At 45.6% G+C, this 72,089-nt stretch overlaps 1 pseudogene; it reads left to right on the top strand.

The window, feature by feature from the left end:
- Positions 1 to 31,852: 31,852 nt before the first annotated feature.
- LOC147683276 (E3 ubiquitin-protein ligase PDZRN3-B-like) lies at positions 31,853 to 45,527 on the top strand (annotated as a pseudogene).
- The last annotated feature ends 26,562 nt before the right edge of the window (positions 45,528 to 72,089 follow it).

Here is a 72,089-nt window from a genome sequence, read left to right as displayed (position 1 = left end):
CCTAAGAAAACGAAGGCGTTGATGGATTGGCCTAGCCCCACCACAGTTAAGGAAGTACAGTCATTTCTAGGATTCTCTAATTTTTATAGGAGATTCATAGACCACTTTTCAGAAACTATTCTTCCTATAACTAAGTTACTCAAGAAAGGGATCAAGTTTGCTTGGAATGAAGAAGCAGAACAGGCGTTTTGCGACCTTAAAAAGAAATTCATGTCTGCCCCCATCATTCGGCATGCTGACAACACTTTGCCGTTTTTCTTGGAAGCTGACGCTTCACAAGCAGCTGTGGGTGCTGTCCTGTCTCAAAGAGACCCTGGAACAGGACAACTGCATCCGGTGGCCTTCTTTTCAAAGACTTTACTCCCCGCAGAGCAAAACTACACCATAGGTGAAAGAGAACTCCTTGCTATCAAGTTATCCTTTCAGGAATGGAGACATTATCTACTAGGATCTCCACATGTTATCACGATATTTACTGACCATCGGAATTTGCAGTTCTTTAAATCTGCCAAAGCCCTTACACCGAGACAGATGCGTTGGGTATCCTTCTTTAGTGAATATGATTTTGTAATCACCTATAGACCTGCTGCCCAACATGGCAAGGCTGACGCGCTCTCAAGAATTAACAACAATAGCATAGAGCATACGAACAGACCACCTTCTAAAATCCCAGAACAGAAAATCATTGGAGCCGAAGAACATCACTCTCCATCCTTTTTGGATATCCTAAAAGAACAATACAACTTGATTGATAAAGAAGAATGGATTAAGAATCCGTTGAACACTGTCAAAGAAGGGTTATATTTCCATGACAATCGACTATACATTCCCTGTCCCCCCCTACAGGATCAAGTCTTAGACTGGTGTCACAATAGTGTGCTTGCAGGACACCCAGGAACAGTCAAGACGATTAGTTTATGTCAGAGATGGTTCTGGTGGGATAATATCATCAAGGACACCACAGCTTATGTCAAGGCTTGTTCAGTGTGTGCTAGGCAAAAGTCGTCCCATTGCGCCCCTACAGGGTTGTTGAAAGTAATCCCAGCTCCGCCTAAACCTTGGCATACCATAAGTATGGATTTTATCACCGAACTGCCCAGTAGTAAAGGATACAATACCATACTGGTAGTAGTTGATATGTTGTCCAAAATGGCCCATTTTGTCCCTCTGAAAAAGATCCCATCAGCACAAGAATTGGTACACGTCTTCATCGAGCAGGTCATTCGCTTACATGGGACTCCAGCAGTGATATTTTCAGATAGGGGCCCTCAATTTGTCTCAAAATTCTGGAGAGGAGTATGTTCAGTATTACAAATGGATCATAGATTGTCCATGGCATATCATCCTCAAACAGATGGACAAACTGAGAGGACTAATCAGACACTAAAACAATATTTGCGTTGTCTCCTGACCAGTTTACCTTCCACTTGGTTAGAAGCATTACCATTGGCAGAGTTCGCATACAATAACTCAACACATTCCGCCATAGGAGTATCCCCTTTTTTCTTCAATCATGGCCAGCATCCAGGGTTCCTTCCTATACCTTTCCCAATCGATCTTGACAAGATACCTGCATTAAAAGAACACCATCAACACATAAAGATGGTATGGGAAAAAGCCATCCAAGAATTGAACAAAGCCAAAGAAAACATGAAATATCAGGCAGATAAACATCGCAGGGAAGAACAGCAGTTTAACGTGGGTGAACAAGTATGGTTATCTACTAAAAATCTCAGACTTCCTGGTTCCAAGAAATTGCAGCCTCGTTTCATAGGTCCCTATCCTATTAACAAGGTCATAACTCCAGTCACTATCAAATTGCAGTTACCCTCACATATCAAGATCCACCCAGTGTTTCATTGTTCCCTACTAAAGAAATATGTACCCCCGCTGAAACCTGAACAACCTCCTCCTCCTGTAGTGATTGAAGGTGAGGAAGAATATGAAGTACAACAGATACTAGACTCCAGAAGACAGAGAGGAAAGCTCCAGTATCTAGTAGACTGGGTGGGGTATCCCCCTGAAGATAGAACATGGGAACCTGCTGAGGATGTTCATGCTCCTAGATTAATAAGGAGGTTCCACCGATTGCATCCATTAAAACCCGGCCCCGGGAGGGGGATTTTGAGAGGGAGAACTGTTAGGGGTGGTCGGATTTGAACCCATTCATGAGTGTTCAACGTAGATTCCTCAGGGTCGCGTAGAATGCTCCTTTATTGTTTTGTGTCTTTGAGCTCTTTTGTGACATTCCCTTAATCCTTGACAAACCCTTTGCAATGGTATTTGGTGACGCTCCCTAACTGACAGAAAAGGAAGCTTCACCCGCAAATCCATGCTTGGCTTACTGTTCGGTTAGTGACCACGCCCCCTCTACTCAGCGTCCTGCTCCGTGAGGTTCCTGTAGCTTTTCGAGATCCTGTTATTCCTTATTGATCCCGTTTGTGCTCCCTGCATGTTCCTGTGGTATCGTCCTTGAGTTACGGTATTTCCTTCCATTGCCCGGTTCCTGCCCGTTGTCAATTCCTCCCGCTCCTTCCCGCTACCTGCTCCTTTTCGGCACGCCCTTCCCCGGTGCCTTCACTCCCTTCACTCCCTTCCGCATTGCTTCTCAGATTTCCTTCGCTCCTTGATTCCTCAGAATTGTTATTGATCGTAGATCATTTCTGTCTTCCGTGCAGATTGATCAATGGGGTTTGTTTGTTTGTTTGTGTTACGAGCTCCGCTCAGCATTCAAGATACACCCGCTCCGCCCCTTCCATCATCCCCGATTTGGACGCGGTGTGTATTTTCGAGTGAATTGTTTGTATGGTGTATTATCTGTTCCTCACTCCGCTCTGTATTAAGTTTAAGAACAGGAAAGTGAGGATTGTCTTAGTTGTCTGTTATTCGTTCCCCACTCCGCTCTGTCTTAAGTTTAGGAGTTGGAAGTGGGGAGTGTCTGTGTAGTGTGTTCTTTGTTTCTCACTCCGCTCTGTATTAAGTTCATGAGCTGGAAGTGGGAATTTCTGTGTCACTTTGTCTTTAGCTCAATAAGTGGCACAAGCTTGTCATCAGCTGCTCTCGTGGCCCCCAGTCTTGCTCTGTCTTCAGTTTATGAGCCAGACTGGAATTGTCCTCGTGTGTACCTACTGCCTCGAAGGTACCCTTGCTGGTAGTCACTCAAGTTCCCTTAGTGCCGCCTGGTACTCGCCGTGACTGCCAGATTTAAAGCCCTGATGCTCACCTGGTGAGGTAAGTGGAATACTATGTTGAACACTTATGTATCAGTCCTGTAAAGTGTTGGTGAGGTTAGATTGTTGTACTTTTATTTCCAGCCATCTCCTGCCATCGAGACTGCAGCTACATCTTCCTTGCTGGGGGAGAGTGGTATACTCCCTGGGAAAATTCCCCCCACACTTTTTGGTAGCAGCTGACTTTGAGCGAGTTTTCTCTTCTCGCTTGGGTCGTTGGTGTCTAGAAGTGTGTGGGACATTTCATCTTTGCTTCCGTGGATGAACAGACTCCTCTACCGAGGAGGATCCTTGACATTCACAGTGTCCACATGTGAGTCTGTATGTATTGTATCAGCTATCTCCCTAGAAAGTAATGTAGCTCATGGTCAATGTTTAAACCATGTTCTACACTCCGCATTTTCATAATCCAGAGGGCTTCTCTCTGTCTCAGTGTTAGCTCTCTATTGCCACCTCTGGGGTGTCTGGGTGTATGTTCTATTCCAAAGAATTCAAACATTCGATGTGCTGTTTGTGCGGGACAGATTGACATATGGGCAGCAACCGGGTATCGCATATCACCCTGTTTAACCGCCCTGATGTGTTCATTGATTCTTTCCCTAAGCGTCCGTATAGTACTGCCAATGTATTTTTTAGCACATTTGCAGACAAGAGCGTAGGTCACGAATTTAGTCATACAGTTGATATTGGTGTGAATGAGGTGTATCTCCCAAAAGGACCTTCAAATTCTGTCACTTTCTTGCAGGCCCATTTACACGCACTGCAGTTGTTGCAGCCATTGTCTGCAAATGTGGTAAAAAATACATTGGCAGTACTATACGGACGCTTATTTTCTACAGCCTTGAAAAAGTCGTTGGGTTATACTCCCAGTCACGACGAAACACGTGTCGGCTGTGTGGAGAGCTTCCAGCAATCAAGAATAAATATAATACGTGCACTAACCAATAACTACGTACTGTGATTGTGTCAAAAGTGTGGCAACGCCTATACAAGATTGTATTTTGATATACGTGTGCTAAGGAGTTTTGGAATCTGTCAGAAGCGTATGCTCATGTTTGGAAGGATTAAGTGGTTCCTTCTACCTTATAGCACCGTAAGAAATAACCTCTGCACCAGAATAAATTGTGAGACTTTCTAAGTGGCGCCGGATAACCTATTCCAAACCACTGTTTGTGCTTGACTGTGTAAGTTAAGTTAATCAGTGGGGAATGAACTACCATACATTATGACACCTCTCTTAGTTAATGCACTGCAGGGGTCTGTGTGTGTAACTGAGAGCCATAGAATTGAATCCTAGTTGATGCAGTGGAGAATAGTGACTTGTATATGTTTGGTGCTACGAGGTCCGAGTCTGCGACGGAAAGCACAGTGATTATGTAAGTCATTATTTTAAACTTGCATTACACAAAGTATAAGATAGGTTCTACGAAATGTGCACAAATGTTTCAAATAAAGTGCCGTTGGTTTATATCTGTCCATTAAAAGCACACACTTCACAGCTAAGCTAGTAACTCCTGTGCACTACCATGCAAAAAGAATACATCTGTGTCATCAGGAAGCTTCAAGTGCTTCATGAATTAAAGCCACTACCAGCTTCAAAGCACCATTTACATTGGACAGCTTATTTAGCTGTCTGCCCCTCCCTCTGTTTCACAGCACAGGAAACTCCCTGCCTTACACTTCAGCTGAAGCATTTCAATTCTCGGAATTAACCCTCTTTAGATGGTTGTCCAATGACAGAAATGTAGAGGAATTGTTTTTCTTAAATTAGAAAAGTATGGGCATGTCATGCCCCTCAGATCCCGCCCACTGGGTTTGTCTCATTTAAAGTAGCTAGGGTTTGATATGATGCCAAATGGGCAAAATATTGGAAAAACCCCTGAATGGATCAATAAAGATGCAGATTGGCCTATAGTGAGTCACATGACCAAACTGCATTTGAATTCCTTTGAGTCCTTCGTGCAGGGGTGGCTGGCAGGTACACTTATTGGTTCAGCGGGCAAATGGGTGGTGGGAGTCCGCATGCATGTAGACTAGGTGAGTGGCTATGAATAAAAAATGCTTACCTTGCTTGCTACACGTCTGACCTCTGACATCTGGTGTCCTCCTCGCTCCGGACTGTCGGCTGCGATTGCTCCCGCTCCAGCCACTTCCATTAACTAATCCTGGCACTACTTTCATGCTGGTAACCAGCATGAGAGAAGCACCAGGATTGGATGGAGTGGGCTAGCTGGATGCTTCTTTAGGCCCTTGAGGTCTGTGCTTGGAGCTGCAAAGCGCACAACTTTGGCCGGTGGGAGAGAGCCGGCAAAACTGACATAGAGTGTCCCGTTAGCTCCTCCAGTCCTCTATACCGCCAATTGCCAGCAGAGGACATCCCCCCATTTCTCCCGGCTGGGGGCAGGCTGGTAGCTGCGGCACAGCATGTGAAAAATAAAATGAGAAGGAAATAATTTCATTGCCATTTTATTTTTAATGTTTAGCCTGGCTGCAGTGGGTGGGGGGAGGCAACGCTTCCCCCGCCCTCATGGAAACGGCAGCTGCCATGGAGTCAGGCCTGGACTGGCAGTTTGTTCAATGGCACTTCCACAGTGGGCTGGAGCCGTGGAGGCCAGTTTTTAGGTCTCGCCAAGGCAGCGCTTGTGCTGTCTCTTCGAGACATGCTGTATTCAGAATATGTTCATAAAGCTCCGCCTACTTTCCGCCCATCTTTTGAATTTGCTTCTGTCCCTGCCCTTTGTGAATGGTGGCTTTTCATTGGTCACTAGGTTTAGTAGTCCCTCCTTAGTACTGCCTTGTCTCTCCTTGTAACCTCCCATGAGGACAACCCCTGTTACATGTGTTGTTACACCCTAGGTTTTAACTACAGCCTCAAGGCACTATCTTCTTAAAGGCCTTCAGACAGGACACTCACTTGTTCCTAAACTAGGTTGGCAGTGGTTACTTTACTCCCTAGCACATCTCACATTTATATTAGACCTTCTATAAATTTCCCTTCATCAGCTCCACATAGAGTACAACCTAATCCGGAATTAATATAATAATTCCTTTGTCACATTTCAAAGCTACTAATTGTATATATGGACATAGATAGTTGAATGTACTTCTGGTACTGTCTTGCATGCAGTGCATTATGGGTAGGGTGGATTTACCATATCTTCTGCAGGGTGCAGTACCATATGTGACCAAAGGTTTATGGTGCTCACTAGGGGCCTCTAGAAGCAGCTTGTGTTACTGCACCTAGACAAGCAGTGCTGGTGCCTTGCTCACTAGGGACCTCTTGGAGCAGCTTGTGGTACTGTACCTAGAAAAGCTGTGCTGGTGCCTTGCTCACTAGGCCACCTCTAGGAGCAGATTGCGGTACTGCACCTAGACATGCCATGCTGGTGCTTTGCTCACTGGGGACCTCTAGGAGCCAATTGCGGTACTGCACCTAGACAAGCAGTGCTGGTGCCTTGCTCACTAGGGACCTCTAGGAGCAGATTACGGTACTTATACTAGACAAGCAGTGCTGGTGCCTTGCTCACTAGGGACCTCTAGGAGCAGCTTGCGGTACTGCACCTAGACATGCAGTGCTGGTGCCTTGCTCTCTGGGGACCCCCAGGAGCAGCTTGCGGTACTGCACTGAGACATACATTGCTGGTTCATGGCTCAGTACGCAAGCATTTGCAATGCACTAGGTCTCGCATTACTGAAAGTATGAGCCATTGACATTGCATTATTATTTGCAACGCCAATACCTTACACTATTAATAATGCAAGACCTATTGCATTGCAAATGCTTGTTTTTTAGGTCAGGGGACGCTGATGGAGCCTCTCTTATTTTTTCCAGCTTTCCCACATAATTACAGCAGGTACGTGTGAGGGGTATGTGAGAGGTTTCAAGAGAGATATAGAGACAGGAAGAGAGAGAAGAAAGAAAGAGAAAGACAGAGTAAGAAGAAGAGAGAAAGGTAAGGGGTGAAAAGGAGCAGGGCTGGCTTCGAGTTGCCTCCAGTAAATGATTCTAGCAAGTGAGAAAATAGCATTGGGACAATTTCTTAAACCATTGGTGCTGCACCTAACTGCAGCAGGCAGGAAAGTCTCTACCTAAGGGTGCCAACCCATGGGGTAAACCGGGAGAGGGGGGGGGGGGGGACTGTTCCTTCACCGGTATGGAAGTCTTTCTACGAATCCTTGCAAGAAATTGCGCCATAATTCTGAGCTTTAAGAGAAGTATGTAGGTTTCACAATTCTATTTCGGAGTTAGTTTCAGTGCTCAGCTGCACAGATGCACAGAGGGGGCTAGCAAGCAGGAATTGTTAGAAAGATGAATAGCGTACTGGGGCAGCGGATGGGGTAGTCGTTAATGGAAGGGGATATCTGCTAGCTTCATTTCTCGAATTTAGGGAACTCTAGGCAGTGCTTAATTGACAGAAACAACTCTCTTATTTTATGTGACTAAACTCCTACCGTTTGCCTTTATTGTGTTGGCAGTCTTCTAATGCTGTACTTGAAACCCACAGGGCCCTCGTCAAAAGTGAAATTAGAGAATAAACAGCAGCAACTGGAGGTGTCACGGTTTCCACTTAGTAACAGTAAGTTTTGCTTGTTATCTTCTCCATTTTACCAACTCTCTTCCAAACTTTTAGACACCAAAAATCCATGTTTTTTACATTCTCCTATTTCCTCACATGTACTGTGCATCAGCAACCTGTAGCACAGTGTTTTAAATTGTTTACCTCCCATCGAAACACACTCTTAATTAACTATGGGCCTGATTTAGAGTTTGGAGGATGAATTACTAGGACACAAACGTGACGTATATCCGCTCCTCTTATTACAAGGGCATTAAGAGATAATGCACTTGTAATTAATCAGATGGGTATCTTTTAACTCTTAATCATGCTCTTTGAGCTAGAATAAGACACCAGATCCGCGCTGCTAATCATCCCATCGGCTAATTGCTTGTAAACTGTGATTAATTTGCAAAAAAATAAGAATAAGTGCCAGGTCCATGTCAGGAGAGCACTGAGCTTGCACCACCCTTTGTCTCGACCAGCTCTATCAATGACAGTACCAACACAACTACTAACCATCACACTCCTATGGGTGTGACAATTCAGACTATTACAGGCCACTCAAAGCTAAAACTGGTTTGGGAGGCAGGAATTAGTCATTAGGTCGAGCTTTGATCGACCTGTTATATCTCTTTTGTGGGGTTTGGCAAACCCACTGATTACCATTGGTTACTATCTGTGGCATTCAGAAATGCTGGCTTCTTATTTGTGTATTTCTGTAAAAGTCAATCCTCTGTGTGTTTGGCTCTCTTTCAAGTGATTTCAGAGAGCATTTTAGTCGGCCATTACACAGTACAGGGTTGATGGCCTGTCCTCTCTCCTCCCATCTAGATATTGCCGGTCAGGTGTTGTTTTTTCTTTGTTCTTTCGTTCAGATTTCTTTATGTTTAAAGTGTATTAACACGCTGCAAAGGTAAATGCACTTTATTTTTTAATCCCTTTCCCTTGTATTTTAATGCAATATTTTTTTCTTTGCTTTGTGTGTATTAATTTCCGTTACATCTTGCCCTTGGATTCAAATGCAACATTGTTTTCTTTGGTCAGCACTTGCGGGACACCGGCTTCAGCAATGGCACCTGCTTCTTGTTATATTTGCAGAACGCCATGCCACTTTCACTTAAAAAAGGGCTGCCCTTCATACAGCACTCTTGGAACACAGCACGTCAAGCCGTTTTCACTTTAAGAAAGGCTACCCCCCCCGCGCATCCAATTTTCAAATTATTTTTTTTAATTGAATTTTCAAAAATAAATGCAACAACCAAAGAATGAAAAAAAACATAGCAGCATAGCATTACAGTGTAGTAACACAAAGAATAAATTGTATAACAACATCGTACATGTCAAGGTGTCCAAGGTAGTCATATCAGGCTCCACACATTCTCATGAGACTTCGCCGTGCTCCATCGTTACAAGCGAGACAACCAAATGTAAATATAATGACAATGACATATTTAGTACAATTAATAGAAATCGGTCCCTAGATGTCTACTGATTCAGTGGGAGCATGCAGTTCTTGTGTGGGGACATTGCTACTATCTTTTACATTTAACAGGTACGTTTGAAACGGTTGCCTGATTTCTAAAGGTCCAAAGGCTGGTGGCTGCAACTGAGCATATGTGTCGCTCGTAGTGTTACAGTATGTCATACTATGAAGCCATGCATTGAGCGTGGGGGGCTGAGTGTAGGCCCATTTAAGAGCCACTTCACGTTTAGCTATCAGTAGCGCAATAGCAATACATCAGCGCTGGGATTTGGGAATTTTGTGAACATACCTCAACAGTGCCAATAAGGGTGACGGCACATCTTGACCCCCACCATCTTAGATAGTTCCCCAAGTATCGATCTCCATTAATCCTCTATTCTAATGCTAGTCAACGTCATATGTGCAAAGTCAGCAACCTGGAGAGCGACATCTCGGACACACGTCCGGACGAGAGGGGTCCATGATGCAGCTTACTAGGGGTCACATACACCCTCCACAGAAATGTAAAATACAACAATTTATGCAGGTGATCCGGGGATACCCGGCGTGTTTGTGCGCAGCACCGACCCCACTGTATGTCTGTCAGTAGATTGCCAAAATCCCGCTCCCACGCCGCCCGCACATTCGTATCACTTCACGGTAGCCGTGCCACTGCCTCCTTGTACATTCGTGCCACCAAGTGACTCCCAGCCCCACCTCGGATAACCCCAGTTAGAATGGAAAAAAGTCGTGAGGTTCCAAGGGGTAGCCAAGCAGGGCCGCACGCAGTGCCTTTCTGCACTCTCAAGAGGACAAAATGATCCATTGTGGTAGCAGTTCGGAAACGGGGACCTTCAGTATGTGAAAAAATTTGCCCCCCGGGGAACAAAGCGCCGAACCTGAGCAAGTGAAACTTGGCCAATGTGCGCTTCACTAATGCCTCCTGCAGGATGGGAATCCAACCATTTACAGCAAGTGGTAGCGCCAGGGAATATAATACCTGTGCACCAGTCATACGCAACAACTTGTGCCACGCCCAGTTGGAAGAAGACACTGTTTGGATGTCGTGTGGATCCCGAGGGAAGCCTCGCAGCAGCAGTGCATTAAGCGGAGCCGGGAGCACGAGGTCAGCCTCTGGTCGATGGTACGGGATCCGAATGTCTGCACAGTACCAGTGTCCGCCATAACTCGCTTGTGCAACCAGATAGTAAATCTGTAAATTTAGTACACCAAACCCCCCTCTCATATGGCAGTACTAGAGTGGCCCAGCTAATGCGGGTCTGTTTACCATCCCACACCAACCGTGTTAGCAATGTGGGTAGATTAGTGAAAAAACTGTTGTGTAGTGGTATGGGAACATTTAAAAAGAGGTACAAGATTTGTGGCATACCACCATTTTGATTATAGCTATCCTTCCGGCCATTGATAAGGGGAACTGCAACAAGCGCTCAATGTTACGTTCCATCCTCTCGATTACCGGGCCATAGTTCAAAGGTAGGTTGCAATCCCTGTCCCTAGGGATATGGAGTCCTAGATACTTCACCAAGTTATCGCACCAAATCAGCGGGTAATCCCCCGCTCTAGCACAGGTCGCCTCAGTCAATGAGAGCACTTCTGACTTTCCCAATTTATATGAAGTCCTGACTTATTGCCGTACCTTGTGACTTCCCAGAGTAACGGTGTAAGGTTGTCGTCGGGGTGGGCCGTACGTAAAGAATAATATCATCTGCATAGAGTGTAAATAACAAGGGCCCAGGGTTAAATTGCAAACCCCGATGACTATGCCTCGCCAACAACTGATCACAAAAAGGAGGTGGGACAGAAGGCAACCCTGTCGCATACCCCAAGTGAGTGGAAACTCTTTGGTCAGTGTACCATTTAAAAAAATGTGCACCATGGGCAATGTATATAATAGCTGAACCACTGCCAGAAACCACTCCGGAACCCCAGCCTCCCTATGGCGGCATAAAGGAAGGGCCACTCGAGTGAATCGAACGCCTTCTCAGCGTTGAGCAGTACAGCTGCCACAGGAACTGTCGGAGAGATCCTATTCAACTTGGCGAAGAGCGTGAGCGTGTTTAGGGCTGTGGACTTCTGGGGAATGAAACCCGATTGCACTGCTGAAATCAATTTCCCCACTATCAACGCAAACATTGTCGCCAACATTAGCTAAAATCTCATTACCAAATTCAGGAATGACTGGTGCCGATAGGAACTACATTTCAATTCATCCTTACCTGGTTTGGGCAATAGTATTATAATAGCATCCCTCAGGGTGGGTGGAAGTACCCCCTTTTCAATAGCTTCCTGAAATATTGTTAGATTTGGGGGTCTCTAGTTGGCACAGGTAGGTACTTGTGACAAATAGGGACCCTTGCCTCTAGTAAGGGTAAGGGGGTACACTCCTAAAATAACCCCTGCTCACCCCCTTGGTAGCTTGGCACGAGCAGACAGGCTTATCTCAGAGGCAGTGTGTAAAGCATTTGTGAACACATACAGTAATCAAGTGACAACACTACAGATGGACACCACACAAGTTGTATATTAAAAATAAGTACTTTTTTTATATAGATTTAACACAAGACCATAAACGACAAAATTCTACAATACTGTATTTAAAATGGTAGAATTAGCTTAATACTCTTTAGATCTTAAAATGCGACACTTTGAGTCAATGTACCTTAAGATGCGTAGCGGAATACAACGAAAGTGTTGCAAGGACGGTGATGCTTTGAAAATCTGGTGCAAAGAAACAAAGATGGAGCTTTCTTCTTGATGCAACACGCTTCCCGGTGATGCAGTGGCGTTTCCTGTGACGTCGATCCTTTTCTCCGGCGATGCGAGATGCTTTCCAAGTTGCGAGCCGCGAAAGGCCCTGTGACACGCTTCCCAGTGATGCGGCAGCGTCTGCTGCGACGTCGATCCTCTTCCCTGGCGATGCGAGTTGCTGCCACAATTTGTGAGCTGCGACGGGCCATGCGACACTCTTCCGGGTGATGCGGCGGCGTCAGCTGTGTCTTCGATCCTCTTCTCCGGTGATGAGCCGCAACAGGCTTTGCGACAAGCTTCCTGGAGATGCGACGGCGTCTGATGCGACATCGATCCTCTTCTCTGGTGATGAGCCGCGACAGGCCCTGTGACCCGCTTTCCAGGGATGTGGCGGCGTCTGCTACGATGCCGATCCTCTACCCTGGCGATGCGAGGCACTTCGGTGGCCCTGCGATGTCTCACGATTGTTCTGTGACACGCTTACCGGTGATGTGGCGGCGTCTGCTGCAACGTCAATCCTCTTCTCCAGCGCTGCGAGGCGCTTCATGTTGTGAAGACGCAGCGGCAGCTCTGCGACACGCTTCCAGTTCTTGAGTCGTGCTTCCAGCCTCTTGCGATACACAGTTCCTCAGAAAGTCCAGCACAACTGCAGCAACTTCCAAAGAACTCTTGGGGAGCTGGTGGGGGAATTCTGTTGTCCCTGAGACTTCAGCAGGAGGCAAGCTCTTTCTCAAGCCCTTGGAGATCCTTACAAGTTGAAATACAGTACACAAAGTTCCTCTCTCCTTTCTTTGGCAGTCAGGCAACCACTGCAGGACAATCGCCCAAGCAGCACTTCAGCTTAGGGATAGTCTCTCCTCAGTCTCTCTGGTACCACTCCTCAGCAAAGGTTTCTTCTTGTTGTCCAAAGTGATCTAAAGTTCTGGGGTTTGGGTCCCCTCTTTTATACACAGTTTCTCTTTGTTCTCTGAAGGCAGAGAGGCCTTTGCCTAGTCCAAACCAGTTCTGGTCAGTCCTGGAGCACTCTGTTTACATGACTCCTTCTTTCCTTTCACAGTGCAGGGCAGAGACATCAGACGCACCACATGAGGTGGAGCCAGTATTGTGGAGGGAAGGCACAGCCCTATTCAGGTCCCAGGTGCAACTCCTCCCTCCCATCTAGATGCAGATCTCTCTATTCACCACTAGGCTGACTCACCCTGTCTCCTGGAATTCCCCAGCCCCTGTCACTCAAACTCCAGACAAGAAATACACAACCTAGCAGAGGCAGGTTTGGATAGTTAGACAAGAAAATACATACTTTCTAAAAGTGGTATTTTCAAACACAGAATGTTAAAACCAGCTTCACTAAAAGATGTATTTTATCATTCTGAGTATGGAGATGTGAGCCGGTAGTTACGCTGCACAAAATTAGTCGTACATGGGCACCCTCACCTTTGATGACTTTCACAGGCTTTTCATCATTAAGGATCAGGAGCAAAATTCCCGGCTTATGGGACTGAACAATTTGAAGGTAAAGTGTTTCTTCTCACACCAAGGCAGTGCATGGCAGGGAGGAATCCTAATTTTCAGCACTGACGTAAACTCGTTTCCCACACTTTTGGTAAATAGTATCTTATGAACATACTTATTTACTTATTTGTTGCTTTGTACCCAGGTATCTACATATAAAGCAGTGTTTTCCATAAACTGTTGTTTGGCACTTCAATTGAAACTCTAGTGCAGAGGTCTTCAATATGTGGGGTGCGACCCCCAGGGTGGCCCTGGAGTCCTGGAAAGGGGATTGCGCATTCCCCTGCTTCACTGTCCCTGCAATTCAAAAGGTTTACTTTTCTTTTGGAAAAATACAGCTGTCCTGGGACGGCTAATTTAGATTGTTATCAGCTGCTTGCCTTAATGAAATGCAAATTAGTTAATCTGCAAGTGTAAAGGATGCTTCAGAGCACTTTTGGCTTTAATTGATCAAATAACTCCAAGGTTTATGATGACAAAAAAAACTAGTCATTGAGTGGAAGAGCAAAGAGTTAACAATTGGGCTGGGATATGTTTGCTTTTAATTTTAACTGAATTTACACAGCCCTTAGTACCCCTAAAGAGGCGTTGAAGGGATCGTTATGTAAAAAAATGTATTGCATTACATACACTCTAGTATTACTAAAATCTACATTTTGGAAACACCATTTTATGGTGAAACTATTTGCACGTTTTGCAGCATTCAATCTTACGCTGTATGTAATGCAAGTATAAAATAATGACTTACATATATGCAGTGCTTTCTGTCACAGGCTGGGACCTCATTGCACTAAAAATACACATCACTATTATCCACTGCACCAATCAAGATTTAATTCTGTGGCTCGCTGGTTACACACAGACCTCTGCGGTGCATTAACTAATAGAAGTTTCATAATGTACTGTAGTTCATTTCCCACTGATTAACAACTTTTTAAAATTTCTTTTTCATTTACGCTGCCCATTATTTTATATGTAGATAGCTGATAGTGAAAGACCTAAAAAACCTACAGAATATTTTGGTTTATTTATGAGAGGTTTGGATCACTGTTGCATCACTTTTTTTGATGCTTCGGTAGTGTAAGGGTCTCAATCATACCTATGAGGCTGTGCAAAGTCTCCTTGCATGGCTTTGCATGGCCTGATCGATATGGAGTAAGACATAGCAGCGGGAACCACTACGTTGCCTTATTCTGCGGCAAGGAGATGTTCCCATGCAACACCCTTGGATTTTGATGCTGTGCCATATTTACAAAATCACGTAAACCTGGGGCAGCTCCAAAAATGGAAGCCTCCCCAGTGGAGGCGTAAAGAGGAGAAATTTTTTATTTTCTCCTCGTTTTTCCTCTTTCCATGTGCACTGCATTCTGCAGCTCACAAAGAAAGATGAAAATGTCACTCGAAATTGTTTTTGTGAAGGAAGGTACCCCTTGCTGTACGGAAACAATCCTGCCTATTTTGGTGCTAGGTAGCAATTTGTGCACAAACAAAAATGAAAAGGATAAGAATGCACTGTATTACATAAATATGGTGCATTCCTGCCCTTTCACAATGGCATAGGGCTGCGCCGCAAGAAGACCTGTGGCACTGCCGTACGCTAATTCCTCATAAATGAGGCACTTTATTTTTAGCTACACCTTTGACTACACCCCCACGCTCACTGACCTTTGGATTGCTAAGGTTTGCTAAACACTGTTTAATATTATTTCCCCACCATAAAAATGATTTACTGTGGGAAATGGGGGCTTTTATGGTTGTCGATGATGAGGAGTACCAGGTTCTAGAAATTTTGGTCAGAATGGGGTTCTCACGCCTAAAAAAGTTTGACAAGAGGGTCTCAGCTTCAAAAAGTTTTAAGACCTCTGCTCTGGTGTGTGAATGCATTGTATTTGTTGGTCGTAAAAGGGGAAGGAAGCATATGTGCACATTTGAAAGCTTTTCTCCCACCTCCTCCCTCTCGTCTAGCTTACTCTGTCTGTCCACAAATCACCCCTCCACATCATTTGCTTTATACCCCCACTGTAATACGTTTCGTGAGGATGCCCTGTATCATGTGTTTTGATTCCTGATCAAGCTACTCCCAGCACCACCCTGCCTCTGCTTTTCCCCTCCGGTCACGTTTGTTTCTTCATCCCTTCGATATGTAGGTATTATGTGGAAAGGGCTCTTGTTTCTTTATGCTTCCAAGCCTGCCCCCTCTGTACTGTTGGCTCGTAATTACAACATGGAAAGTAAAAAAACCAAGGGGCATATTGTCAATGAACGGCGTTACAATTATCGCCGCTTTAGCGGCAGAAAACTGCAGCTAAAGTGGCGATAATGGGCTTGATAATACACCCTTGAGAATTCCAATAGAAGCCCATGTTCTGCTGTGAACATGGGCTTCTATGGGAATTCTCTAGGGCATATTATCAGCAGTTTTCTGCCGCTGAAGCGGCAATAATATGCCCCCAAATTCGTTATCGGGACACACAGGAGGACAGAAACAAGTGCTTAACTCTGATCCATCCTGCCCAATTCCGGTTGTGATAATTGCAGCAGTCAGAAACCATCAGCTTCACTTCGAAGTGCCACTATACTCTCTCTTGTCCATATCGAGGCAAGGGAAATGCATGTCATTACTAACCAAGCCTAACCCTGTGACTAATTCTAGCACTGTCCATCCCCCCTCCAACTTACAGGGTTAGGTAACTGATTGCATGCAGCCAATACTTAAAATAACTATTGTCCGTGTTGTGATCTTTGTCAGTTAATTGCTCACTGGTTAGAATGCGTCTATGCTTTTAAAGAGGTTGTGCTTCTGCGATTATACCTAGAGGGCAGGTAGTGACTGCTGCTCTTATCATGGGACTATCATGGGACAGTTAATGGCTTTTCTCCGGGAATGAGTAGTTGTTGCACTCGGTTTGCGACCTCTGCTTTGGTTGCATGTTGTCCCTGGCCTATTTTTTTAGGTCTTGCATGAGCAGCTATGATGTCAGCATTAGAACACTTGGCGATAATTGAAGTAGTAGTTGTCTCTTTTAGGTGCGTTTCACGATCTGCCCCTTGTTTTTCAATATCGCCATTTACAAAGACCCTTGGATGTAACCCTTTACTAGCTGTTACTGACTGTGTGCTTAACGTGGGAACAGTGCATCACGCCACTATAAACTGCATGTATGTCCTGCATCTGATCCTGGGCAGTTTGTTTTACTAAAGATAATCTAGAGTGCTAGAGATGCTTTTCATTGTTGGGCTGGTCAAGAATGTTTCCAGCAAATACATAGACTAGCAACCTGGTGAGATTTGGATTAGCCTATTAAAAAAATGATTTCTGTAGGATCCTATTGGAACATGAGCTATGAGCAATGTTTTTTTTTTTTTTTATCTCACCCAAAGAAAGGATTTAGCTCCTTAAAGTAAGATTGTCTGTGGCATCTGTGTGCACTGTTTTTTCATCTTACCACAAACTTCAGTTGTTGCTTAAGGATTTTTTGGCTTTGGAGTGAATATGTGCATTAAAAAACAAAAACGGAAATCCTGCTTTTATAACAACATGCCATCTGATGACAATGGGCACAGTTTCACATTATAAATTCATCTAAAGATGTAGTTGGGGCAAGCATCTGTTCCTTAATCAGACTGCATGACCATCTGTATAGTAATTGCATAGCTATTCAATCCCTGGTGGCACAACACCCAGAGTAATATACTGCATCACTAAACACATATAAGGTCCTAAACGTCACTGCACTTAAAAACAAAATATATAGGTAAAATACATTGTCATTTACAATGCCAAGAACTCTCACAAATGTGAGACCTATTGCATTAAAAATGTTTGTTTTTAATATATATTCAATTATTAAACAACTGTTGTTCAGCTCAACCTAAAACTTTGCCACCATGTGGTGGACTGTCATAAGTGCAGTGTTGTTAATTAAGTGCTGGTGCCTTACAACGAAAACCACCCCTTCAAATTAAACCCTGCTTGTAAGTACAGATATCATTACAATTACTCCCATCCATGTTGCTTAATTCCTAAGCTTTTTCTCTGTCTACCACTCCTTCTCACCACGTGATACTCTAACACTTTCACTCACATTAGTGTGATACACCGTTGTCTCCTTCACAATGCTCTAGGTATACAGACCGTATCCGCATCTGTCCAGAGGGCAGTCACTGTGTCTACAAGTGAAAATCCAGTAACTTGTGGGGCCGTGGAAGGGATTCTTATCAAACAGGTGCTTGAATCAGGTAAGTCTCCTGCTTACTCATCACACAGCTCTAAGGATATGACATAATTAACCAAATAAATATATGGAAGTTATGTGCTTGTATGTGTGCATACGTGTCTCTGTGTGTGCACATGCGTGCATATATATGCATGTGTGGAGAGAGAGAAAGAGATACATCGGGTAGGTCTGTCGCAGATATCTATATTGTGCGGATAGATGTAAGCCAATACATTTTAAAGACTGTTCTAAGGCAATCTATTATACAGGTGGATGTGATGAAAGCAGATTTTGAAATGACCTTGTACGACAGATGGATGTTAACAAATAATGCCTCCAGAAGATAGATTAATATTGGGTGCTGCATTACTGCCAAACGAACATTACTGTTGTTTTAATTCTTTTTCAGGTGCATCGAAGAAATGCATTAAAGTCGGAGGAGAGTTATACACCCACAGAAATACTGAAGAGGCTGCGGGAAAAAGCAAGAGTCGCATTCTAAAGTCTATCTTCCGAACACACGAACCACACGTGACACAGGTCCATGATTCAGTGGAGGACACTCCTCCTCACTCCAGTTCAACTGAAGCAGAGTAAAATAGATTAGGAAAGTGGCATGGAAATTGGTAAAGCAAACAAGACACAAGTAAACTTGGCAGAGGAATCCAGGAGGTGGGCCTGGGCCTTTGAGAGTGAGGTATAAGGTATTCGATGGCCATTTGTGATTGGAAGTATGAGGTTAAAGAGTCAGTCACATTAGATAATGACAATAGTAGGTGAAGGTATGACCAGAACGAGGAAGATTCGTGACATGGCAGTGGGCCTTTATCCTGCTAAGGGGCATGTGGAGTAATTCAGGTGCCTGGTAAATGATTTTCAGTCTAAGGTGTCATTTATAGTTTTGCAGAGCAGGGGACCCGTTGTAAATTGGTAGTGCACGGCCATGTCAAATTTGTGGTTCCGCTTCCCCAGTCATATGTGGGGGTACCCCTGGGTAAATGTTTTCACAAAATTAGGAGGGCAGCCTAATTTCCTTGTTCACATTGAACTTTTCAATTCGAATTGCATGTATCTTTATTCACTCTTTTGTTTTCAATTACTTTCCATATTCCGCTTTTCAACTAATTTCCAAACGTTGGTGTCATTTTCCATAAAGTTCTTTTAAATAAGTATCCAATACCATCACATTTAAAACAAACCCAGCCAACGCGTTTCATCCCTTATAGGGACTTCATCAGGGCAATTTGATTTATTCTCCTTCTCAAAATTCTTCTTTTCTATTCATTCCCCATTTAAATGTCTGGGCTCCTTTCGAGCAGCCATTCGGTGTGTGTGTCCTAGGCCTTTCTGATCCATCTGAGTTTTGATTAGCAGAGCCTCAGCCCGCTCCTCCGGTGGAAACACTTGACTTGGTGGCCTGTCCACCACTGGGTCACCAGTATAAAATGGCGCACACCTTACCATATTTAGGGCAGCAAAAGTCACTAGACTACTCTTTGCTGGACTACTGTGCCATGTGTGGCAGTCTTGATCTCTAGGTGGAGTAGGTGGAGGGGAAAAACTCCCTGTAGTTAGGGCCATTGATTTTTTTTTGTTTTTCAACATTGGAAGTTTATTTTTGAGAACACAAACGTTTGCAAAGCGGGCTTAACAAATACGCCATCCGCTGGGTTAACCCTTCAGCCTTCTGAGCAACTGCAGCGGATGTTGTGAAGGCTTTATAGATGCTCGCCATACAGGCGCGCATCTAGAAATAGGGCAAGCGTTTTTTCACCAAGAGAGCAGAGGCTATGGCCTACACTGACCTGGGATTAAATTTCCCTTTGAGACAGGAACTTGAGCTTACTTATTTTGGGAACTTGATAAGGTCACAGAATAATCCCAAAAGATGCTACAGAAGATTGGGAGTATGAAGAGCAGCCCATATACTCTTTCTAATAAACAGAAAGATTACCAGGGAATCTGTAAAGAGACTAAGCGTAAGCATGGGAAGTATGGGACTCAGAGTGCTATATATGCAAACCCGTTAAATGGAAATTAGAGATTGGAAACAAGACAGAAGACACCATGGCTTGCCCAAGGAAATAAGAGATTGACAAGCTACTCACTCAATTTAGATTGTAACACGGATGTTACTGCTACAGCAGGAGAATCACTAAAACTTGCATCCAAACTCCAAGAACAGTGAGGAAATCAGTCGAAGAGTTTCAGGCCGAGCAAAAGTCTTTACAGCATTAAATTATGTTTGAAATATTACATATTCTGTAGTATACATATGCTACAATTGAACATGGTAGCACAAACCACTAAATATAGTACTTTATCATGATTGTACTGCATTTTATGTTGCAGATGATTATATGTTTAGAGTAAATGTCAATCTTCCAATAGAAAGCAATACTGGGCATATGAGACTTAAGTAGCTACATAACTTAAGTCTTAATTATTGAGGCCAGGCTCTGATCTGCCTTTTGAGCTTGGACTTTACTGAAGGAATGGATATTGTCTCATCCTCAAAAACTGCTCTGATTTCTAGAGCGTCTGTCAATTTTCACAGTCTGAAGTATACCATTTGTAACTAGGGGATTTGGTGCGACCTAGTTCCTTGAGAATCTAATTTTGAAAATGTCTCTGTCACAGAATGGGAAAAAACAAAGCTTCAGGACAGCGCATAGTAGATTATTCTAGCCTTAGTTAATTCTAGACTTATGACTGCTAATAGGGTTCCTTTGTTTAAGCCTAGCAATATATGCTAAGTTAAGGCCTCCACTTTATCAATCGGTTTCATGGTAGTTGGGAAGTACACACGGGATCCATTATTCACTCCACTGTAACTTTCTCTGAAAAAGCCTTGTCAAGTGGTGATAGAGGTCCTAAACTGAACTGTAAATTGAATTGCAATAGCTCATTTCATGTATTCTTTATGATTGCAAATGTATGCTTACATTATGAGATCAAAGTCGATTTCTGGTTGATTATTAACCCCATTTATCTTTTTCCGTTTTCCAGCTTTCGTTTATTTGTGTGCCATGTGCCTTTAAACTTTTATGCTCCAAGCAAGAGTACATGACATTTGCCAGTAGTGATTAGAAAGAAGTTGGTTGTTATTTGCATACTTTGCTAATATGGTGGTCATTTTTCGGAGAACTACTGCTTTGTGACCGTTCATAAAACATCATCAGTAAAGAACAACACTTGGAGTCTTACATGTCTGAGACATGGAAGATTGATTATGATTGATTCCATATATTCAAAAAATCTCAGATCAAAATGTTAAACAGAAAAGGAGCCTTGACGCGCCCTTTCTTACTCCGAGAGTGGCAGTATAGCCTGCTAAAGTTCTCCTTAGTTGGGGAAGTCCTTAGCAATGTACAGGAGTTGCTGTGAAGTTGGTATACAAACCATACTAAAGTGGACGGGACTTTCCTACTAAATAATTTGGACCTTAGCCAGGCTCCTGGGAGACATTCAGCTTGTCACTGTCCCCCATTAATGGTGAGTCTGATCTCCTCCTAGTCACCTACTTTATTCGCCATGTATACGCAGCCTCTCACCTTCTCTCCCACGGCTACCAATTCTTTCAGTGTTCCTTAAAAAAATAGTATCTTTTGTTTTGAATTGAAATTACTGCACATCAACCAGTTGTTTTACACTGGTTCCTATTAACAGAAAGATATTTTTTATAATAGTTCAGTTACATTTCCAATACATTAGTTTTTCAGTATGCCAAACGATAGTCACATTACATTACAGAATCAATGATATATGAGCTGTAATACCAAACCATCCGAGATGTGTATATTCTTATAAAATTCAACTTAAAAATGATGGTTATATAATCCTTTGGGCAAGCTTTAAAGACATATGACATTACATACGACTGTAATAAGATAGCAAAATCTTGTGCAAACCATACTGCACCACATCTTCAACACCTTCACCTCCATCGCCCCGAACGCTTCTGCACCATTAATTATTTAATTAACTCCTCCACCTTCCCTGAAGTATGAAAACATACAGAGATAAACCCGCTGCTAAAGAAACCCTCTGCCGACCCGACAGAACTCAAGAACTTCAGGCCCATCTCTCTGCTCCCCTTCCCAGCCCAGGTCATCGAAAAGGCCATCAACACCCGACTTTCCGAGTTCATCGAAGCAAACCGCATCCTGGATCTCTCCCAATCCGGCTTCTGAAGCAACCACAGTACTGAGACTGCCTTCCTCCGCCCCACAGACAACATCTGCACCCTCCTCAACCGAGGAGAAACTGCAGCCCTCATCCTCCTAGACCTCGTGGCCACCTTCGATACCATCTCCCACTGCACCCTATGTACAAGACTCCATGATGCGGGCATCCATGACAAAGCCCTGGAATGGATGTTCCCCTTCCTCACTAGAAATACACAGAGAGTCAGACTACCACCATTCCACTCTGAACCCACAGAGATGAGCTGCAGAGTGCCTCTGGGTTCCTCACTGAGCCACACTCTCTTCACTATCTACATGGCCCGCTCTGAACCATCGTTAGGAACCACAGACTCAACTTCTTCTCCTACGCGGCATACCCAGCTGATTCTCTCCCTCACCAATGAACCCACAGTGACCAAGAACAAGTTCCACAACAGGATGAGGGCTGTTGCCATCTGGATGAAGGACAGCTGCCTCAAGCTCAACTCAGAGAAGACCGAAGTACTCATTGTGGGCTCCACCCCCTCCACCTATGATGACTCCTGGTGGCCCGCAGGACTTAGAACACCCACACTCACAGACTATGCACAAAACCTACTCCGAAAGATCTTCAAGTGGATCTCCACTGAGTCCAGAAAGACAGTCACTCACACACTCATCTGCAGCATACTCGACTACGGCAACAAACTCTATTCTGGCATCACCCAAAAACTCCTCAAGAAATTTCAGAACATTCAGAACGCCTCCGCCAGACTCATCCTCAACAGCCCTCACCACAGCCACATCACTGGCCACCTGAGAGACATCCACTGGCTCCCAGTCAACAAAAGAATCACGTTGATGCTCCTCACACACGCCTACAAAGCCCTACACTTCGTGAGACCTGTATGCCTCAACCACTGCCTTGCATTCCACGCACCCACCAGTGACCTCTCTCCGCCCAACTGGCCCTCCCCACAATCCCATACATCTGCAAGACCACGGTCTGAGGAAGATCCTTCTCTTACTTCGCAGAAAAGGCCTGGAACACCCTGTCTCTCCACCTTAGGCAATCACTGTAACTGCCTCAATTCAGGAAGGACCTAAAAACCTGTCTCTTAGACTGAACCACAGTGACTTTGACAGATCAGCAGGCCCCCCCCCCGCCCCCAGTGCATTGAGACCCTTACGGGTGAGTAGTCGGCTTTACAAAACACCTGATTGATTGATTGCAAATACCTACAGATAAGTAAAACTTAAAATGAACAGGACAAACGTTAATGCTGATCACGCACATAGAGTGCAAAATAAAAGTGAATCCGCTCCGCAAACAAGGCAGTTCTGCTTGGATAACCAACCACATTTTATTGTGCCGCTCATGAACTGCAGATTTCCAAAGAATCACAATAAGTGATTTGGGATCAGAGTATCATTACAAATAAAATATGCTTGATCTAGGCTTCTAAGTATAAGGGACAATAGAATCCTTATTTCCCAAAATTGTGCTGAAATCGTTAAAAACACCATTCCAAAATCTACATAACTGTGGCCAAAAAAGAAAAACATATTCTCCTAATGACTTATTTAGTTTTTACTCCAAGGAATGCATAATTTCCTCAGGATGGTGGGCAATAAAGGTGATATATAAAAAGTATTGAATTGGGCTCAAGCTGGCTACAGTCAATATTATATGCAGGGTAAAACCTACCACTCCTCTTCAGTAATATCACTAGGATTGTTTTTGTCTCGACTGCCAAGACGTCATCAAACAGCTTACCTAGGACCAGATATACAATTTAGAACTATACAACAGTGTCTGTGAACCAGTAATAATACAAAGGCACTATTTAATATCATTTTTACTACTTGGATATTCAAGGTTGCTCAAAGTTTAGGAAGGTGCAGATATTTAAAGAACGACTCCACTTGAAAAATTCCAAGCACAGCCAGTATTGTTTTTAAAGCTTCCAAATTGCAGATATGTTAATAGCAGATGAAAACAAGAAATATCAGCTCTTATCCAGGAGCTAGTTACCTTGATTTTGAAAATATTTAATTACATAGAAAATTGGGTTTCAACAGTGGAGTGCACCAAGGGTTAATAGGCATTTTTCCATAGCTCCAAAAAGCTGTTTACATTCTGCAGAAATCAGATAACACACTAAATTATATATTTAAAAACAAATAAGGTGCTGAAATGTAAATAAAAGTCCCTGTGTTCCTAATCATCAACCATATTGTTCAAGCACGTAGTGCTGTTTACGTTTGTAATGTATAGTTCTATCAGTTGATGTAGACTAGACACCTCATGCCCACAAAAATATAATCAAAATTATGAGTTGCTAATGTCTCTCCTCCAGAGAGTGATACACATTTTTCAGACTTAATATGGGGGCCTAGCTCATCCATATAAATTCAAAGTTAAAGGTTTGAGTAATTGAAGACAATGTTTTGACAAATTCCGTATCACCTCTCTAACTAACAATGTGCATAATCAAGGGAGTACCCAGAAACTTAAAATATCCCCACTTTGACCAAAGCTCTAACGCCATCAAGCAAACAAAGAAAGGTATCACGACCCTCCCCATAAGAGCCCACTTGTCTCTTCACCCAAGCATCTATCTATTCATAGTTTCATACGTCCGTCCACCTGCTGATGTCCACCATTTCACCTTTACATTCTGTCAACCTTTCATTCTTTCATCCATCATCATTCAGTCTTTCGCCATTTCGTCCGTTCGCCCATCCATCTCCAAATGTATTAATCAAACCCATCCACCCACCTATCATTTCACCTATCCATCTCTCCATCTACCCTTTCACTCATCCATATTTCCATCCATCCTTTCAGTCAATCATGCATCCATTCACTCATCCATTCATCCAGCCTTTCACTCCATCATCTATCCATCCACCCATCCTCCCTTTCACCCACCATTTATCCACCCTTTCACTCAGCTACCCATCCTTTCACTGATCCATCCACCCTTTCACCCATCCACCCACTTATTCATCCATCCATTTACCCTTTCACTCATCCATCCATTCACACTCCCTTTCACTCATCAATCCATTCTCCCTTTCATCTGTCCATTAACCCCCTTTCTCTCATCCATCCATTCTTTCACTCCTCTAACCCTTCTCTCATCAATCGATCTATCGATCCATCCTTTCATACATCCAGCCGTCCTTTTACTCATCCATTAATCCATCAACCCTTTCATTCCGTCAATCCATACACCCTTTCATTTATCCATCCACCATCCCTTTCATTTGCCCATTCATTCTTTCACTCATACATCCTTACATCTATTCTTTCACTCATTCATCCATCTGTCCAGCCACCCTTTCATTCACATACCCATCCATCCACCCTTTCATTCACATACCCATCCATCCATCCTTACAATCAATTTACTACCCATTCACTCATCATTTTCACGTTATTTATGAGCCATTGGGAGTTGCAGATAGAAGAGGTGCATTAAATACTCCACTCCCTCTGTAACTGTCAAAAGAGGGGGGTCATGACCCCCCTAACCATAATGATCATCAACATTATTTGCTGAGTGCGTTCATTTTATGCAAGTTTCCAAAATTCTCCAACTACTGCATTTTTGCCCACCTATTCTACTCTAGTTTACCCAATCTTCAGAGCACCTATCCGATCCACTGCTTTCCTCTCTCATCTTACATTTTATATATTAATATTGTGTATTCTTTTAGAACCTAATGCACACATCAAATAGCACCCTCAATCATCTGCATTCCTTCCCAATGCCCTGAATTCTTCATTGGCATATCCTGTTTTGCATCCTGATTGCTGATGTTCCTTATTAAATGCTTACTCTTCTAAGTCTCCTGCATGGACCATTATCATTAGTAATAATAATATTAATAATATTATCCCCTTTTATTGCTCCCTATAAACCATTGTCCATTATTAATCTCTGATTGTGCCTTCAAATCTCTGCTGTTGCTCCCAAATCTTCTACATATGCTGCTTAATTTTGTGTTCTTTTCATTATTCTTCCATGGATCTCCCAGTCTCTGTAGCCATCATTAATCACCCCAAGTCATTCCCCATAATTCCCATCTCTCCTATCTCTCCTGTATTGCTCACCAATATTTTATATTCTCCAGCAATCTCCCTGATTCTCCCAGGGATACAATTCCACAACAAATAACAGTTTTAATCTTTCTACCTCATTGTAGAATGACAACCTCAATTGCAGTCATTCGAGCCATCTTGCTGCTGCTCCAGTCACCGACCAGGTTTCCCATCAGGTAACTATTGGTTCACATTGGTCTGTGAAAATATTTGAGGGCAAACAATGTTAACTGAGCACTGCGGATGTAGGGACCTGTAGCCCCTTTTAGACATGGGTTATTGTGAATTGATGCAGTGGACCACAGAAATGTAGGATCGGGAGGTTTCGTAAATAAGTTTGCTAGGGAGCACTTTCCAGGGTAGCCTCTGTTGTCAGCCTTGTATTGTTTACCCTGACTTTTCGATGGCTACATTCACCTTTGTGGGTAAGGCTGAGACTGGCCACCTCCAAGAAAGTTGTTCTTGTTGTGTAGCGCTGGAAGGTTGTGCGACCATAGAGACTACTGAAGGTGTTTGGTGTGGGCATAGAGTGCAGACTGATGTGTTAAGACTTTTGTAATTCAATAGGGTTGTGTCTTGTGTCTGACCTATTAACCCCAAACCCCCCCATCAAGTTCAGTTGCTCCTCATATAGAGTTTAGATTGCAGAGTCTTTTCCACCAGTTCCTCTATGAGGGACATCTTGTGATGTAAGAGATGGCAAAGGTGAGAAAGGTGAGAAAGCAAGGGGGAGGTAGATGTGGAGTACATAATGGAACATGTACAACATTAACCTGAGCAGGGAAGGGAAGGGAAGGAGCTCTTGAAAGTATTGTGTGTGGTGTCACTTCTGCTGTATGTGTGTGCTGAATTGTGATGGAGATTTTGCAGAGGATATGTGCCAGTTGTATTCTGTTGCAATTTCGGTTCTACACTGGAGTTTGCGATTATCTTAGGTTCTGTTATTTTTACAATTGACAAGTCACCAGTTATTGGTTTCCCATAAACCCTTTAAGAGTCATCATAATGTTAAAGCTAGTGAATGGAGTAGGTTTAAAGTAGACAAAGGAGAAGTGCTAACCCTGTTGTATTCCACCATTAGCAACAGTGACATCTCAAGTTATTTTTTTTTCCTCCTGGTCAGAAGAACGATGATGATTGTGCTGTCTGTAGGGATGGTGGGGAACTCCTCTGCTGTGATGGCTGTCCCAAATCCTTCCATTTGTCCTGCTTGGTTCCACCCCTCACTCAGATACCCAGGTAAGATCTGGAGGGAAGCATCAACCACAAGAATCTAAGATCATTTCAACTGTGTTGAAGGAACAAATGTCTCTATGTCTGAGTGTGTTTGACTCTTGCACCCTGACCCTTTAGCATACATACAATATTTCATATAGGGCGAATTTGCTGCTATATATTAATTTGTGACTAAAATAATTTTTTGTGGGTCACACATTATAGACTGGGTTTGCATATAGGATTTTTTGTCTTCTGTTTTGGTTTTTCTACCCACCTTTTTGACTGTTTTTTGTTAAATAAATGTGATTTTATTTGCTTTCATGGACTTTGCATCTGGTTCTAATTTCTTCTTTTCAGTAAATGTAGGACTGTTGGTCATGGGGACTTTTGTTCCTTTAAAACAGTATGTACCCCTGGTCCTTATATATTCTCAGTTTCCCTTGTATTTTTGCAGATCATTTCTACATCTCTTTGCTCCAGTTAATTGTTCATGTAGATTTTACTCTGCTGTATAACTGAATGTATTCCAAAGCCTCAAACGAGAAATACTAATATTAAATGTGACGCGGGAGGAAAGTAAGGTAGTGTAAGAATGATTTTCTTTTAACACAACACAGCTCGAATGTCTCTAATAACAAGGAACCTTCACTCTTGACACAAGATAGAAGCGAAAGTTATGACTGTACAAATTTGCTTATGAGGATTGCCAAATATGTGTTATTGATAGCAGTCTAATTAGCCATGTCAACCTCAGCATTAAAGCAGGCATTTTCTATTCCTCCATCATTTATTTACCTCTCAGGATTATAAGTGAGATCCCTAGAGCCCTGAAACATAGAAATTGGTTTGGTAAAAATCAATGTCTTGTCTGTCAGGGACATCAACACAGTGGGAATTGCGTGTAGTCAAAGTAGGAGCGGAATCATCATGGATGCCAATCAAGGTGGATGGACATAGGCATTAGGTAAATTAGTGGTTCCCTACTATTATTTATTCAGAACATTTAAATCCTGAATATTGATTTCACATATTTATTATTGAATGCAGATATAAAACTGTTCTTTACTTCTATGATGGATGCCAAAATGGTGAGCATCCAGTGTAACCTCTCCAAACCAAGATGGTGTCCATATTAGTAACAATCGCATCCTAAATTAGAACAGACTTGAACTAGAATGTGGTGGCCATTTTTAGACTTAAGTATATCTGGGTGCCTACCATGAAGAACCATGCTTTCCAATGGCTAGTTTCCATCTGACCATGTTTTGCTTAGTTTGAAGACTGAATTGTGGCACGACTACCATTGGAAAATTATATTTGTTGTATCAGCTGAATCTCTTCAGCGAGACTTTCCAGTTGCTGGAATGCCACCATCTCTGCTTGGAAGGACTTAAACATTTCTGCAAAGGCTGTATTATTTCATAGTTGATTCTGTTGAACTGAAATTCTATTTTCGATTGTATATGGCAACCATCCATGCCTTCTAAAGACTTTGAACCAGATACCTGATTTGGTGTTTCTGAATGTACTGCAAACTGCATTTGATATTCAAGGTAGATGAGGGAATATTTGCTGCATGCATATAGAATTACACTGCGGAAGGCTTAGATTTTAGATAGCATTTCATATGGTATATTATAAGTGAATTGTTTATAATCACAAGCATATGCCACTGCAGAATGTTACCCACCTCTAAATGCATATTGTAAGCTGAGTTCTAGGTAGTCCAGTTCAAGTGACTATAAAGTAAATGTTGTTTGTTTACTTTCTTCAGAACTTGAATGCATGAGAAAAATCCATACCAATTTCCGGTTCCCCAGTGTCTCAGCCTCCCCAAAGTACATTGTAGATGAGGTGGCACAGAATGAATGTCTAGACACCTCTGCAGTGGAAACATGAGTCTACATGGTCTAAAACCAGGAATAAATTCAAGGATCTTTGCTTTGTTCACAGTTCCTGCAAGGAAAAAATACCTGAGAGAAACTCGGTCTTTGTTTCAACTCAGCTAGGACCCTCCACTCATAGACTAACAACTAGACCAAGCAACATCCTTTACAACAAATGAATCTTGGAGGAAGATTACTGGATGTCCATTGCCCAAGACTGTGGAATGCCGAAAGTCCCTCCTTATAATCCAAGCTAAACCACACACACTGCTGGAACCTCTTGAAAACCCCACTGTTTAGTTCTCATTCACATCGAATTGCTTTATTAATAGAGATATTTGATGTCAGCACATCGGCTACCTGCACTAACCCTTGCTAACTGGGCAACTCCACACCCTTGTTCACTTCATTCCAACTAAATCTTACTGTATTTTGGACCCTGAATTATATGAAAAGTTACACGCAGCCCACTATGATAATCCAAATTAAAAACTGAATTAAAAAACATACCACTACTGTGTACTATATCAGGGTACACTCTAGGAGCTAATACATCAATATTGACAGCTGGTAACACAAATTGGGAAGTGGTACTTGGATCGCAAAATGGTCAACCGAAAATGAGTGAAAATCATGATCATGAAAGCAGACCACATGATTTATTTTTTAAACACATTATATTTATGAAAGCAGACCACATGATAAAATCAGAATTGTGTACCATCTTAGTAGAAGCTTAGTGGACCAATCACTTAATAGCTATTTACCACTTTCAGTATTCCTCATACCAACTGTTTGCTACTGGAGTCAAATCCATATGACTTCTGTTTTCAAATTTGGTCCCTACAAAAAACGAAATAATGAATTGATCAGGAAGGTTCATGAATGTGTTCATCTCCTTCTGGGATAACTTAGGAGCAGGCACAACAACTCTATATTAATTTTCTTTAGGTTGGCTGTTCCAGTTCTGCATCTTAGATATTTGAGGGCCTTTCTTAGGTTCAAAATCATCGGCTCCAAGAGTGTAGGAGAATGTATTACCTCTTGCAGCCGTCACTGTGTAGTAAGGCCATGTGCCTCACAAGCCAAGCTTTGCAAACTTGGAACTCTGTATCTCCCCATCTCATATAAATATCATGATCTGAAAGAGACAAGTTAGTGATAGATTCCTTACCTTAGAATATCCACAGGCGTCCGACTGGATCCGGAAAGTTTTGCTTAGTCAGTAGGTGGCGTCCTGCAGCTCCTCGTCCGTCACTGGCGTCATAAGCGCCGAGATGACATCACGGAGACTACTTAGGCGCCACCCGTGCGCGCTGACGTCAGTTCTTTCTTTTTCTGCGCCCACAAGCGCAGATCCGGATTGAGCACGTACCTTAGTCACTTTTTTACTACTTTTGAGACTTTTGTCTCCCCTTTTTTTCTTCTGGTGCATGTAAGGATGCCTGGCTTTAAGTCCTGTGGGGCCTGCCACGGTGATATGTCAGTGGCGGACTCCCACAATGTTTGCCTCTACTGCCTGGAGACTGATCACAACTCCCGGGACTGCCGGGATTGTCGAGCCATGGCCGAAGGCCTTGATGGAGCGGCACCAGAAATTGCTGGAGGTCCGGCATTCTTCACACCGCTGCTCTGGGTTTAGGGGCCATTTCCGGTACCGCTTGTCGGACCGGAGCCGTCGCTCCTCGAGCTCCAAGTCTTCACCTTCGGATTCTGGTAAGCGGCGTCATAAAAAGAAGTCGAAGAAGCGTGTTTGCTCTTCGACATCCCACTGTCGCTCCTTGGAGGCAGAAGGGGCCAGGGGCACCGCCCCTGCGGCTCCTCTGGAGCCTGGGAGTCCCATGGTCTACCCGTCGTACCCGGGTCCATCGGCGACTCCCGAACAGGTGCAAGAGTTTCTTGCTACCATGGACCGCCTTTTTAGGCCTCGAGCTATCGCCTGAATCCGTTCGGGCCCCGCCGTCCCGTGTCCAGATCCTGTCAGCCCGGCGGCTCCACCAGTGGATCCACCCTCGGCGCCACAGGATCCTACGCCGTTGGCTCCGGCCCCAGTGCCACGAGGTGCAGCGTTGCCGGCTCCGGCCCCGGCGCCGCCCTCAGCTCCACCCTTGCCGCTGCACTGGATGCCGTTCATTTCGTCCTTGCCCCGGTTCCAGAACCATTTTGTTCCCACCTGGGATCTGCATTGGGAGGCAGCGCCGGTCCGGCCCCAGCCGGCGCCTTTCTCGCGCCATTTCTGATGCCGTTTGTCCCTTCTCTGGCTCTGGCCCTGCCGCCACGACGGGCCCCTCCTGTGCTGGAGGTGGACGAGAACTGATAAGGATCCGAGGACCCCCTTGCCTGGTAGTGTGGCTCGAGCAGGATTGAGTGGATGACCTGGAAGATGCCGGTGACCTCGATGTCTCTTCTGACCCAGGGTTTGCCTCTCCCCCACCTACGATGGAGGAGGGCGCTTCTTACATGATGGTGCTCCGTCGGGCTGCTGAGGCCCTCAACCTCGACCTCCCCACAGTGGCCCTCAAAACCACCCTCCTCACAGAGGTGCTCCAGACGGAGTCTACTTCGTCGGAGCCGTTGCTTTACTTCAATGATGCCCTTACTGATGTCCTCTTGGGCACTTGGTGGTGGCCGGCCATGGGGGCTCCAGTGGATAAAAACGTTGCCAGACGCTGCCCTTCTGACCACCCATCCCACGCCTGAGAGTCTGGACATCCAGGCCTCGATGTCGCAGAGTGCCTTTCCCACGGCTCCGCCGGATAAGGACTCCAAGAAACTAGAACAGTTTGGTAAGCAGTTGTTCTCTTCGGCCAGCTTGGGGCTGCGGTCGGTGAACTCCGCCTGCTTGTTGGGCCGCTACTCTCAGGCAGTGTGGGATACCACTGCTCAGGTGTTGAGACAGTGTCCTGAGGAAGTCCAGGCTGTCCTTTCTCAGGCGATTGCTGAAGGAAAGGATGCAACTAAGTTCACCATTCGGCGTGGTTTGAACACCACAGACTCGTTGGGCAGGGCGATATCTACAATGGTGGCGTTGCGACGCCACACCTGGTTACGTTCGCCTGGGTTCTCGCCCGATGTCCAGAGCTCGCTCATGGATATGCCCTTCGATAGAACCCGCTTGTTTGGCAATAGGGCAGACAGTGCTTTCCAGCGTTTTAAGGACTCACGGACCACAGCCAAGTCCTTGAGTCTTTCTGCTAAGAACCCGGCCACTCCTAGGGGCCGACTGAGTGTGAGGGACCGTCCGCATGGGCAGCGGCGGTCCCTCCATGACAATTAGGATGTGACCGCCACCCTGGCGGTCACATCCTGTATTGTTTACATTGCGGCGGGTGCTGCTTGAAGCGGCACCCCCGCAATGTAAAAAATGACAACAGTGCATTTGCATGCACAAAGCGGCAGGCACCTCGCGGTGCTTGCCGCTTCGTGCACGCAAATGAAGGGGGTACCATAGGTACCCCCCATGTGCACCCCCCACCCCCCCTTCACCTAGGAGGCCTGCAACGGGCCCCCGCAGTGCAGAACCGTATGCTTTTCCACGGCGGAAATGCCGCCGTGGAAAAGCATAGTATTGCAGACATCCTAATATGCCTGGCGGTGTCTGATAGACACCGCCAGACATGTTAGTGCTTTTCCGCCGCGGTCGGAAGGCGACTGCGGCGGAAAAGCTGCGGACATAAAAGCAGACCCACCAGCCATCCTAATTTGGCTGTGGGTCTGTGGAGGCTCCGCAGCGGATTTCCCGCATCCTCCGGGCCGGCGGTGGCTTCCGCCGGCCCGGAGGATGCGGGAACTCCGCAATCATAATTAGCCCCCTAGTTTTGTTCCTTTCGTGGCCAAGGCAGAGGCACCCAGGCACATTCCTTCAACAAGCCTGTGCAGAACCAGCCTCGGCGCGGCCGTGGTCATGGTTTCCGCAGGGGTGGGTCAGGGAATCAGCCTGCTGGTTAGTCCACCTCCACCCCCCCTGCTCCTACCTCCAAACCTTCCTAGTCTGTGCTTTGTGGAGCACCCCACGCCGGTGGGTGTCAGGATCCGCCACCATCTCCCCCACTGGTGTGATATCACATCGGACAAGTGGGTGCTGCAAATAATCCACAAGGGTTATTCCCTCCCTTTCAGTCCTCCTCTCCAGCCATGCCACCTTGGTGCCACCGCATGTCGGGGGATCATTTGCTTCTTCTCCAACAGGAGGTCACAGCCCTCTTGCCCAAGGGGGCCATTGAGTGCATTCCCGGGCAGGAAGTGGGGAGTGGTTGTTATTCCCACTACTTTCTGGTCCCCAAGAAGGACAAGGGGTGTCTGTGCCCCATCTTGGACCTCCGGGATGTCAATCGCTTCCTCCGGAAGGAGAAATTCAAAATGCTGACTCGGGCTCAGGTCCTGGCTGCCCTCGACACTGGAGACTGGATGGTAGGGTTGGACTTGCAGGATGCTTATTTTCACATCCCCTTCCTGCCGGTTCACCAGCATTACCTGTGGTTCACAGTAGGCAGGGAGCATTTTCAGTGTGCTGTTCTCCCCTTCGGCCTTACCAGCGCCCCTCGGGTGTTAACGAAAGTGATGGCAGTGGTCGCAGGTCACCTGCGCATGTCAGGGGTGTCAGTCTTCCCCTACCTAGACGACTGGTTGCTGAAGGCAGGCTCCCCCCAAACAGTCATCAACCACCTTCAGACTACGGCCGACCTCCTGCATCTGCTGGGGTACTCCATCAACGTGCTGAAGTCGCACCTGAGTCCCTCTCAGAGGCTCCCCTTCATTGGAGCGGTTGTGGATTTGACGTTGTTTCGGGTTTATTCTCCCAAGCAGCGTGTCCAGGATATTCAGGCTATAATTCTGCTATTTCGGCCTCTTTCCCGGATTTCAGTCAGGTTGATCCTCCGGCTTCTGGGCCTGATGGCCTCCTGCATCCTCCTGGTGGCACATGCCAGATGGAATATGCGGGCTTTGCAGTGGGACCTGAAGTTCCAGTGGGTACAACATCAGGGCAACCAGTCCGATCATGTCCAGATCAGAGGCCTCTGGTCTCCGGCGGAGTCCTGGCTCCATATCAACCTTTTGGAGCTTAGGGCGATCCAACTTGCACTGAAAGCATTCCTTCCCTCTGTCCGGGGAAGTGCGGTGCAGGTGTTCACAGACAACACCACCGCCATGTGGTATTTCAACAAACAGGGCGGGGTGGGGTCCTGGACCCTATGTCAGGAGGCTCAGCGTCGCTGGACATGCCTCGAACATCAAGGCATTACCTTGGTGGTCCAACACCTGGCAGGTTCTCTGAATGCCAGGGCGTACAAGCTCAGCCGCCGGTGCTTGAAGGATCATGAATGGCATCTGAACTCGGACGTGGGGCAAGGTCTCTTTCAGCAGTGGGGAGAGCCTTGGTTAGATCTGTTCACCACCAAAGAGAATGTGCAATGTCATCAGTTCTGCGCATTGGAATTTCCAAGGTGGTCGGTGACGTCTTTCGTCGCGAGTGGAGTTGCGGTATGTTATATGCCTTTCCACCTATACCACTTCTGCCCAGAGTGCTGAAGAAGATCAGGCGCGACCAGGCCCAAGTTATCCTTGTGCCTCCGGAATGGGCAAAAAGATACTGGTATCCCGAGCTACTCAGCATGGTGGTCGATCCCCCGAACCGTCTGCTTCTTCGGGAGGATCTTCTGTCGCAGCAGCAGGGGATGGTCCTTCACCCGAACCTGTCCAGCCTCCACCTCCATGCGTGGAGGTTGAGCGGCGACAGTTGACGGCTTTCAAACTTCCTCCCGAAGTCTGTGATGTTATTTTGGCAGCCAGGCGTCCCTCCACTAAAACGGTATACGCCTGCAGGTGGAACAAGTTTTTTGGCATGGTGCACAGCAAAGGCTGTGGATCCCCTTTCTGCCCCTCTTTCCGAAGTTCTTCTGTTCCTCCTTTCCTTGGCCCAGCAGGGCTCTGCTCTGGGCACTATCAAAGGTTATCTTTCGGCCATCTCCGCCTTTCTACAGCTTCCAGATCAGCCTTCTCTTTTAAAGTCACGGTTGTTAACCATTTCCTCAAAGGCATTACGCAAGTTTCCATCCGTACCTTTCATAATGCCTCAGTGGGACTTGAATCTGGTCTTGACCTTTCTGATGTGCGCTCCCTTTGAGCCCCTTCATAATTGTCCCTTACGTCTTCTCACTCTCAAGACGGCTTTCCTGGTAGCTATCACCTCTGCCAGAAGGATGAGTGAGCTCCAGGCTCTCTCTTCTAAATCTCCTTTCCTCTCTGTTCATCCGGACAAGGTGGTTCTGAGGACTTGTCCTTCTTTCTTGTCAAAGTTGTCACCCATTCACCAGGTCAACGGCAGCCACTACTGCCTTGGGGCGCGGCGTTGCCTTGCAGGACATTTGTCAGGCAGTTACCTGGGCCTCGCTGCACACATTTACCAAGCACTACTGCCTTGACAGTCAGGTCTGGAGAGACGGCTTCTTTGGCCGTGCAGTGCTCCATGACTTTCTGGTGTCATTTTGTTCGCAGACTGTGATGGGGCTACTGGAGTGCGAGGAACGGAGTCAGAGACTTTGATAAGTGATTTCAAAGAGGGCTTTATTTTCAGATATGCTTTCCTCTTCCTGCTTGTAAGTCTCTCTCTTGCGAACTCTGCCGGGTCCGTCTTCCGACTGCCAAGGGACTCCAGAGTGAGGAAGGCAATAGGTCCGCTACGGGAGAAATGAAAGAGAAGAACAAAAAAAATATAGACGGGATTAAGTTGTGTGTCCGGGGCTCGTATTACGGGACCGGGAGTGAGGGAAACCACGTGCTCTTGTGCATTTTACACTATCACTGGAGTGCTCTAGTGCTCGTGCTGGGTAGAGGTCAGGAGACTGTACAGGTATTTACAAACACTTTCTCTAGTCCTTAGGTTGGACACGCCGGCTCACCCAACCCGCTAGCTTGCCCCGTACCTCTGTTAGCCACACTCCTCCCGCGGGAGCATGGCGGGCGGTGCTGGAACCGTTGGCCTCCTGGCTTGTTGTTTTCACCTGGGCTCGTCTCTGCGTCCTCTTCTACTCCGTCCGGCTTCGACTGCATACACCTTCTCTCTTCGCCACCGACTCCGTCCTCCAGGGAAACGCTGTCCGCTCTGTTCCGGGTTCCTCCTTCTTTTGGCCCGGCTGCTTCGGTGACGTGGTAGAGGGGAGGAGTCTTGCTGTGTTGGGAGGAAGACTTAAAGGAGCCACATCCTTCAGAAATACAATCCCAAAGGTGTTCGTCTGCTTTGGTGTTCCACTCCTGTAGGTACAGGGTACCCTGCTGCTGAGAGGAGAGACAAACTAGTGACAAGGGGACAGCAGACCACCAGTCCCGGACATCGTCCGCACCAGCCCCGTCACACAGACCCATCTTCGTGGTTGGTATTGCTGGGGTATCTATTCTAAGGTAAGGAATCTATCACTAACGTGTCTCTTTCAGATGCACAAATTACTACTTGTGTAATGATATATCTGTAAGAGACATTAGTTAGTGATAGATTCCTTACCTTCCCACCCATCCTCCCTTTCTGTGAACTGATTACTAGGGTTAAGGTCATCCCTTTCAGGGCCCTAGTTTTATGCACCATTGGTCAGTATCTTGCATGGCTGAATCAATCAATCAATCATAGCATTTGTAAAGCGCACTACTTACCCGTGAGGGTCTCAAGGCGCTAAGGGGTGGGGAATGCTACTACTGTTGGAAAAGCCAGGTTTTGAGGAGTCTTCTGAAGGCCAGTAGGTCTTGGGTCTGCCATAGGCGGATGGGTAGGGTGTTCCATGTCTTGGCGGCGAGGTGGGAGAATGATCTGCAGCTGGAGGTCACTCTTCGGATGCGGGGGACAGTGGTGAGGGTGCAGTCGGCGGAGTGGAGCTGGCGGGTGGGGGTGTAGAAGCTGAGTCGTCTGTTGAGGTACACTGGTCCGGTGTTGTGGAGTGCCTTGTGTGCGTGGATGAGGAACTTGGAGGTTAGCCTCTTGTTGACAGGGAGTCAGTGCAGGTCTCTTAGGTGGGGTGTGACGTGGCTGCAGCGGGGGATGTCGAGGATCAGGCGTGTGGAGGCGTTCTGAATGCGTTGGAGCCGTTTCAGGAGTTTGGCCGAGACTCCTGCGTAGAGGGTATTTCCGTAGTCAGTCTGCTGCTGAGGAGGGCCTGGGTGACCATCCTTCTCATTTTGGTGGGGATCCACTTGTAGATCCTGCCGCGCATGCAGAGGGTGTTGAAGCAGGAGGAAGAGACGGTGTAGACCTGCTTCATCATGGAGAGGGTGGTGTCGAGGATGACCCCTAGGTTGCGTGCGTGGTCAGTGGGTGTTGGAGCTGTTCCCAGTGCTGTCAGCCACCAGGAGTCGTCCCAGGTCTAGGGGGTGGATCCGAGAATGAGGACCTTCGTTTTGTCCAAGTTCAGCTTCAGTCAGCTGTTCCTCATCCATTCGGAGACAGCCTTCATTCCTTCGTGTTGGTTGGTTTTGGCGAAGTAGGGGTCCTTGGTGAGGGAGAGGATCAGCTGGATGTCATTGACATAGGAGATGATGTTGAGGTCGTGCAGTCAGGCGACATGGGCAAGCGGTGCCATGTAGATGTTGAACAGCGTTGGGCTGAGGGATGAGCCCTGGGGTACACCGCAGATGATCTCCATGACTTTGAAGCGGAATGGGGGGAGGCGGACGCTCTGCGTTCCTGGCGAAGAAAGTCGTGTACCGACTGATGTCAGCGCACATGGGTGGCACCTAAGTAGTCTCCGTGACTTCATCTCGGTGCTTGCGAAGCCAGTGACGAACGCGGAGCCGCAGGACGACACCTACTGATTCGCAGGGGTACTCCTACGCAAAACATTCCTGATCCAGTCTGACACCTGGGGATATTCTAAGGTAAGGGATCTATCACTAACTAATGTCTCTTACAGATATATCGTTACACAAGTAGTAACTTGTGCTTTAATGAAAATGGTAATTCGTTTTTACATTGCTCCTCAAACCACATTTGCTGCCATTTCCAATCACTGTAAATCATAATTGAAACTCTTAGCCTTCTGAATGGTTTGGTTTTTTCAAACTCAAGAGTATGAAAGACTGGTGCTGTCAGGATTTGTATATGTGCCGTGCAGATCACACCAGATGTCAGAAGAGAATACTTAAATCACAGCCATCTTTTCATTAAAGAGAGCCTATTAGAGTCTAGAGTGTACATGAGCCCCCTCGCGGCCATCGCACGCCAACACAACCTCAACATCATCTCCTACGCCGACGACACCCAGCTGATCCTCTCCCTGACCAACGACCCCGCCCCAACCAGAGCCAACCTGCACGAAGGGATGAAAGATGTAGCCGAGTGGATGACGACCAGCCGCCTGAAACTGAACTCAGACAAGACGGAGGTCCTCATCCTGGGCTCCTCGCCCTCCGCCTGGGACGACTCCTGGTGGCCCCCCGCCCTGGGCACCGCACCCAAACCGACAGACCACGCACGCAACCTGGGCTTCATCCTGGACTCCTCCCTCTCCATGACCAGACAAGTCAACGCCGTCTCCTCGTCGTGCTTCAACATCCTGCGCATGCTACGGAAGATCTTCTGGTGGATCCCCAACGAGACCAGGAAGACGGTCACCCAGGCCCTCGTCACCAGCCGACTGGACTACGGCAACGCCCTCTACGCCGGAACCACCGCCAAGCTCCAGAAGAGACTCCAGCGGATCCAGAACTCCTCAGCCAGACTCATCCTCGACATCCCACGAAACAGCCACATCTCCGGACATCTGAGAGACCTGCATTGGCTCCCCGTCAACAAAAGAATCACCTTCCGTCTCCTCACCCGCGCACAAAGCCCTACACGATCAAGGCCCGAGCTACCTCAACAACCGAATCAACTTCTAAGCTCCCAAACGCCACCTCCGTTCAGCCAGCCACGCCCTCGCCGCCGTCCCCCGCATCCGAAGAGCGACAACAGGAGGAAGGTCCTTCTCCTACCTGGCCGCCAAGACCTGGAACTCCCTCCCGACCGACCTGTGCCTGACCCAAGACCACCTCTCCTTCAGGAAGAAGCTCAAGACCAAGCTGTTCGAGCAGTAACGGCACCCCCCCCCCTCCCCCCCCCAGCGCCTTGAGACCCTACGGGTAAGTAGTGCGCTCTATAAATGTCTTTGATTGATTGATTGATTAGTTGAGCCCAAATGTACCAAAATGTGAAACGGAATTCTAGAGAAAAGGTTGATTTTTTGCCATATTCTAACCATGTTATGTCTTTCACTGGCTGGCTGTCTGCCAGTCAGATAATGAAATTGGTTCTTGCAAATGTTGCTTGTATGACACTGATACTTATAAGTAAATTGTGCTTTCTCTTTGTTGATGGTCCAGAATGTTAGTAGATACATTGTGCGTTTTCTTCCCTCCATTTCCGAAGCGGAAATAAATTGATGTAACCTGAGTCAAAAATACGTTTTATAGGCTATATGTACCTGGGAATGAAACAATTGTTAGGGATAATAACAAAAATAAGAATTAGTTGACTTCACGCTCTATCAGGTGCTGGCCTTTTACATTTCACATGACGAGCAGATGGTGTTTTGCCCACACGTTTCGTTTATGTTTAATGTCTAATGTCCTTTTAAAATGCCATCTCATTGAAGATCTCTTTTACCAAGTTTTTCTCCTGAGTTCTTACTTGTTGCACACCCATCCTCTAACTAATCTAGATGTCAAAAGGACTTAGTTTCTACCTCAACAGAAAACATTAAGGGAGAGCATTTTCTTGCTGTTTTGTAAACTGTGGTGCTCTTGCAAATACGCTTTAAAGAGGCATCTAAGACATCTGTAGTCAGATCAATAGTGTTGTGTGTCGCTCACTTCTGCAAACTCTAAAGTGCACCTTTTCTGAGGGGATTTCACATAGCTTAGAAATTATTTGGGGCTTTATAAAGACACAACCTAATATGGAAAATCTGTAAGCCTGCCATTTGGACAATCCCAGGTGCCTTCTGTAAGCCTGACTCTGAGTGTGCTCATAATAGGACAAATGCTAAATTTGACCAGGAAGTCCAGAGAAAATGTTTTCTTGAAATATGGCCTGCACAAGTCCAATCTGCTCCTTCCATGCTTGATAATTTGTTGCAGCATGTAAAGAGTAAGGGAGAACTTTATATAGCAGGAGTCATGAAAATTCATGTTCAATGCAATTCTATTGAGGACCCGTGTTTAGGTCAAGCCTAGCGTTGCAGCGCATGTGCTGCTCGATCTGTGAGGCATGCAGTAGTACAGTATGGGAAGACAACCTGCTCTCACTCTCTGCCCATATTTTTAATTGGCTTCTGTGTTTGTCCTTTGCAAATTATGTCTTCTGATTGATAATGAGGTTTGTTAGTCCTGCCTTATTATGCTATGTTGTCATTTGTATCATTCTGTGGTTACTAGCCCCTTTACTTCAAGTGTTACACTGTAGGGACGTTTGCAATGCAATAGGTCTCGCGTAAATGCGAGTCCTTTTGCATTGCAAATGCTTTGTTATCCGTAGGAACCAACGTAGTTTGTCATGTTACATGTGTGGATCAGAGGTTACTGCACGAACAAAAATGAAGTGCTCAAGCTCTCACTGAGCCTGCGCAGGTAGGCAGTGTCTCGATAAGCTTTGACAGATGTTCCAGTCTCCCAAAACGCATGTGCAGACCGTCTATTCCCGTGTCTCGCCTATCCTAATTTTCGCGCATGCTCTTGAATTTCTGAGCTTTATACAGAGGCATGTGAGCGCCCGAGGAACCCCTGTCCACACCATGTGGGCACATCTTTTGTGGCAGATGTCTGCACCCGTGGGTGGTGAAGCCCGGGCCTCTGGGAGCTGAGATGTCAGCATACCTCTGTCTGGGACCTGCACCAGGTGCCGTCGCATAGGGACCTCAATCAAAGGCTAGAGTTCAAGTGTGGTAACCAGGGAAGAGACTGCAGCAACACCGTCCGTTTGCAACACCTGGATGAGCACTCTTGGCTCCTTGAGTACAGCCGGGCTGCCACAAAGTACTGAACATGAAGGACGTAGAAGAGCATTTGCAAGAGTGATGTGATCACAAACTGCCAGGAGTCTGCACTCAGGACTGCGGCTTGGTGCTGGGGCAGTGGGACCTACAGCAGCCGGACACCTGCTGCTGCCTGCAGACACTCCGCTCAAAGACTGAGGCCCTGTGGCGCAGGAGCACGGCACTGGAGCAGGCGCTGAAGAGACAGGCAGATAGGTTGAGCACGTAGGAACGGACCCTACGGGTGCATGGTAATCAGTGTAAGGCTCGCCACAGCAACATCGCCAAAAGTATAGACGGAAGCAGTAATAGCACGGTAAGGAGGCGATGAGAAATATTTGGAACTCGTTACTCGGTTAAATATAACTGCAGCTTGTTTTGTTAATAGATTAGACCGGCAATTTAAGCACTGCAAAACCACAATTCACGAGGCCTTTAAAAAATTATTTAGCCGAGCATACAGGCATTGATACATTACTTAGCAGAGCACTAAACTAGAATTAGTGAAAAGACGATAAAAATATGAGCTGTTACAATATGTATCTTTATGTGGCATTTGAAACAGACGTTAAGCACAAGCACGTTGTAGGATTGTGAGCACCGCGCTGTAGACAGTATTGCTGAAAAACAGAGCTTTGGATTATACCGTTTCCTGCTGAAAGACCATATTTCTCCGCATGTCTTCCCATACCTGGTTATGCCTTTTTGCTGCTCCCTGCAAACACTTTCACTCCAAACCCCTCAATAGCATCCTTACCTCTGAATAACTTACCCATTCACCGGCCATCACAACCCATCAACAAAATATACAACATCATTCTTAGCACAAGGATTACAAGTGGGGATACCAACCTGTTTCCCAGCAATTCAACCAAGTCTCTAACGACGTTATTATGTCCAATCGTACGTCAAACTTGGTACCTTCAAGGTTTAAATATGCCCACACTTGTCCAAACAAACACACAGTGGTTTGGAGCAGTTCGACTATCTACTTGCCTGACGCGCCCTGCTGCAGCAAGTGCCGAAGGAAGCCGACCCTCCAGCTGACGCACTGAGAGATGCTGTACTTTCTCCAGCCGAGAAATCCAGCTCCGGTGTTTTCAGGCTACCCTTGCGGGTTGCTGGGAAATTGAGTCCTGAGAGAGAGATGCCAGACCTCCTACATTCTAAAACCAAGGTACGGAGCTGATTAGAACCTAAGAGAATTCTTGGATTAGATTCTTGGCAAAGAATACTGAAGCTAAGCTACACCTCACTTCTTCCCTTGTACTAGACCGAGGTTAGGTACACCGGGGTAGGCGTATTTTAGAAGCACCAGTTGAGTACTTTTAGTCATTATTTATCAATGTATGTATTTTATGTACTGCATGGCTTAGAAACCATATCATGCTTTTACAGTATTATTTTATAATACTCTTCGTACTGTACTCATTGTACTTTACAACAAGTATTACGATTGTAGCAGTTAATTTCTTATGCTTGAGAAAGAAGACTGTTCAATAAATACCTTTTATTGAAAATGCCCATCTCTCTATTTCTCTGCACCTCTGGTGAAACGAAGCATGCATGATTGACTGAACGAAATAACTATCTATTGTTTTCGCGACTCTAGAGATATATTTATTATTCTTGGGGAACAAAGGTGTCATGTTTTAAGCGGTTGTCAGAAACGAATCCATTCTTGTTCATTCGAGAAAGTTTCTAGTGACCTCTGAGCTAGCTGGCACATACACAATTAAGTCTAGTATATTCGGTAGAGACCTAGTCGACCTCAGTCCTGCGTCTAAACTACAGGATATACTATTCCAATGCGCAGAGCCAATTGGGAATATAGGAACTACACTACAACATCCCCAAGTGCACCCTATTTTTCGTCTTTGATACTGCTCCAGCGCAGCTCCAAACAAAACTCACAAACCATCACCATACTTCTTAGGAGCTATTCACACATTACTCGTCAGTGGGGCCCATAACACTACGAGTCATTTATACACACATTCACCCTGCTCCCAGGATTAGTGAAGACTAGAGGAGAGCTACTGGATTCTAGCGGAGTGTATTATTCATACTAGATTTATAGACTATATACACCTGCAGTTTGTCAATATTACCATGGTTTTATTCTTAAGAAACATTAAAACACCCCACCATTTTGTCAATGGATCTGCTAGTAAGAGTTAACTTATGGACAACAAGACCAGCTTAATTCTCCATGTATTTAATTTGTATTTAGAAATTACTTCTCCTAGCATGACCTTACTTTATTTACTCTATTTTAATAATCTTTTAAACATTTAATAACCTAGTGAGATAGAAGAGTTACATTCAAACAATTATAGGTATTAGCATGACAGTTCAGAAAAATAAGTCAAAATAATATTACAAGATTTCAGAACACGGACATCAGAGCAAGGACAGCATAGTTTCCAAAAACCACCTCTCTATTCTTTCTTGATGTTCACCTCCCATCCGTACTATGCACCCATCAAAAGTTAAAGTCAAGAAAATTTGAAAGTCTTTGCACCATAGGAAAAGTTCATAAGTCCAACAGCATGTCGTGGTGCGAAAATAAAATCAAAAGCAAGTTTTTTTCTTACTTCCAAACGTCCTCTTTTATACCCTTTTACCCTAACTTATCTATCTAAGATTTGAAACTATTAGGGTCCTCATTCATTCTCATTGGTCGATTAAGGGGTGGATAAGCATAACCTCATCTCCTCACTGTCCATATTTCCGCCAAGTCATCGGTATAATCAAAAAATAAAGTCTTGATTATTCTTTAACTCTTTCGACGCTATTGACGGAACCGTTCGGTCACGCCCCTCGGGTGGGCTGTGCTCATGACGGAACGGTTCCGTCATGGCCCGCTCGCCGCGCCTGCGCGTCGCTGATTTCGCGCCTGCGTGGCGCGTTTCATTAAACGGGCGGGGCTGTGATGGAACCGTTCCGTCACAAGCACAGCTCATCCGCGAGCTGTGACGGAATGGTTCTGTCACCCGCGCAGGTGAGCCGCGCCCCCCCGCGACCGTTAGCGCTGCGGACGGAATAGCCGCCGCAGCGAAGGTGTTAATAGTTTTTTTCACTTGTGTCCTTTAAATTGTTATTTCAGACTAGTTTCCCATGTTCACGATGCCGACATACAAATTCTTGGCACTTGCTCGAACATCCAGGCCACGCTGACCTTGACCCAGGCTGTACAGGCACAAGCTTTTTGCACTTCTCCCGAGCACAATCGCGCATGCGTAGATCATCACAATCTCGGAGTCTCGCAAACCTCCATTTTCTATTAGGCCGCATGGGCCATAATTAGAACTATTAGAGAAACAAACACAATTAAACCTTAGATTTCGGAGTATAGCCCTTCTGTTTACCTCCCCCCATTCTAAGGCAACCCTGTTAGTTATTAACTAGCGATTTAGCCATAAATAAGCATGGTTTACTTACCATTCTCCATCATTTCTGCCACAATAACACATACAAAAAGCATATACACACAGATTTTGGGTTAGATTATGACATTTTTGTACCTAATTAATATAACGATCTCACTTAATTAGTAAGTTATAATTCGCAACATAAGCAAATTAGTATACCACTTGTATTTGTGTGTGTGTGTGCATTCTATTCTATGTTGGTTAATTTCAAAACCACAAGATTAATACATATTACTGTTATGGGGAAGAAACTTCTTTAGGGGTATACAAAAATGTTTGTTTTCACCCTTGCTCCATCAATACCATAAGGCAAGAAATCTGGAAAGTTGAACAGTTGTGAGAGAAACATATTTTAAAGAGAACTCTTCCATTTGAAAATCTGAATTAAAAAAAACTGCAGATAAGCAATAAACTGATTTATATTTCAATCAGTTTAATCGAGCCACAAATAAGTCAGAAATGTAGTATATTTTGGTGAAAAACATTCAAATCCATCTACATCCAATATGGTTAAAAGTATTCTTAGTTATATGTATAGCTGTCTAAAATGTATTTTCTAACAACTCCATTAGCTGTTCCCCTGGACCAATACTGGCTTGCATGCTGATCAATCTGTAACATACTCGAGAATTTGGTAGTTGAGTTGAGCCTGCACCTGCACAAGTACGCTGGTGACAAAACGTGCCAGCGATTATTGTTCAAAAGTATATGCGTTCCTATCTACAGATGATCTCACAAAGGCTGTAACTCTTCTGTCCACCTGAGGAGACAGTGTCTGGCTGTTGTCATTCATTCTTTTGTCCTTGTTCCCCAAAAGATTAGGTTTTTATTTGGATTTGTGGGGCCGTTTGTGGTGATTGCAGAGGACGTGAGCTTTTGGGGCAGTGTTTTCTACCGGCGGGACTGCGAGGACCAGCTGCCTTTGCCTCCTGACGCTGTGTGCCTCTTCCCACCCTCCCACGCCGGACTTTAAACAGCAGCTCGCGCCCCCGCTCCGCGGGAGCCGCTCGTGATGATTGCAGAGGACGTGAGCTTTTGGGGCAGTGTTTTCTACCAACGGGACTGCGAGGACCAGCAGCCTTTGCCTCCTGATGCTGTGTGCCTCTTCCCGCCCTCCCACGCCAGACTTTAAACAGTGGCTCGCGCCCCCGCTCCGCAGGTGCCACTCGTGGTGATTGCAGAGGACGTGAGCTTTTGGGGCAGTGTTTTCTACTGGCGGGACTGTGAGGACCAGCAGCCTTTGCCTCCTGACGCTGTGTACCTCTTCCCGCCCCTCCCACTCGCTGTATATCCTTGTGCACGCATTCCGCTCTGCGGAACGTGCACGGGCGCGAGCCGGGCGAAGCCCTGGCCAAGGGCGGGCCCGTTTAAGCCCGTTGTAGCCCGGAGGAGACCGGACCGGGCCACCCCTCTTTCATTTGGTGTAATCCACAATCCAACCGCTACGAAGATTCGTAAGTACCTATCTGGGTGAAGTTTTGTAATACTACTATGGCAGGGCGCGAAAGCAGGAGCAAGGCAGTAACCTCAAGTGGGAACTTAACAGGAACACTGGATAACTTCATAATCAGAGCCAACTCTGTCATTGATCAGGGGATAATTCTAATGGACCGTCGAGTTTCTCAAGATCCAGCCCTCGCCAAAAGATCCTCCCTGGGCCACTTTGCAAATGCTCGTACACCAGAATCCATCATGCGAGCAAATATCAATGTTGTTCCTGCGATTGTACACAGTCCACCGATCTCCCAGGACCAGGGCCATATCTCCCCAGCTGAGCAGCTCCAACGTATCGAAGCAATAGAGACTACCATTGTGTCAACCACGGCTAGCTCTCCCAAAAGACCTAATACTCGGCAGTTGCGGGAGAGACGCAAGGGGGCGATGCCCAAGAGGAAGCGGGGGCTGTTACTGTCACTGGAGGCAGGAAGCCCAAAATTGCCAAAGGTACCGGTAATAGTGACATAACATCCAAGCGCAAGGGGTCAGATGCCTTTAACTCCACGGACATACATGTTTCACCACCACTGACTGTAACCTGTCCAGGAGTAACTTCTCTAAGTGGGGTTAATTCTATTGGGAAAACCCTGGCAGTGGAGGATCCTCTTTTTATAAAACTGGGCACCTTATTAAGATCCTCCCTCCAACCACTTGAAGCAAGACTCACGCAGATTGAGCAGCAGCTCTCCAAGATCGAACAAGCTACATTTGAAACTTTGGACAGTTTGAAATCAAACATGTTGCATCCGGGCAGTGCACAATTGAATATCGCACATGGGGGATTGTAACACATAAATCCACCTCCCCAGCAGCACCACTCATTCCTAAATTACCCACTGCAAAACCAACTGCAGCTATGGACACACCTACTAACACTTCGAGGGTGGGTATTTCAAGACAGTCTAAAGAGTGCGGTCGGGCTCTACCAGTTACTGACTCTCCTGGGGAATGTATAATCTACTTGCCCCCAGAATCATGCCTGTATCTGGTAGTCCTGACAGGGGTTCCGAAATAAGTAATTTGAGTCTGGAATCATTTATGTCCCTAAAAACAAAGTCTCCGATTGGCTCAATAAAAACAGACCACTCCCTGCCCACATTACCAGTGAACTATTGATGGTGCGCAGGTTGTCTTGGGTGGGGCACAGGCCAAAAACCATAATTGGTGTTTGCTTGTTGGTAAATTTCAAGGACCCACGGGCTGTGGAGCATATTTGCAATTGGAGGTACCATAGCCCTGGGGCTACTATCCAACCCCTCCCACTGTCATATTTTTATCCCCCAACCTACTCGCCAGATACAGAAGGTGGATGGACTTTGGTAGAGCACCGAGCAACCAAACGCATCGAGCCAAATACGTACCCAAAATAGGTTCAGTGGCCTGGAAAAGGTCGATTGACCACAGCATAGCCGGGCGGAAACCCATGGCACCCCCCATAGAAGTATTAACGTCAACCTTGGGGGAGTTGTTGAGTCAACGTGTAGCCAATTGCCTAGTGATATTCCAGATCCTCACTCCTTCATCCAAGGGATTTCTACAGGAAATGGCGATGATCCATCCGGTAGAACCGTGCAGGGCTGTTTACTGGAGCCCCTTTGAGAACCTGCAAGGGAAAGTGTCCTAATGGGGAGAGGTGTCACCTGCCCTAATGCCAGCAAACCAAAATCCTTGACAATATTGTCTTGGATTGTGGCAGGCCTACCCAACAAATTGTCTTGCCCAGAGTGGGCTTCTTTTGTGGATAAGACTGACATCTGCCTCTTTCAAGAGACCTGGGCTAGGGATGAACAACTTAGAGTGGGATTTGCCGCATTCCATGTACCTGCTTGCTGGGGGGGGGGGAAGGGGTGACCGTCAGGGGGTCTTACCATCTGGGTTGGTCTGCATCTGGGCTGTATGGCGAAGACTGTGACCACCCACTCAGATGACGTTCAGTGTGTTGTCCTGAAGTGGCCAAATTCTTTCAAGCTTGCTATTGTGAATGTTTATTCATGACCAGTAGGCATAGCCAGCGAGTCAACTACCATCGAAGAGTTGTCGCATTTCTTGTACACTATTACTAGTGATACCCATCTCCTGATAGCCGGCGATCTTAACTGTCACTCTGAGCCTCTACAGGGGATGAATGAAGGCGCTCTTATGGCAGAGGACGACCACTGGGCCATACCTCCAAGTCAATCCCCATTCCCCAGGACATGGTCCCCTTTAGCGATCCAGATCACAGCCCTAACTTTAAACCATTCTATTAGGGCCTGTTACGGCCGCACTCCCTCTGACATTCCATCAATGTGTACCTTCAATAAAATGGGACAGGAGTCGCGCGTTGACTATATTATGGTTGAGACGTGGCTGTGGTCTAAGGTTACTGATTTTAAGGTAATCACCAGGGTTGACAGCGACCACAACGCTCTAAGACTGAAGATGGTTTTTCCTGGCCCAGGAGGGAATGTTGTGGTGGACCGGGAAGACGTAGGAGATAAGACAACTCTAACAAATAATAGACGCAGGGTTAAGTGGGAAAAGGTAGTGGCGTCCCCAGAAGAACTATCTAAACTATACAATCTAATTCTTCCCCTGTTTGTGGAGGTTGATGCTTTAACTATTCAACCTCCGCTTCCTGACTTTAATGAAAAAATGCAGGTTATGCATATGAACCTAGTTTCCACCTTAGTCGAGGTCCTTAATCCACAGGTGTCCAAACGGAGAAAAAGGGCTCCTGTATCTTCCTGGTATAATGCTGCATGTCGAACGGCTAAGTCAGAGCTGATCAAGGCCTTAAAGCTTGGCAGTAATAAACCCCTTATCCGTGCCATGCGACTACAGTACAAAGAAGCCATGAAATACGCCAAGCAAGAGTGGGATCTTGATAAGTGGACTAACCTAACGTGCGCCCTAGACTCAAGGGATGCTCGCAGATTTTGGTCAATAGTCAGTACAGGCTGCGGAGAACTAAAATCCGCCATTGAACCAAACATTGAGACAAAAGTCTGGGAAGATCACTTCAAGGCTCTATACTCAGTAGATTCAGCGTGGAAAATATGCCGGTACCCCCAGCTGCAAATGACCAGTACGACGACTTAGAATTTACCTTAGAGGAAGTATGTCATGCAATAGCAAAACTCGCAGTGGGAAAAGCCCCGGGTCTTGACAAACTCCCGGGAGACCTCTTCAAACACAAACCCAGGATTTGGGGCCCCTACCTTCGTATCATCTTTAATGCAGTACTGAGGGGCATGGAGGTTCCCTGTACTTGCCTGGGAGAAGAGATAGTCCCAATTTTTAAGAAGGGCTCTCCTCTGCTCCTGGCCAACTACAGGCCAACTATCCTCATCGATGTCCCGCAAAAAATCTTTGGGTGGCTTATCTTAGACCGCCTACAAGACTGGTTGGAGGAGCACGCAGTCCTCAGCCCGTATCAAGCGGGGTTCAGGAGGAACACTTCCGCCATGGATCAAATCTTCCGCCTAATATTACTATTCTGGAAAACGGCAAAGATAGAGGGTGGCAGCCTCTACATGGTGTTTGTGGACCTTCGCTCCGCTTTTAACTTAGTGCCCGGCGGGAAACTGTGGTCTGTGCTCCAAAAATTGGGTGTCCCACAACAACTCCTGAACGTGTTGATGAGGCTGCATGAGGGGAACTTCGCCTAGGTCAGATGCGGGAGGAATGGGGCGCTGTCATCCAGGTTCCCTGTAGGCAGGGGGGTGAGGCAGGGGAGCGTACTGGCACCTACCCTGTTCTGCCTCTATGTAAATGGTGTAATTGCACATCTGGATGGTGTTCCTAATAATGATACGCCAAGGTTGGCAGGTAGCAGGGTGCCGGCGATTATGTTAGCAGACGACACCCTGCTGCTTTCCAAGTCTCCTATGGGGATACAGCGTGTGTTGGACGGCTTTGAGTATTTCTGCAGATGCCGTGGTTTGGAGATAAACGCTGACAAAATGAAATTCATGATCTTCAACCCTCCGGCATCCACCCGTCTGAATCCCAGCTTGGGCAAAGTGAGATTAGAAAGGGTAACGACCTTTGAGTACTTGGGGGTAAACATACATGAAAATCTGTCATGGGGCCCCCAACAAGTAAAATCACAAATGAAACTGGGCCAGCTTGCGGGGGAAATCCTCAAGCTCTCCAATACATCTACATTTAAACCCATCAAACCCCTGTTGGAGATCTATAAGACCCAGGCGAGGGCTGCAATTCTGTATGTATTAGACAGCTATTGGCACTCCCACAAAGTACCCCGCTTCTACCGCTAAGGTTGGACTTGGGGTTGAGACCTATCGAAGTTGAACTAGCACTCAAACCCCTTAGGTTCTGGCGTAGCCTTTGGATAACGCCAGAGTTGCTGAAATATAGGCTAGAACTGAAGGAAATATTACATTGTCATAGTGCAGCAAAAATACAGTGGCTTATGTTTTCAAAACAGGAATTTCTAAGACTGGGATTGCCTGCCCTGTGGTATGATCCGGAAAGGAGCTGCCATGAGGTCTCGCGCAAGTCGCTCACTAGGACTTTTGTGGATGTAAAACTCTCTGTTGTTCTGTCCGTCCCCCATGCTGGCAGCCTGATCAATTTCTTTTTAACATTCAAAGATTTTTATTCTTTTGAGGATTTTTTGGATGTCATCTATCCCATTGCATCGAGAAAACTTTATTTACAATGGAGATACGGTACTCTACCCTTAAGAGCGTTTACAAGCAAATGGTCAGCCTCTACCAACAAGACTTGTCCAGGGTGTAGCTGTGACCTAGAAGATGAACTTCATGTACTATTCTTTTGTCCAGCCTACTGCAAACCCAGGAAGTACTGGCTAGTACCTCTATGCAAAATTCTGGGTTTCGTACAGTGTACATATGCTTTTATAATTTTAAAAACTGATACGTCTAGGCACATTGTATTTGCAGTCTCTCAGTTCTTGCTAGCTTTGTGGACTACGCGCAGGCGCATGACTGCTAATGAATGTTAAGGTTCATTTGTTGACAAGATTGTTATACTGAAATTATGTGCCACTCTAGCATCAACCATTTTATTAATACTGTGTCTATTCTAATGAATTGTACTATCATCTATGTATATTGTTTTATTTTGTACTCTTTTATGGCAAAAAGCCGAAATAAATATTCAAAGATGATGATGATTTGGATCCACAACAAAGGATGACATTTAAAAATAGCAAAGTTGTTTGAGTGACAGATCATGTTTCTTTTCTTTGTTGCCTCGTTTTTTTCTACAAGCAAAAACAAGAGTATTTATTCTTGGTCTCCAAGACAACGACTTTCGACTGGATCATACATCAATTGTGGACCTCTTACCTCAAACTAAAATGTCTGAGGTTCAAAATCATTTGTCACTGTGACCAGTATATATAGTTTTTCTGTGCACTCATCTCTTTGCCACTTTTCACTTCACCTGCGCCTTCTCATGGGGCACATACTGCCAAACGTGTATGTTGGTTTATATAATTTTGGTTTGTCCATAATACATGTTTGTTCAACTACATTATGTACTGATCGTTCATTGACATAAGGGGTTCACACTCACTGAGACTACCCAAGTAACTATTGTATTCTCATGAATCCAAAGCACCATATATTAGCTTAATATTCATTTTTCTGTTCCAGCTCTTCTATAAATTCTATGAAGCACTATTTATAGGCTGCAAATATCATATTGAGTACCTTTCCTTGTTTTCCTTCACTGATCAGTGGTCCATGGAGGTGTGTTCAATGTGCAGTTGATGTCGTGAAGCACGATGAAAGTCATGTTGGGGAGCGAACCAATGAGAAGCTGCCAGGTCCACAGGTATATTAGTATTTTCCATTCCTCCTAGCCCAAACCTAGAGACCCAGCCATGACTAAAATATTGGCCCACCGTTACTTCACCCAAATGTTACGATCATAGAACTCTTTCCAGTGCCTAATTTGTAAAAAAGAAAGTGTCAGGGCCCAATGCACTACCAACTGGACCAGCCATTACTGCCAAATGTGGGCATACACGCTCTCTACTAAGCATCACACTCCTTCTGATGTGATTGTTTGAACAATATCAGGTCACCCAAATTTTTAAGCATGATCACCAGACTTTATTTTTACATGCATATTTAATTGTTAAACTGATTGGTGTGCTCAAAAGTAGAATGACAGCACCACCATGTGGTGAACTGGCAGACCTACGTACCAGTTTAAAAAATGATGTGCTGGTGCCCACCACCACCAGCACACCGACACAAATTAAGCACTGACTATTCAAATCATGAAGAAAACTTTTTACCTAAAATTCATTCTTTATGGTCCCACTCTTGACACTAGAAGAAGGAGCCCTTCAATTCAGTTCATACAGGACCTAATAAAGGCACACAGCCATAATAGACAACAAATTTACCAAAATAATTAAAGGGCCCTTGACTACAGGCAGCAGAGAAGCCCTTCCATCTGAATGCTGGAAGTCTTGCTACTCGCACTGTCTCATGAGAAGGACCTAATTTTCCCAGTAATGGTATGGATCCACTGCTGTGATGGAGATAGATGCAAATCCTTCCTGCTCTGAAAAAGATGAATCAAGACTCAGCACTTCCTCCATTTTAATAGGAGGGAACAGCACTTAACACATTATTAAAAAAGAGGCAGGTCCAGAGTTTTGTCAGGCATTCTCCTAGGGTGGGGATGTACAAGATGCCTTTACATTAGAGTCAGTTTATTTAAGACAGATGACTTACTCTGTCACTCTCTCCAGCTGGGCATGGCAGAAGCTTTTATGGAGCAAGGAGGCAAACATTTTGTTGAGCTTTTCTTTGCTTTCTAATCAAAGGAGTATCTCATCATTAAGGAAAAAAGAAACATTGTATTTGGTGCTATCTAGTTGTATTTCTGTTTAGCTGCATCACAAAGAAAACAGGACAGGCCTGCTTTTTAGTTTGTAATTATGTGTTTAACAAGAATTTTCGGCTCCTAAAATGTCAGGGGACTGCAGCAAAGAGCCCTGGCCCCCCTCCCCTGTGAGGGCCCTGCCCACCTCTGTGATATCAGCAGTGATATAAAGAGAAAGAGAGTAAGATTTTGAGACTGAAAGAAAGTGAGTAAGAGAGAAAGAAAGAGTGAAAGTAACAAGAGGGCTAGTTTGAATACTTTTGTCGTGCCTTCTTTGATTTACAGCATGAGCCAGAAGAAACATAGCAACCTAGTCCTAAAAAGCAAATGCATCAACATAATCCTTTCAGAGTCCCATCACCTCTAACCAATGACCCCAATGAGAAGATGACTGACAAAAGAGACTTTATTGAAGCTCACCGCCCACAATCAGCCTCAAAGTGGAAAACAGAGAATGTGTGTCCTGAGTAATATAGTATAAATTGCTCCACAGAGAAATCCATATGGTCCAAAGACTGCTGGAGAGAGGGAACGGACTCTCCGGAAGGAACCCACACCAGGGAATGATGCATCATTCATCTTCAAAGTACCATTTCCCCCAAATTCTTCTGCTTCAACAATGCCAACAAGGCCACTGCTGGGCTCTGGAGTGGAAAGGTGGCAGGTCAGTGCATGTGTGGAAACCGCAATACTTACCAGGTTGCTCTGTTCCAATAGAAAGCTGGTACATCAGTTCCTGTCTTTGTGTGCACGCAATAGTATACTTAAAGAGCACTGTACTTCGAGAAAGGTGGGTGCCTTAGGGTGGTAGCTCGGTGTCTATTCCAGAAATCCAAAAGGCATGCTGTAGTATATCTAAAGTATATGGAAAAACATTTTGAGCAAGTTACCATGACCCACTTGATAAAGTGATTATACAAAAGAGATAATGCAGAGATATAAAAGATAATAAAAATCTGTGAAAGATCAAAGGGACATTTTAAACATGAGACAGATTGGGTGAGGAAAGAAAGAATACATTGTTTAGCATCGAAAAAGAGATAGAGCAAAGCTTTCCGGAGAGGAAGCAGTTAGTATCCTGATGTTAATTCACTAGTGACTTTGATGACCTTATTTTGTTAGAAACAGCCGCCCGGCGACAGATGTGGAGTCTGCAGAGGAGGAAGTGACCTGATATTTTGTACCCAGTGCATCAAGCCCTTTCATTTACACTGCCACTACCCCTCGGATGTCGCTGCTGATCGGCATAGGTGAGAACACCTTGACTACCATACTTTCTAATGCAGACGAGATGATGTGAATTTGTGCGGGTTATCATGCATACCAGGTTTATGCTGAATGGCCATGGTGCGACTTTAACGGTCCATAATTTGTTAGTGCTGCCTAGTGGGGGTGGGTGAAACAGTCATGAGCATCCTGATCTGCCAGTTCTGAATGATGGTACAGGTGAGATTGCGCTGAATTCCATAACCTGGCACTGCCTCCAAGGTCCATATGACGAGATCCATAGATTTGTTAACAGGAATGCTTTTATCAGCACAGAGAGCATATCCACATTTGCTTTCATTATGAGTAACCCAGTATTTGCATTGATATTACCTCAAATGCCACAACCCCATTGTATGGTATGTGAGACTTATAAGGCGAAACCTTAGCCAAAAGGCAGCTGAGTGCAGTGGTATTTACCAGGTGCGATATTCCAATATTCTGATGGAATTCCATTGGATATGCTTTCCAGCCCATACCATCTTCAAAATCAGCCGTGTTAGTTACAAAGCCATCAATGTGCACCTGCACCTTCCTAGGCGACAAGCTCACCATCTCTGGTGGCTCTCAGCACATTCACCGTCAGGACCCCATCAGACTGGAGATAAAGTTGCCCCCAAGATGTGGACACTCATCCCTGTACTCATAAGAACAGTTTCAACCGTCTTCCAATTCATGGAACTGTTGAAGATGCTCTTTAACCCCTTCGCTGTGGCGGGAATTCTGCCGCAGCGCTAAGGGGGCAGGGGGGCCGAGCGGCGCTTGCATGCTCGTGACGGAGCCGCTCCGTCACGAGCCGCAGTTGAGCAGTGCTCATGACGGAGCGGTTCCGTCATGGCCCCGCCCGCTCAATGGAACGTCCAGCGCAGGCGCGGAATTTGCGCCGCGCAGGCGCGCCGAGCGGGCCATGACGGAACCGCTCCGTCATGAGCACAGCTCAACCAAGGCTCATGACGGAGCGGCTCCGTCATGAGCATAGAAGGGGTTAAAGAAGACTACATCATGATGCAGTTACAGTGCACACACCAGCTACCTCGCAAATCACTTGTTCACTGTATCCTTCCTTGCCTTTGACTATGTACAGTATTTTCACTGTGGGTGTAATCCCGTTTCAGGCACAAACTCTCAGACAGATAGAGGGCCTTTGTATAAGATGATCAACATGTAAATAAAATAGTTAAGAGGAAATCTTTGCCAAATATATAAAAAACTGTATAGAAAATATAAAACACATTAGGGTCCCACATCTCTTAGGTGATGAATGAGTGTCCTGCAACAAATTGGGCCTTATTTATGAAGCCCTGCATCACATTTACGCCACCGTTGTGTCACTTTTTGTGATGCTCCGGTGACGTAAATAATGGACCATGTTGCACCATATTTACGAAGTGAAGCATCTAGGCAGATGCGTCACTTCGTAAACCCCTGCGCTACATTATATACCTGCGTCCAGTGTAATTGATGCAGGGTGTGTGTTCCCCTGCATCAAAGCCTCATAGAAGTGGCACATTGAAATCTATAAGTTTTCAGAGCGCCACTTCTAGGCGCCATTGCGTCAAAACCTTACGAGTGCCTCATGGCAGGCGTAAGGGTGATGCAGGACCTTTCACATGGGGCTTGCCCCCTGTGAAAGGACACATTGCTGGAGTTGCATCTGTTTTCAGACACACTCTAGCAATGTGTCACTTTTGCGCCAACAGATATGACAGTAATACTGACGTATCTGTGACTCCTTGTGATGTGATGCGCCGTACTGTAAGTACGGTGCGTCCATGGTGTCGCAAGGAGGGCGCACTGAGAAGTGTTGCATCGCTGCTTTGTTACTGCGATGCAACACTTCTCGTAAATAAGGCCCTCAGTCTGAAATATTTGTAATTAGGTGACATATCCGTTAAGGACACTAAATAGCAAAACTAAATTAATCAAGAATTTTAAAATCTGCACATGCTATAGAATCTACTGAAGATAGGCTTATTTCAGTTTTTCATTCGGTGGGCAGGAGGCCTCTCCTTAATTATATACTTATTTTTTTTTTAAACCAGAGGCATTTCCTCAGTCTGCTGATGCAAGGAGATACAACGGGCCAGATTCACAGGAAATCATTAGAAATCTGCACCATAAACGGATGCAGATTTTTTTTATTTTAGCACTTTGCAAAGGTTTCCCATTCTGCTAACCTGCTACATTGCAAGGTTTCAGCCCTATCATGGGAAATATTTGTGGTACACATACATGGCTATACAGAGGTATTGCCACATGTTCAAGAGTACAACTGCCAGTAGCGGTCGGCAGTAGGTGTTTCTATAGGGCGGTGACGTGGGCAGGAGGAGGGGCAGGGTGGGGGGAAATAATGTATGGATTATGGAGTTTTACAGGTAAGTAAACATTTAAATACATAAAACGAATTTCGTTGCGCACACTGCATCACCAAATGTGATGCAGTGCGCGCAACGAAATTCGTTTTATGTATTTAAATGTTTACTTACCTGTAAAACTCCGTAATCCATACATTATTTCCCCCCACCCTGCCCCTCCTCCTGCCCACGTCACCGCCCTATAGAAACACCTACTGCCGACCGCTACTGACAACTGCACATGGAATAATGCCATCACGTTGCTGCAAAGGCACTTTTTAGGTTGAGCCTAGAGTCAGCGCGCATGCGCTGCTCTAGGGGAGACTTGTTGTAGTGGAGTATATAATCGAAGCTCCGTCCACTCTTTGCCCATATTTGCCATTGGCTTGTGTCAGGGTCCTTCGTAAATGCTGACGTCTAATTTGCAAACAGGCTTGTTAATCCCTCCTTAGTAATGCCTTGTCTCCATTTGTACCCTTCCATGGCGCCCTGCCCTTTTACTTCGGATGTTACACGGTCGGTCTTCTTTGGTCTCTGAGCACTATTTACTTTAATGAGTTTCACCTGTAGGCACGACGTGCTCTGCTTACATTGAGCGCGCCATTCGCGGACAATAGCAGGATAGGTCTTGCATTTAAATGTGAGACCTATTCCATTGCAAATATCTTTTTTCCTGCCTTATGCCCTCTCCCCATCGCTTTCTATTTATTTATTTAACTAGCACGGCAAGCCTCAGTTGGATTACTGGCAGCTGTGCCTTTTGTTTGTTAGTTGGAGACAGGCATTCCAAGAGCGCCTGTTCTGTGCACTTCCCCCTCCTCTCCCACTTGTTTATGAGATGCAGAAGAGTGCCTGAGACCCGGGGCACCGTTAGGCAAGTGAACTTTCTCTTAGGTGAGCAAAATTTATGAGGGGAGTCGCCTATTGTGTCACCTGCTCGGCCTGGTGACAATGCAGTCCCAGAGCAGGCGAGGTGCGAGCTCCCCAGCCTGCAGGCTTTGATCAGGTCCGGCCCCTCCGGAGGGTGCTGCTGATGCTGCAAGACGCCCTGCACCAAGTAGCAACAAGCATTTCCTATGCAATAGGTCTCGAATTTACAAGAGTTTGAGTTATTGATTCCTTTTATTTATGTTTTGTTTTTTAAAACATAAAAAAAGCATTGTCATTTACAAAGCCAATAGCTTAAACTCGCGTAAATGCGAGACCTATTGCATTGGAAATGCTTGTTTAGGTTTTGTGTGAGACAGCGCAAGTGTTGTCACTTGCGGAGATCTTTTGTCCTCTAATAAACAAAACTTAAAAAGGGCTTTGACCCTGTGTATTCACGCAGAAGATATTGAGGCAATGAAAAATAAATGTATGATACAAGGTAGCATTTTGACATTGGATTAGGCCCACTGTTCCATTCAGTTGAATTGAACTTCTTATAATTTAAATTCTCCTATTTTATTTGAAAATCTGGTCCCTGTTACCAACTTTTGTTGTGTCTGCAGATCGTGTATGTATGCAGCGCTGTTAAAATCACATTTCTGCCATCGTGTAAAAAGCTGTAGCTTTATCAGTTTGCTAATAGATGAACATCATTCTGCACACCGCTGCCTTAACGGAAGTCGGGGTAGTTCTTCCAAAACCGCTACTCCAAGTGTTCGTTCCTAGGGGTCCGAAAAGATCAGTATTGTATGCAAGACTGCCTGGAAACAGCTTCAAAATTACAAAAAAAATGCCAAACATGAGGGAATCAGTCAGCAGATGGTCCTGTTTTCAGGTTTTGCCTGCACAGCACTGGCGAAATCTCTTGTACACAAAAACAAGCATTGGCATAGCCAATAGACTCACCTTTTCGACCTTATAAGTGTTTAGACATGCAAAACATTATCCTAGGTACTGTACCACCTGGGATTGTAGAACTATACAATTACTACACACTTGGTCATGCAGTGTGGATAGAGGAATACAAGCTTGCTGTTTCGTCCTGCCTTTTCCTAGGTAGGCCTCCTCGTGGTTCGCGCCAACCGCTCCTCTCGCCAGCAATAACCAAATAGCCACACACAGTATCTGTTCGGGTGGAAAGATCCCGAGCCGTCTCCTCCCATTTATTTTATAACCTCAGGCCTAGCCTGGTGTGACTACATCCGGGGCGTCTCTGCGGCGCAACAACAAGACTGCTGACCTCCTACATCCCATCCCAACTCGGTTCTTGCGAAGGATTAGGCAAGTTCTTCAAGGCACCATTCAAAGTCCTAGAGCCGCAGGCTGGGTTAAGGATTGGGCTGGTGATGCTGATCATGACCGGAAGGCTCCTGGTAGGCTGCCCAGGTGATGCCCTATGTGGCGGACTTTCTTCTGCTATCGTTGGCTGCCTGTTGGTTGGCCCCATGTCAGCTCCTGAGGTATCTTCCATTTTGGGCCAGTCTTCTTCTTCCTCTCTTTCGGCCTCCAGAGTTGGGTTTTGAGGGGCCACTTCCATCTTCTTGAACCATGAGACATTCCGGGCCACTGTTTCTTGTCCCTTCGCAGCTGTTACCATGGTTCTGTCACTCCTCACCACTGTCCATACCCCCTGCTCATACAGTGTTCTGAACTTCCACCCGGGTCTTCAGTCTTTGATGACCACCTTGTCCAACAGACTGAGGTCACAGGATTCTGCACCTTTCTTATAGCTGGTTGCTGCAATCTGCCTTTCCCTGCGTGCACAAGTCTCTTGGACATCATAGGGGTTGGCATCCGCCCAGGGCATGTGGGTGTCTCAGCGAGGCCCGTTAAACATCAAGGTCCCGGGGGCCTGTTGGGTGGTGCTTTGGGGTGTGCCCGATAATTCCTCATGAATGACTGGAGGTGGCATTCCAGGTCAGTTTGTTCTGTCACCACATTCTGGAGTGACTTATTTAGGGTTTGCATGAATCTTTCCATTTACCCATTGGCCGGGGGCCATTGGGGGGTTGATGCGGCGATGACAGATTCCATGATGCTTTAGAAAATCACTGAACTCCCCAACTTGAAATGGTGATCTATTGTCACTTTTGATCTCTGCAGGGAAACCGAAAATTGTGAATGCCTTCTCCAAGATGGGAGCCACATGCCCGAATGGTGTCAAGCAGATGACTTCCGCAACTGGGTATTTAGAGTAATTATGCATCATGACTTGCATGGCATTCCCACCCGGGAAGCTCCCAAAATCTGTGCTTACTTTAGCCCATGGGGTATTGCATAATTCCTCTTTGATTAATGGCGCAGGCCTTTATGGAAACTGGTCAATTGACATGCGGGGCACCTCCAGATAACCTTTTCAGCCAGGTCTTCAAGCCCAGGAAACCATATTTTCTCCCTCATCCTTGAATTAATTTCCATCTACCCTTGATGTCCACCATGAGCTAGTTGCGTCACATGATGCTGCAGGGCCACTAGGATAACTATTCGGGACCCACGCAGGATGATCCCGTCCTGGGTCATGCTGAATTAATTTCTCACTCTCCACATCTTCAGGAGACATTCTCACACTTGCCCTGACCAGTCGTTCCTTGGTGAGTACTGGGTCTGTTTCAGCTGCACTCCTGATGTCAGTCAGGGTCAGAGCTCGAGGGCAAGCAGCGCACAAAACCATGGGGATGTAGGCTCTCACCGCCCAAGACTCGTGGCTATCGACTTGGGGTTCTGAAGGCACTGGGTGGCGGGAGAGGAAATCGGTTGGATTTCTTTCTCCCGGTTGGTAGACAACTCTCGTTGACCGTGAGGCAGTAAGATCATGTGACCTTTCGAGGATTAGGATGTCATCGAGGCTTATGTTCGGATGGTTTATCATTACTTTGCGCACTGTTTTGTTGCGACATCCCTGAATCAACTGAGCCTGGATCTCCGTAAGCTGACTGGCTGTTGTGCAGGTGCCTGCTAACTCACGTAGCCTAGCATAGAACGCGTCGATTCATTCGCCCTTCCGCTGGCGGGCTTGGAGCAATGTAAACCTCTCAAGGTCCAGGTTTATTTATGAGTCAAAGTGAACGTTGAGTGCTCTCACTGCAACATCGTAGTTGGTGGGGAGGCCTGTATTTGATAGGTGCTTGAATAGAAGGTAAAATTCTTCCCTGCATAATGTAGGAGTAAAGAGCGTTTTACGGCACCATCGGTCTCTCATGTGGAAATGAAGTCATTGTCCAAACGCCCAGTCCAAGTTTTCCACCTGGGGGAGGCAGACGCAGGGTCAGACAGCTTGCTGAACAAGGACAATACACCCGTAAGTGTGTACTGTGTGATGATTTGGCTTGGTGGTTGAGCTAAATTTGGTTCATCTTGAGGGTGGTATATACTGTTTGTTTCTTTTTCTGACTGGGGGTGTGACTTCACCTTGCTATGGTATACTTCTGTAGGTGTGCCTAATGCTGGTTCACTCCCCCTCTTGAATATAATCCGTCTTGTCAATATATTATTGTTACTCCTTGATACTTGTTTTTTTTTAATGATATGGCACTCTGCTGGTTCTCGAGGTGAAACTGGTTGCATTAGCTGTTGCTTGTTTGCTGCCTTTATGGATAGGCACATACGATGTTCCAATCATGCGTGGCCCAGTACCTTGCAGCTGATTCAAAGCTGTTCCACATCAGGGATCAAAAAAATTATCACGAGCGTGTTGCTTGGCTGCCTTTCGTGGTGCCCCTGCCTCCTCTGCAGGCCGTCTGCTCCTTGCAGCACCGGAACATGTGGAGGTGTGGGCCTTCTCATGCCCCTGGCCTGTTGATGCGCCAAGCCACAGATATCCTTGGGGCGTGAAGCCTGCTCCGCTACTCTGCAGAACCTCTTCGGTGGTGCGGAGGAAAGTGTGGGTCCGGTGTTGTGTCCTGCCCTTTCGTAGGTAGGCCCCCTCAGGGGCGGCTCTAGGCTCATGGTGGCCCTGGGCAGGGAGTGTAGGTAGGGGGCCCCCGAAAAGGGGGTCTGGGCGGGGCAGAGCTCAGAGGCCAGTGAAGAGGGGGGATCAGGGTGTTTGGAAGTGGAACAGAGCCCGAGGCCACCAAATCCCTGCCAGGGGCTGCCACACAAATATGTATCCTTCCTCAGGGGATTATTATATTAAGGATATATATTGGCACGGTGGCCCCTGGGGTTTGGTGGCCCTGTGCAGGTGCACAACTTGCACATGCCTAAGGCCGCCCCTGGCCCCCTCTTGCTGCGCGCCAAGAGCTCCCCATATCAGCAATAACCTCATGCCTGGCCCGAGGGTGAGGTGTGACTACACACCTCAACGGTGCAACAACAAGACTGCTGACCTGCTATTCTTGCCTCACGAAACATTTATGGACACATTGTAATGTAATGTAATGTAAAATTTTATTTATATCGCGCAGCAATCGCTCCAATGGAGCATCTAGGCGCTATTCCAAGGCTTTTTTAAGGCACAGGCAGAAAGACAAGTTCCTCAATGCAAGCCAACATCTTTATTACATTCTGTGTGCACTGTATCACTAGAGTTTTGAACAGCCTGAATAATCAGCATCATGAGCACTTAGAAATATATTAGATAGTGAAGTAAAATATCTCAGTGGATGGGAGAGGATTTGGCCAGAGCTGCTGACTTGAGAAGAATGTATTTTTGTGGCCTGGTACTGCTTGCTTACCTCACCTTGTGAAGGCGACCCTCATCTACTTCTGGAATAATAGCACAGCTCAAAATAATGTATTTCCAATTAAAAATATGTACAAATCTATAACTTTATAGAGACCTCTCCTTTGAAGGACACTGATGTTACACCTATTTTATCTAAAACAGTTATTTTCCTGGTGTGACCACTCTAAATTTTCAGTCTAATAAATTTCAGGAGAAAGAAACATGTGATCAGCATTCTGACATCTGAACACACTCATTTCTTCTTTGACAGGTTGAGTTTTGTACCAAAAATATCTATCAATCTCTTTACTCTGGAGTGACAATGAAACCAGAAACATTACAGAAACATTTGAATAAACATTTGAGAAAAATTAGCATTGGAGCAAGCTTACATTATGATACCAGAGGTTAGAGAAAGACAGACATGTCATAGCATCGCACAGATTGTATAGAAAAACTATTTTCTCCCTTACATCATGCACAGGGCCTTTAGAATTATGAGGCAAGGGAAGGTCAAACTATGTGGCTAGAAATGGGCACAATTTGTGGTATAATGCACATTTTACGTGAGCACGATGCATTATGTTATTTATGCATGCTACAAACATACTGGGAAAAGGTTTTCACCCCCATTAGTACAGGTTTAGCACCCAAATCAAGCAATAAGAAACTAAAAGGTGACCAGTCCGTCTTTGCCAAGGGTGTTCCACTGCGTGACAACACATGTCATCATGTTTTAGTAAAGTTTGGTTTTAGCTGGTACTAGAAGCAAGCATTTTTTTTATTTAAATCTGCAAATTAGGAAGCAGATAATGGATTATGTGGCAAATCTTTATCTATGCAGAAAAACACCAAAGCCACAGAATCACATAATTCTGGTGGATGCAGATACTACACATTACGCCAAAGTTACTTGGACTTAAAAGAAAACTCCTTAGGGTCACGTAAATATTGTTTTGCAATGTCATATGCTGAACCAAATTACATTATTAATAATAAAATCACTAATGGGAATACTAACTACTATTATTATTACCATGTGCATCAATTGCATTGTAATTGATACTTCAAGTAAAGTATTTACACCACGCAATTGATGACTGGAGATTGTTTCATAATGTATAGTACAGGGGGGAATCCATAAAGTGAGTTCGGGCTCATGACATGGCTATGGCTCAGTGGGACCAGCACACGCTGCAGAAATCAGAGCAGTTTTCCACATTATCCTGACTATTGTGTGCTAACATAACACATGCAATCAGTGTAGTATAAATAATCTGTGGGCAAGGGAGTGATGGAGGACCAAAATATATTGCAGCGTTTACTGATTAACTATTGTATTTTCTTAATATAGCACTCTTCTGCCCCCTGTGAGGCTCAACGTGCTTTAATTATGCACCAAGGAAGAGCTGATTATGTGACACAAGATGCCATTAAAGACAAATTCACCATATTCTCTGGCAACAATAGTAGCCCCATGCATAATGTTTATAATTTTTATTAAGCAAGCATATTTCCACATAGATCCCAATTTTTGAGCTACAAATGTCTGGTTTAGTTGCTTGCTTTCCTCACTGTTATGTCAACTGCATACATTATCTCTCAGGAGAGATGGTTTGAGCGGAAATGTCACACGACAATAACAGCCACAAGGGAAGGGTGTGTAAGATAACTTCTGCTTTACTGTTACTTTTTAATTTCTCAGGCACAGCCTCTTTTATTTGCTGTTTTCTCACTGGTAGCTCAGTACTGCCCTTGTAGTTTTTGTTGTAACTTTAAAGCCCCTGTTTGCCGAGAGTTTGTATTGACAGACTGCCCAAAAAAATGCATGCAATGTAGTTGCATCATGTGCTTTCTTACTTTCATCACAAGATGTCGCAGTGGTGTAACATTTTGCAGACTATGAGCACAGGCTATTCAAATTACAATTAAGTAGCTGGAAACCAGTGTGAAAGAACAAGTATTTTCAATGCTATAGGTCTCGCATTAGGAAATTTTGAGCTATTAGTATTGTAAATAGCAAATATCTTTTATTTCTGTGTTGGTTTTGAAATTAGCTAAATTAATAGCTTTGTCATTTACAATGCCAATAGTTTTAACTTTCGCAAATGTGACACCTATAGCATTTGTAATGCAATATGTCTTGTATATACGTGACTTAGATGTATTGCTATTACAAATAACAATGGCCTCTAATTTTTTTAAATAAATAATACTTAAATAAAAGTTATTGTAATTTATAATAGCAATAGCTTAAACTTTTGTAAATAACAATTGTGAAGATTGTGTTCAGTGTATTTTATTGTGACGAAAATCCAAGAACAGAAGTGAAATTTTAACATCTTTCTGTGACATTTGTAATAAAGCTTGAAACATTGAGAGAACATATTTGAACCAGTTGTTGTTGAATGGTTGCACAGATTGATGCTGTGATGGCGCAGAGTGATGTTGTGGTGGCGACGAGTGATGCTGTGGCGTTCAGTGATGCTGTGGTAGCGCATAGTGATGTTGTGGGCCCCTGAGTGATGCTGTGGTGGTGCTGAGTAGTGCTGAGTGATGCTGTGGTGGTGCCTATTGGTGCTGAGTGGTGCTGTGATGGTGCTGAGTGATGCTGTGGTGGTGCTGAGTGGTGCTGTGGTGGTGCTGAGTGGTGCTGTGGTGGTGCTGAATGATGCTGTGGTGGTGCAGAGTGGTGCTGAGTGATAATGTGGTGGTGCGAGTGATAATGTGGTGGTGCTGCGTGATAATGTGGTGGTGCTGAGTGATAATGTGGTGGTGCTGAGTGATAATGTGGTGGTGCGGAGTGGTGCTGCTGAGTGATGTGGTGGTGCTGAGTGGTGCGGTGGTGGTGCTGGGTGGAGCTGTGGTGGTGCTGAGTGATAATGTGGTGGTGCTGAGTGATAATGTGGTGGTGCTGAGTGAAAATGTGGTGGTGCTTAGTGATGCTGGGGTAGCGCTGAATGATAATGTGGTGGTGCTGAGTGACAATGTTTGTACGGAGCAACAATTATAAGGTAGTGAGAGAGACAAGAAAATACTAGCAATTTACAGTGAAAAGTACAGACCTAGTAGATTAATAAGCAGAGTAAGCAGGAGGTACTGCAGAACATGTCTGTGAGCGACGAGCAGCGGCGTACACCAACAACGTCACAACCTGGGATTGAGGAGCACATGGACCTCCGGGACTGGAGCGCTCCTTTGCGCCCGCGCCAAGGGATCAACTGCAGAGGGAAGCGCGACCGGGGTTAGACACTTGTCCCAGCAGAACGAGTGAGAAGGAAGAGGACACAGAGGGAGGCCTTCGTGCAGAGGCGCGCGCTGAGTCAGGCGGGGGCGCGCGCACAGGACGCAGGACGCAGCCGCCACGGGACCTCTCCGACTGGATACTAGCAGCGGGCAGCAGATGGTCCTGATCCGGGCATTGTCAGAGTCCGACTGTGTGTCAGGGCGGTCATGGAGGGCCACGGGGTGACGCTCTAGGAGGACAAGGGCCACCACCTCCCCTGCCAGCATGAGCACCTCCGCCGCCAGCCCTGGCTCCGCGCCCCCGGGGCCCCTGCTGTGCCGCTTCGCCCACTACCTCGTCATCTGCGGGACCGACACCGACTGCGGTCTGGAGCCCAACGAGTTGTCGGGTAAGAGACGGAGGGGGACCCGAAGAGCGAGGGGGTTGTGTTGTGACTAGGATAACTCACAGGAGTAGGGGTATGGAGGGAGAATTAGGAATATCGCCCAAATGTGGTTTAATACATACTGTAACCGGAAACCTAGAGTCCGGGTCATGGGTGGGGGTGTACAGGGCTAAAAACCTTCAGAGAAGCATTGGGGATAAAGTGAGCGAGTCCCACAGATTGAAAGCCCCGGGTCATTTAGGTGAGACACAAGGGGTGGGGGGGCTTAACATGGGCAGATGAACTGTTTATGTGTGGTGGTATATTATATGCCGTATTTTTTCTGTGGCCACCTGGCCTTGAAGTTGGCCACTGCGAGTGCAAGATCTCGCCTCCCCCGTGACCTCTAGTAGGAGGTCCCTTCCAGGAGGTCAGTGAGGCTATTTAGGAGGACTCCACATCTGGATATTCCTCTTTTGGTGGCCAGCAGCATATATGCAAAATATACAGCACCGAATGAATAAGATGGCAATGTAATGCCCAGTGGCTAGAGATTTTTTCAGGATTTAATTAATAATAAACATTCAAATGTTTCAGAATGGGTGTCAGAGGTGTGTCCAACAGAAGGGCTACGGGTGGAAACGCTAGGGACTCATTTTGGTCTCTTCTGTAATATAAGTAGGCTCACGTGGATATGTTGGAAGCATCCAGTCGTTCCCCTGTTATGTTTTAAACCACCGATGTCGCAGGAGTGTGAAAAGAATGGTCCGTCCTTTACTAGAACTTTGCTCCCTTGAGGCCAAACACAGCGAGCAGTTAGGTACACTCCCTGCAGTTCCCCGCACCGTGAATGTCTCCAAACATAAACAGGATGTAATAAGGAAGAAAATGCACGAGTACAGACACAACACAGGACACGTCAAGGCGTCGAGGGTGGGAGGAATAGGCCGTACGGCAGCTGTTGTCGAGGGCTCTGCACAGGGAGTTCTGCAGAAGCTCACTTGCCATTGGTCGCAGGGTACTGTGTTGTTTGTGAAGTCTTGTCTGATCTTTAGCCCGCCTTCTATTCCAGCACACACTTAACAATCCTTGGATTGGTCGTCTGTCTCAAAGTGAGAGCACGTTCGACCAATCCACGCGCTAAATCCGCAGCAGACCATGCCCACTTCAGCCAATTGGCGGGGCCATGTGTGTTTTTTGTGTGATAAGAGGAGCACTCACAGTTTTATTCTTACTTATCTCTTGATAATTCCTATTAATGAAATTTTAAACTAAAGCGTGCAGCTAAGGTAGCACGCCTGCCCTAAAACGTGCCTATCACTAGACAACCTTATCTTAAGTGTATGCAACACTTAACCTTAGCGCACTGTTGCTATATAGCGGAACCCGCTAAAAATTATTTGGACACTCTTAGATGCGTTTTCAAATCCGTTTTAGTATTTTTACAAATGAGTATTTTCAAAGCATTGTAATTAAACACAATACAATTTTGTTATTCATCAAACACAACAAATGTTACTAACAAAACATTTCAAAACTTCAATGTCAGTTTCTTGAAAATTATAACATTTCCTCTGTATATGCCCAATGCATTTCGAGCTATATGTAGCTCTTCGTCGGGGGCCTGTAAAGATAAGATATAAAATACAATACAATCACTCAGATGTCTTCTGGTACATAAAGAGGTCTCAAATGATATATAGAGAAAGCGGTACCGCATAATCAGCTTGAACCTTCATCAACACCTTAGTGCATGTGTAAAAATAATACCAAACCAAAACTTACTACAATCGCGCTCCTCAAGAGCTTTATCCTTCTGTGGAAACAAAACACACAAACAAACCGATCTATCCAACCTTGTAACGAAGTAGGTATCTGAACCCAAACATGAACTTAAACTCAAGGAACTGAAGACTATCTTACCTTGAACACCAACCAGTATTCAAGTGAAATTCCGTTTACCCAGCGCTTCAATTTTGTGCCTGAAAATAACGGAGAGACCGTGACCTGTCAATCGGGATAAATGACCCTGACGAAAACTATAAACACCACTGCTGCAACGCAGCACGCTCACCTTATTAATCCTACTCGGCGTTCTCTCTCTCGCTCACACTCGCTACACTCTGGGAACAGTGAATGCGAGGAAACTTGCCTCACCGGGTCCTATACACGGAAATCTGTCCAACAACATAAAAAACGGCCTCGCGACTCTAACCTCACAATACTAACCCGCGCCATCTTGGAATGGCAAAAAATAAAGACCTACCAAATGTGATTGAAAAAGGAAATGTGAAAAGAAATATAGTGTAAAGCACAGAATATGCAGTAATGTACCTGGGAAAGAATAAAATTCTCTACATATACATATTTCAATTTAAGTTACAGTCATCATACTCGAATACAGAAACAGAGTCAAGGGGAATCATAAAAAACATGAAAAATCGACTTTTTCATTGAGACCCTTAGGTTCTTGTGACGCTAGGAATTTAATCCAGTGAATTTCTCTCTGGAGGAGGGATCTGGTGAGATCAACCCCCTCTTGAGTTTTCACTACCTCTAGGATGGAAAACCTTATCTGGGCTATGCTATGATTGTTGTCATTCCAATGTTTGGCGAGGTTGCTTTTGGTGTTTTTATTTCTGATCGTACTCTTGTGTTCTGAGATCCTCGTTTTAAGTTTTCTTTCCGTTTTGCCCGTATAAATTTTACCACAAGGGCATTTGATGTAATAAATCAAATTTTTTGAATTGCAGTCACCGTTGTAATGTAACTTTATTTCTCTGCCAGTTTGCGGATGATTCAATGTTTTACCTACGATCACATTAGAGCAATGTACACAGTTTTGACATTTCTTCATGCCTCTGTTTGTTTCTTCAATCGCCCTGATTGGGGTCATTAATAGTTCTTTTAAGTTTTTTGATCGTTTGTAGGCAAAGATAGGTTTGTTGTTAAATATCCCGTTGAAATCAACCTCATTTTTTAAGAGATCCCAGTGTTTGTATATTATAGTTTTTAGTTTTTTTGATGTGGTTGAAAATTTAGATACAAACACCTGTCTGTCTTGAAGTTTTTTAGGTTTTTGTATGAGCAAATTATCTCTGCTGTAAGTTTCAATGCGATCTTCAGCTTTCTTCAATACCTCCTCAGGGTATCCTCTGTCTTTATAGCGTTGGTGTTGCAAGTGTAGGTTCTTTTTATATTCATCCTCCTGAGAACAGATCCTCTTGATTCTCATGTATTGAGATACCGGGAGATTGTCTTTAAGATGTTGAGTATGGAAACTTTGATACAGTAATGAGTTATTGACATCCGTTTGTTTTCTGTATATGGAAGTGTGAATTTGTAGATCATCAATGTTAACTAGGACATCCAAGAAAGGGAGTTCTTTTTCACTTATAGCATAAGTAAATTCAATGTGCTCTTGTTAGACCTGAAATCATTGGCTCGAGTCTCTCCTCCATTTTTTCTGTTTGCCTCTACTGTTTTACGATGTTTTGCTGGTATATGCTTTGGGCGCCGTGTCACTGCCAATCAGTGCCATAGCGCAAGTGCTCCCTATGTTAAATTGATGTGTCTATTGTATCCATGTTTGGCTTATTTGGTTTACTGTCAGTCCCTCGTCTAGTGCACCAGGAGTGCCGGGGCTTGTAAATACAAATGCCGCTCGTGGGCTTGCAGCACGGGTTGTGCCACCCACAGGAGCGGCTTCGTAAAAGAATGTCTACGGGTCGGTCATTGCGAGACCCACGTGCGGTCTTGTACTGTCACGTCGGCTGCGCCGGTATACCTACTTGCCAGCCCCTCCAACCTTCCCTTGCCTTCATGTTAGTCACCCCTATGGTAGGCCCGTGGGCAGGGTGCATTGTAAGCGTAAGGTAGGACAAGCCCGACCAAGTTGGCATGTCCTGATAGTGAAGTGCCGCCATCTAAGTGCTTCACTATTGCGAGGTAGCCTGCTCTCCGTTGGATACAATGGGCCGCCGGGATTATTAATGCTATGATCCTAGCTGGCTCGGAGAGTACGGTGCAATGTCGAGTTTGGTATCCCTGAACTCGGGGTTTAATTACGCATCCGGTGGTGTGGATGGTTTTTGGACTCTGGGTTCGAAAATGGTACTTTCAGAAAGTATCTATTTTCTTGTCTAACCATATCTGGTCTCTGCTGGTCTTGCGTGTGTGTGACAGGAGCTGGGTGGCTCCAAGAGGTCTGGATGAGTCAGTGTGGATGAGTGGGACATTACGTTGAGAGTAGGGGGAGAGTAGTTGTTGATAGCCTGCCTTGCCTTATACAATGCTGGCTCCACCTCCTGCCAAGCGACTGATGGTCCTGTGCCTGCCATGGACGATCCTAGCCCCACCTCCTGCCAGGTGGCCGATAGCTCTACTCCTGCCAGTGTCAATGCTGGCTCCACCTCCTGCTGGGCGTCTGAGGACCCAGCCCTGCTCAGTGAATAGGCCAGGTGCTTCTGCCTGGCTCCACCCACAACGGACCCAGGATGATGGGAAACCCCCGGCATGGACAAAGGGATCAAAGACGAAAAGGGGTATAAGAGAAGGACCCCTGAACTAGGAAATCAGATCACTTCTGACAAGGAACCCTGTAACCAAGGACAAGAGGCCTGCTGATCTAAAGGACTGCCTACCCCTTCTGCCAGTGTGCTGTTGTTGGGGGAATCCTGCAGTGCTTCTTTATTTTTGCCAAGGAACCAGGAGAGAGGAACTGTGTGTGTACTCTCACGCTTGCTAAGAAAATCTCCAAGGACTGGAAGAGTGCCAGTCTCCTGCCGAAGTCACAGGGCCAAAAGACTTCATCTGCTCAACGTGCTATCCGCTGGAAGTGTGAGTCCAGCACCTCTGAAAAGAACAGCAATCACGACGACCGGACGCTGGGCCCGACCGACGCCAGCAGCAACACCAGTGAGTGGGAGTACGGCTCTAGCTCCAGAGGACCTCGTGTCTGCACCGCTGCTGATCGCATCAACCGTGTGCCCTTCGACGCCGTGAGCGCTGCTCACTCTGTGCAACTACATCATCGACAACGCCTGCTGAGGCCTGATCGACACCGAAGACGCGACGCCGGAGTGCTCGACGCCGCTGATGAACGTGTGCTTCATTTTCCTAAGGTACTGTGTTGTTGGGTGGTCCGTGTGACTCCAGGCCCGACGTAGCGCTCCTCGCGGTCGACGCCGAACCTGTGGATTAACTTTGCCTCGACGTTGTGTAACTCCCGTGTGAGTTACCCTGTTGCGAAGAACTGTGTTTCCAAGAAGAAGATTTGCTTGATACTAAAAGACTTTTGTGCTACAGAAGAAACTACCTTTGAACTATCCTTTTTCCTTCCCGAACATATTTATTCCGATTGTGTACAGTTTTGCCGTTATTTGGTCTTGTGCTAAACCTTATATAAAGATACTTATTTTTATAATACTACGGTGTCGTGTCCATTTGTAGTGTATTCACTGTGTTACTGTATGTGGTCATAATTGCTTAACGCACAGCCTCTGAGATAAGCCTGTTCTGCTCTGCCAAGCTACCGAGGGGGTGAGCAGGGATTATCAAAGGGTGTGATCCCCTTGCCCTGACTAGAAAAGGAGTGTCCCTATTTGTCAGAAGTGTATACCTCTGCCAACTAGAGACAGCCGGTTCTAACATTGGTGGGTCAGCGGTGAGGATTTGGACTTTGCATTTATGACCCATGTACAGTGATTAGTGTGCGCTACATAGTGAAAGCAGACCATAACGCAGTCACAATCCGATTCGGTAGGATCCTATTTTTGCTCTCCGCTTTTCTGAGACTTGATTTTCTGAACACTGCCAGTTTTAGCCATGAGTGACAACGGAGTCACTGCCCCTGCTATCGTTGTTGTGGAAGAGTTCGAGAGGAGTAAGCTAAAGAAATACAAGAAAGATGAGCTGAAACACTTTTGCAGCCAGTTTGAAGTTCCTACCACCGGCCTCTCGAGAAAAGATGATTTTTATAAAGCATTGCAGGCCTGGTGGGAATCAAGAAATCCTTCTGATGTGGTGGTGGTACCCACAGAGGAAGGGGATGAGGAGGTGCCAGTGAATGGACCTGTGCCCTCTACCGGAAGCAGTGTTTCCTCCAAAGGTCTTTCCCCTGAAGAAAGAGAAGAAAGGGCGAAAGAGCGAGCTTACAACATGGAGATGGCAAGGCTAAAGATAAATGGGCAGTTGGAGTTAGAAAATGCAAGAGGTAGAAGGGAAGCTGATTTAGAGATCAAAAAGTTGGAGTTTGAACGAGAAAAGTTAGCTTTGGAGCGTGAAGCAAGGTTGAGGGAACTGGATATCCAAGCTAAAAAGTTAGAGTTGAATCCCTCTGG

This window comes from Lissotriton vulgaris, chromosome 11 (genome assembly GCF_964263255.1).
Source record: "Lissotriton vulgaris chromosome 11, aLisVul1.2, whole genome shotgun sequence".
In the NCBI taxonomy this organism is placed as follows: Eukaryota; Metazoa; Chordata; class Amphibia; order Caudata; family Salamandridae; genus Lissotriton; species Lissotriton vulgaris.
This window is presented reverse-complemented; position numbering and strand designations above follow the sequence as displayed.